This window comes from Oncorhynchus gorbuscha, linkage group LG02 (genome assembly GCF_021184085.1).
Source record: "Oncorhynchus gorbuscha isolate QuinsamMale2020 ecotype Even-year linkage group LG02, OgorEven_v1.0, whole genome shotgun sequence".
In the NCBI taxonomy this organism is placed as follows: Eukaryota; Metazoa; Chordata; class Actinopteri; order Salmoniformes; family Salmonidae; genus Oncorhynchus; species Oncorhynchus gorbuscha.
In genome coordinates, this window is record NC_060174.1 from 97081610 (window position 1) to 97153698 (window position 72089).

At 43.5% G+C, this 72089-nt stretch overlaps 1 protein-coding gene across 2 annotated transcripts; it reads right to left on the minus strand.

Moving 5' to 3' along the window:
• Positions 1-14003: 14003 nt before the first annotated feature.
• Positions 14004-54768, minus strand: LOC124013858 (PDZ and LIM domain protein 4-like). 2 transcript variants are annotated; one of them, XM_046328416.1, is made up of 7 exons: positions 54514-54768; positions 40927-41078; positions 27533-27620; positions 21152-21414; positions 20676-20851; positions 16222-16375; positions 14004-15500 (listed from the first exon to the last, which is right to left on the minus strand). In XM_046328416.1, the coding sequence occupies exons 1-7, from the start codon at positions 54604-54606 to the stop codon at positions 15296-15298; spliced, it is 1131 nt and encodes a 376-aa protein (XP_046184372.1). In that variant the 5' UTR covers positions 54607-54768; the 3' UTR covers positions 14004-15295. The 2 variants fall into 2 exon arrangements, with proteins under 2 accessions (XP_046184372.1, XP_046184376.1); XM_046328420.1 differs by lacking the exon at positions 54514-54768 and adding an exon at positions 41186-42465.
• Positions 54769-72089: the final 17321 nt, after the last annotated feature.

Sequence of the window (72089 nt, forward strand, 5' to 3'; positions counted from 1 at the left end):
CATCACCCAATTTAGCAGATAACCTTACATTCTCCTGCAAAATGTCTTGATTCATTTGGGAATTAATTTCTCTGTTGATGATAGCAAGCTGTTCAGGCCCTGAGGCAGCAAAGCAGCCCCAAACCATGATGCTCCCTCCACCATACTTTACAGTTGGGATGAGGTTTGATGTTGGTGTGCTGTGCTGTGCCTTTTTTTCTCCACACATAGTGTTGTGTGTTCCTTCCAAACAACTCAACTGTAGTTTCATCTGTCCACAGAATATTTTGCCAGTAGCACTGTGGAACATCCAGGTGCATTTTGAAAACTTCAAACGTGCAGCAATGTTTTTTTGGACAGCAGTGGCTTTTTCTGTAGTGTCCTCCCATGAACCCCATTCTTGTTTAGTGTTTTACGTATCGTAGACTCGTCAACAGAGATGTTAGCATGTTCCAGAGATTTCTGTAAGTCTTTAGCTGACACTAGGATTCTTCTTCACATTCTACGCTGTGCTTTTGCAGTCTTTGCAGGATGGCCCGGATGGTCATTCCTAGGGAGAGTAGCAACAGTGCTGAACTTTCTCTATTTATAGACAAGTTGTCTTACCGTGGACTGATGAACATCAAGGCAAGACAGTCACTTTGAGGAGCGTGTGATTCTTCAGGCACCATGCTTTGCGGTTACACGTACTGTGTCTCTGGTACGCATCCACAGCCCGATGCGCTCTGTGCCAGCTCCCCGCATTTGCCGTGCTAGTGTAATGGATGTGAAACGGCTAGCTAGTTAGCGGTGGTGTACGCTAAATAGTGTTTCAATCGGTGACGTCACTTGCTCTGTGACCTTGAAGTAGTGTTTCCCCTTGCTCTGCAAGGGCCGCGGTCTCCGGTGCGTCTCTTCGGCCCAGGACATCCTGTGCCGCCTCTGCACACTGTGTCTTCGGTGCGCCTTCACAACCCAGTGCGTCCTGTGCTAGCACCCCACAGTTGCCGGGCTAGGGTAAGCATCCAGCTCTGTGTTCTGTGCCAGCTCTACGCACCCGGCCTCCAGTGATGATCCATGGCCCGAAGCCTCCAGTGACGATCCATGGTCCGGACCCTCCCCTATAGGTTCAGGTTTGCGTCCGAAGTCCGCACAATGGGGGGGGGGGGGGGTACTGTCACGCCCTGACCTTAGAGAGACTTTTTTATTCTCTATTTGGTTAGGTCAGGGTGTGACTTGGGTGGGCAAATCTATGTTTCTATTTCCTTGTTGGCCTAGTATGGTTCCCAATCAGAGGCAGTTGTTTATCATTGTCTCTGATTGGGGATCATACTTAGGCAGCCCTTTTCCCACCTTCAGTTGTGGGATCTTGATTTTGTATTGTTACTGTGTAGCCTGCAGAACGGTATGTTCGTTTATACTTTGGTGTTTTTTGGTGTTCATCAAATAAAGTAAGATGTATGCTTACCACGCTGCACCTTGGTCTAATTCTTCTCTTAACGATCATAACAAATCTAAAATATATTTTGATTTGTTTAACACTTTTTTGGTTACGACTTGATTCATAGTTGATGTCTTTGCTATTATTCTCCAATGTAGAAAATAATCCCCACAAAAAAAATAACTTGAATGAGTAGGTGTCCAATCGTTTGACTGGTACTTTTGCTCTGCCCTACCTGCCCTGAACGACAGGTCGCCAATGAATGAATCCCCCAGAAACTCTTGATCTATAATCCCTGTTCTGCTGTTAATTTACTATGCATTGTATGATTGCAACATGGACACAAAACATTTCCATGTCTTCCAACCATGATACAGTATGTCAATATGTGAAAGCATTCTGTTCACTGCTTAGAGCCTTAGACCAGGCATCCCCTTAGAGCCTTAGACCAGGCATCCCCTTAAAGCCTTAGACCAGGCATCCCCTTAGAGCCTTAGACCAGGCATCCCCTTAAAGCCTTAGACCAGGCATCCCCTTAAAGCCTTAGACCAGGCACCCCTTAGAGCCTTAGACCAGGCATCCCCTTAAAGCCTTAGACCAGGCATCCCCTTAGAGCCTTAGACCAGGCATCCCCTTAAAGCCTTAGACCAGGCATCCCCTTAGAGCCTTAGACCAGGCATCCCCTTAGAGCCTTAGACCAGGCATCCCCTTAAAGCCTTAGACCAGGCATCCCCTTAAAGCCTTAGACCAGGCATCCCCTTAGAGCCTTAGACCAGGCATCCCCTTAGAGCCTTAGACCAGGCATCCCCTTAGAGCCTTAGACCAGGCATCCCCTTAGAGCCTTAGACCAGGCATCCCCTTAGAGCCTTAGACCAGGCATCCCCTTAGAGCCTTAGACCAGGCATCCCCTTAGAGCCTTAGACCAGGCATCCCCTTAGAGCCTTAGACCAGGCATCCCCTTAGAGCCTTAGACCAGGCATCCCCTTAGAGCCTTAGACCAGGCATCCCCTTAGAGCCTTAGACCAGGCATCCCCTTAGAGCCTTAGACCAGGCATCCCCTTAGAGCCTTAGACCAGGCATCCCCTTAGAGCCTTAGACCAGGCACCCCTTAGAGCCTTAGACCAGGCATCCCCTTAGAGCCTTAGACCAGGCATCCCCTTAAAGCCTTAGACCAGGCATCCCCTTAGAGCCTTAGACCAGGCATCCCCTTAGAGCCTTAGACCAGGCATCCCCTTAGAGCCTTAGACCAGGCATCCCCTTAGAGCCTTAGACCAGGCATCCCCTTAAAGCAGTTATGTGGTATATGGGTTTGGCTGCAGCAGCAGCTCCTCTGGACTGTGAGTTCTACCACTGTTTACAGAATTACAGCTCTCCTCTCATGACTGCAGGAGCAGCTCCTCTGGACTGTGAGTTCTACCACTGTTTACAGAATTACAGCTCTCCTCTCATGACTGCAGCAGCAGCTCCTCTGGACTGTGAGTTCTACCACTGTTTACAGAATTACAGCTCTCCTCTCATGACTGCAGGAGCAGACCCCAGAGTCAGACCATATTGCTTGGTTGTCTGCCAGACAGGCCCAGACGATGCAGGCTCACTGTGGGGAGATTGATGGGAGAGACCGGCTTTTTTATGTACAACACGCACAATTTATTTTTAGATGTCCCCCCCACATCAAGACCCAAGGAAAACGCCCCCCCCCCTCCCTTGAAAATAGGATGTGTGATCCCTGCTGTGATCCCTGCTGCCAGAGATGTCTGACTCAGCACAGTTGAAATGGGGGGCTTTTCATAATGTGGTCCATGAAAGAGAAGAGAAATGTATTCTGAATTCATCTAAATACTTGTGTGTAGAGCTGAGTAGCAGCTGTCTTTAGTGCAGATAGCACTGTGTGGTGACTAGATATTACTTTTTACATACTTGAAGATTCCCCCTTGGAGAGTCATCTCGACAAGCAAATTGTAGCCTAGCTAACACAATGCTTGACCATCCAAATGGGGAAACATAGGCATGCCCTGATGTTGTTTTCATTTCATTGCACAGGACAAAATGACAGAGATTAATGAAATGTATGGATTTAGGAACCATATCTTTAAAGGGGCAATCTGCCATTGCTACATACATTTTTGGACTTATAAATGAATGATACACCATTGATTCTTGAAGAATGTAACTTATAAATGAATGATACACCATTGATTCTTGAAGAATGTAACTTATAAATGAATGATACACCATTGATTCTTGAAGAATGTAACTTATAAATGAATGATACACCATTGATTCTTGAAGAATGTAACTTATAAATGAATGATACACCATTGATTCTTGAAGAATGTAACTTATAAATGAATGATACACCATTGATTCTTGAAGAATGTAACTTATAAATGAATGATACACCATTGATTCTTGAAGAATGTAACTTATAAATGCTGCGTGATCTTAGTTCAACTATAACACTCCATCAGAACCCAAAGCTTGTGTTACTTCAATGTTTGTAAACATTGTAAATGTAAACAAACACTGTATAGCCTCAAAACATGGTTCTGATGATAATGTTGATATCATGGATGGTCAGTCCTTGCATCCACAACGCTGTCTATGAATTTGAGAGTGGTTACATTTCTCCAGGCCCATCCCTCAGCTTTTCTTTTACCAAAACAGAGGCAGGGTTCCTACTTTGTTATTGTGTCAATAGAAGCATAGCGGAATGTCTTTACCACTGTAAGCAGCAAGGCTACACAAACATCATTGGGAGAAGATCGGGTTGGAGGGGGGTGATGGTATAAGTAGCATATCATCATGTCTCTCAGCAATGCCCTTCCTAGGCAGGAAGTTGATTCGTAGCAGATATGAACATATGGCACCAGGATCATTGGCGTACCACACCCCACTACAGCGCCTACAAGGAGGAGGGGACCATGGGCTCTGGAGGCCCCAACCCAAAAAATAAATAACGTCTATTAGCTGTAATACTGTAACAATTTCTCTCAGCACCATGGCAATATATCTAGAATTGCAGGAAATTAGTTTAATAATTCCAAATTCTCTCAGCCTCATTTAAAAATGCTTAGAATTGCATGATGTTAGTGATAAAACTGCACAATATTCTCTCTGCCCCATGGCAATGTGTGTAGAATTGCAGGAAAATAGCTTTAAAACAGCAACATTTTCACTCATTCTTCTGGCAAATGTGTAGAACTAGCTGTCCCCCCCCAAAAAAAATATATACATGAGAGAAAACAAAACTATGGTACGCCAAATTATTAAAGAAGTAAAGGAAAAAAGATCTAGAGCTATTAGAACCGCCAGAGTATGGAACACCTGCAGTCACAGCTGGAGCTGGGCTAGGTGCTCCTCAAGGGTCTGAATTGGGTTCCATGCCAGGAGTGTGGAGCAGTAAGCACCTCAAGGACATCAATCAATAGAGACTGTCTGTGTTTGGATCCCAGCAGCATGTTGGATCCCTGCCTCTATTCTCTGGTTCTAGTTCTATTCATCCAGCCACCTCGTTATTACCCCTCAGAGGATCATGGCATCCTCTCAACTGGAGTGCCATGATTTGTGCATCTTCACAGTAACAACTCATTGTTTCAACACTCTTTCTCTCTCGCTCAATATTCAAACTTTCAGCCTCCTAGGGCTGCAAGTCTCATTTTGCCATTAGCTGGTAATGAGTTAATGCTTTCTAACAACAGAATATACAGACTTGGTTTAACTCATGCTGTCTTTAGGAAACCTCAGCACATCTGCGAATGGCCTGGCTATTATGTCATATTAACTCAGCTATAATTACACCACCCATGTCATTTCAGAGAGTAGCACACTGGATGAGAAGTATCGAGGGTTTTTGGTGTTCTGGATGTACGTCCAGGAGGTTCTTTTCTTTTCATGATCTTCATATTGTGGTCAGTGTTTTAGTGGCTGACAAAAGGGGAAGAGAAAGCAAAACGCAAGTCATACAAGAACGAATAATGATGTGTGCAAAATCATATGGAAGCTGTATACATTCCACATAAAAAGACTATGATCATTCTTACCAGTAGTGTGCAGAAGAAAATATGTTTGGAAATCTCATGAATATACATTTTTAGCATGGTAAATTAGATTTACTCTTCAAGTACGCCTGATAAGTTGGAATTTGTCCAATTATTTGATGCTTGGAGGAACAACGTCACCTGGGTGTAAATGACAAAGGCAGACATTTTCTTTGTCTTCCCTCTCTCTTCAAGAACAAAAGGCACTCCCTGCTGTATTTAGTCCAGACTTGACCCCCCCACAGATGATTGAATCATGGCTAAATAATATATGCCATTTAGGAGACGCTTTTATCCAAAGCAACTTACAGTCATGCGTGCATACATTTTACGTATGGGTGACCCCAGCTGGAATTGAACCCACAACCCTTGGAGTTGAAAGTGCTATGCTCTACCAACTGAGCCACACATGACCATTTTATGAAGTTGAGGAAGTTGTTGAGGAAAAGGAAGCCTTGTCTCTTTCTCACAGTGGCAGAGGGGCACTCCCACGAGTGACCTGTTTGTCTCACTGCCCGCTGATGTGGCACTTTTCATGCGGTTGCTATGGACACTACTAAAACATGTTGCCAGCTGCTCTAAGAGAGAAAGGGAGAGGGAAAGAGAGAGAGGAGGGGTAGGGGCAGAGTGTATCAATGTGAAAGAAACAGAAAGAGGGAGGAGAAGCAAGGAAGGAGAGCGAGCAAGAGATCAGCTCCTGTGAGCAGCTCCTATTGTTCCTTAGAGGGGATCTCCGGCGTTACAGCCTACTCCGGCCTGATGTTTGGGACAGCTGAGCTGGTCTTTCCTGTTTCCTGTCTGCATCAGTCACTTATCCTCAGACACTCGGCTGGAATTTAGGGAAAACATCCGATAACAATAATGACCAAAAAACACCAAAAGAAAATCTGCCCTGATAGCTGTGTTTTTGTTTTTCAGAGGTTAGTAGAAGTATGTATGCTATACTTTAATGTGCATGTTCAACCATGGAATCAGGTTGCACAGTCACCGATAATGTACAACTTTGATATCAAATTATTACATTGCTCTAATTACAGTGACATATATATATATATATGTATTCATATATATATGTTTATATTTATATACATATACAAATATATACATATACAAATATATACATATATATATGTTTATATTTATATACATATACAAATATATACATATACAAATATATACATATATATGGTTATTATATGATTATATATATATATATATAGTTTTGATGTCTTATATATATTATAAAAATATAAATATATATAAATATATATATATATATATTAACACCTTTTTGGTTATTACATGATTCCATATGTGTTGTTTCATAGTTTTGATGTCTTCACTATTATTCTAAAAATAGTAAAAATAAAGAAAAAAACCTTCAATGAGTAGATGTGTCACCTTTTGACTGCTTCTCTCTCTCTCTCTCTCTCTCTCTATATATATATATATATATATATATATATATATATATATATATATATATATATATATAGAGAGAGAGAGAGAGAAAGATATAGATTAGATAGAGAGAGAGAGAGAGAGAGAGAGAGAGAGAGAGAGAGAGAGAGAAAGAAAGAGAGAGAGAGAGAAGCAGTCAAAAGGTGACACATCTACTCATTGAAGGTATTTTCTTTATTTTTACTATTTTCTACATTGTAGAATAATAGTGAAGACATCAAAACTATGAAATAACACATGGAACCATGTAGTAACCAAAAAGGTGTTAAACCAAAATATGTTTTATATTTTAGATTATTCAAAGTAGCCACCCTTTTCCTTAATGAAAGCTATGTGTGCCTTGAATTCTAAATAAATCACAGACAGTGTCACCAGCAAAGCACCCCCACACCATCACACCTCCTCCTCCTGCTTCACTGTGGGAACCACATATGCAGAGATCATCCGTTCACCTACTCTGCGACTCACAAAGACACAGCGTTTGGAATCAAATATCTCATCAGACAAAAGGACAGATTTCCACTGGTCTAATGTCCATTGCTCGTGTTTCTTGGCCCAAGCAAATCTCTTCTTTTTGGTGTTCTTTAGTAGTGGTTTATTTGCAGCAATTCGACCATGAAGGCCTGATTCACACAGTCTCTTCTGAACAGTTGATGTTGAGACGTGTCTGTTACTTGAACTCTGTGAAGTATTTACTTGGGCTGCAATTTCTGAGACTGGTAACTGTAATTACCTCTGCTGCAGAGGATAAGTTAACTCTGGGTCTTCCTTTCCTGTGGCTGTCCTCATGAGAGCCAGTTTCATCATAGCGCTTGATGGTTTTTGCGACTGCACTTGAAGAAACGTTCAAAGTTCTTGAAATGTTCCAGATTGACTGACCTTCATATCTTAAAGTAATGATGGACTGTCGTTTCTCTTTGCTTATTTGAGCTGTTCTTGCCATAATATGGACTTGGTCTTTTCCCAAATAGGACTGTCTTCTGTATACCACCCCCACCTTGCCACAACACAACTGATTGGCTCAAACGCATAAGGAAAGAAATTCCACAAATTAACAAGGCACACCTGTTAATTGAAATGCATTCCAGGTGACTACCTCATGAAGCTGGCTGCACTCTTTCCTCTGGTCTAATTTTTAAAAATATCCCAATGCCCCAGGGCAGTGATTGGGGACACTGCCCTGTGTAGGGTGCTGTCTTTCGGATGGGACGTTAAACGGGTGTCCTAACTCTCTGGGGACATTAAAGATCCCATGGCACTTATCGTAAGAGTAGGGGTGTTAACCCCGGTGTCCTGGCTAAAATCCCAATCTGGCCCTCAAACCATCACGATCACCTAATAATCCCCAGTTTACAATTGGCTCCCTCCTCTCCCCTGTAACTATTCCCCAGGTCGTTGCTGCAAATGAGAACGTGTTCTCAGTCAACTTACCTGGTAAAATAATGGATAAATGAAAACATTTTTTAAAATTCTACAATGTAGAAAATAGTAAAAATAAAGAAAAACGCTTGAGTAGGTGTGTCCAAACGTTTGATTGATGCTGTATATGTGAATATTTTGGATATACTGTATGTTTGAGGGCTCTTGGATGATGTTTTACTTTATGTAAGCAGTCAAATCACAGATCGGAAATGGAGTGGAATGAATTATTAGAATGGTATTTTTGGGGTGAAAGGTACTCCAAAGGAGAGGTTGTGTCTGGTGGCATCCCATTTAACAAATGTCCTCGTCTTTTAGCCATGTTTGGTGGGGCTGACATGTTTATCAAACCTTATGCCTTCTGTTTGGTTTTCATATCCAGTTTTATGTACACAAATCTAAGAAGGTAGAGATTTAGTGTATTGCATGAGTCTATAACCACATATCTCAAAGATGGATCTCAGCCACTATCAGACCTTGGCTGCTCACACTGGATGTAAACAAACTCCTAAGGATAGATTCCCTCTGTGTCATATTAACTACAGGGCAATGGATGCTCAATGTGCCCTCAACAATACCAAAATACTATGTGCATTCGTGCTTTTTCCACTGATGGACAGCCTTTCTTTATATTCTTATTCAATAGTAATGTAGTTTCCTGTTCCAAGAGTTGGGGGGAGGTCAAGGTCACTCTTTATTCTCAATCTCATTCTCACGAGTCTAAGAGCACAGCTCCTCCCAACAAGAACTAGCTAAACATTTGGATGATCATTATGGCTTTCTTTCCCAGAATCCTCCCAAACAAAACTGCTTTCAACTTTCAGGGCACAAATCTCTGTAATACATGGGGTTGAATAAACAAAACCAAACAAAACACACAAGATGGGGCATGATGCTCCTCTAGCCTTGCTATTCTTGCGTTTTCACATTGCACAATAATGCAATCTAAACTTAAGTCTTATTTGCAAATGGTGCAAGGATCAAACTTCTCAAGTATTGTCGTAGTGACAGGCATATCGGAATGGAATTTGGTTGCATCTCAGAAATGTCCTCTGATACTGAACATAGAAAGAGTTTCTCTATAACCTCTATCATTCAATATATTTTTCCATATATTCAATATATTTTTCCATATTTCAAGTTCAGCTGCAACTTTCAAGCTGCAATGTTCCAAAGGTGGATAGGGAATAACTGACATGCCCATTTTTAGTACCCTAGTATGTAGAGTGCTTAACCCCAGGTTTTACAGGCACCCATCCAATAAGATACTACAAATCACAGCTGTCAGAAACAACAGGTTGGTACCGTATGGAAGGGGAGGACAGGAATGCACTGAAGAAAGGCGAGATGGAATGAGTGAGTGAACGATTGAGTGAGGCCTGGTTTTAGAAACTAATTGGAACCAAGCCCAAATGACAGTGGGCTCCATAAGTACAATGGGGTGACAGGCATCCTCCACATCAAGTGAATGAGCTGCATTCCTATCTGATCCTGTTGATGAATTACACCATGGGAACGTGCATGTGGAGGGAGAGGAACCACACAGCCAATGCTTTCCAGATACAGCACGTTTATCTTCCTCTGAGCTTTAAAAGTAAAGATGGATTTGTTTTGACCTTAGAAGTTAGAACTCTCAAGCTGAATGGATCTAAGGCCAATACGACCTGATTCAGTGACAATTAGATTTTATATATATATGCCTCGCAGAAGCCCGGCGTTTGTCATGTTTTGGGGGGTTTGAAGCTCTCCCAAAAGACTCCTCACATCGTGTTTATTCTGATGGACAGATAGCTAGCTGATTCCGAAGCAGGGACATTGACCACATTACATAAGACAGACGGTTACGGAGACATGAAGTGTTTAGCTTCAGCATAGCTCAGTGTTTACAGCAGAACCAAAATTAGTTTAAATACTGGAGCTCACAAGTCTTTCCATGGAGTTTCCAAGTAGTCTCTCTCGCTCGCTCTCCCTCTGTTATGTGGAGTAACTTCAGTACTACATATGGTATTTGTGCCTCTGGTTTCTACTGTATTATCAAACTGCACTCCATTTTAATGTACAGTGACCTGAATTAGTTGCAACCTATATGAACAAAAAAGGATGTTACACTCAACATATGAATCTAACTTCTAACGTCAATGAATCATTTTATTCAAAAACATGCATGTCAATTATTGGCACCCCTAGACATTCCTATGAATAAAATCTTATTGATGTTTATTCAGATTAAGATGAAAAAACACAAAGTTCATCTGAGTCTTTGGGAACTCTTAAGTGGTCATCCATGGCTTCCTGTTTCACTGAAGTATAAATATGAGGTGACACCAGGCTAAACTCAGTCATCCATCAACATAGGAGAGGCCAGAGAACACACGAAAGAAATGAGAAAAGGTTGTTGACCTTCACAAATCAGGTAATGGCTATAGAAAATGAGCTAGCTACACCCCTGAAAATACCCATCACTATTAGGGTAATAATTAAGAAATGTAAAACTGGAGCTCTGATGAACCTGCCTGAAAGAGGACGCAACGGTATTTTGCCTCCACGCCACCTCCATGACAAGTTATTTGGAAGGGTTGCCAGATGAAAGCCTCTGCTGTCACTAAAACAGACTTTAGCACCTGGAATTTGCTAATGTCATTGGAAATTTGACTGGAACCAGGTTATGGTCTGTTTTTGGCAACAAACACCAGAGGTGGGTTTGGTGTAAAAAGAGCCATGGTCATGCAGAAAAGAACCTAATCCCCACTGTGAAGTATGGTGGTGGATCTGTGATGTGGGGCTGTTTTACTTCCAATGGCCATGGGAACCTTGTCAGGATACATGTCATCATGGACTCCAAGTACCAGGAGATTTTAGGCCAAAATCTGTCCGCCTCTGCCAGGTGGCTAAAACTGGGTCATCATTAGATCTTCCAGCAGAATACCACCCTGCATACCACTGCTGGCTTGCTTCTGAAGCTAAGCAGGACTGGTCCTGGTCAATTCCTGGATGGGAGACCAGATGCTGCTGGAAATGGTGTTGGAGGGCCAGTAGGAGGCACTCTTTCCTCTGGTCTAAAAACATATCCCAATGCCCCAGGGCAGTGATTGGGGACACTGCCTTGTGTAGGGTGCCGTCTTTCGGGTGGGACGTTAAACGGGTGTCCTGACTCTCGGAGGTCATTAAAGATCCCATGGCACTTATCGGTGTTAACCCTGGTGTCCTGGCTAAATTCCCAATCTGGCCCTCAAACCATCACGGTCACCTAATAATCCCCAGTTTACAATTGGCTCATTCATCCCCTGTAACTATTCCCCAGGTTGGTGCTGCAAAGGAGAATGTGTTCTCAGTCAACTTACCTGGTAAAATAGCAGATAAATAAAATGATCCAAAGCATACCTCCAAATCCACACGAAGATGGTTCACTGACCATAGAATCAAGCCCCAGTCCCCTGACCTAAACCCCATTAAAAACCTGTGGAATGAGCTGAAGAGGATAGTCCACAAGTGTGGACCTGGGAGTCTGGAGGTTCTGTATGGAGGAATGGACTCAAATCCCTTCCTATGTGTTCTCCCACTTCAAACATTCTAAGAGATGACTCAGAGCTGTTATCTTGGAAAAGAGAAGGTGTGTTCTCCCACCTCAAACATTCTAGGAGACGACCCAGAGTGGTTTTCTTGGCAAAGGGAGGGTGCAAAGTACTACATGCAGGGGTGCCAATAAAATAACAATTATTTTTCTGAACAATTTTAACTTAAAAAGGTTGGAGTCATACAGTATGATATTGAGTGGGAGATCAAGCTGATAAACTGACATTTTTTCAGACTTTCTTTAATCATATTTACCTAGGATGCCAATAATTCACGAGGGCACTGTACATGCAAATATATTAATGAAGAGTAAAGCATTCTAACCTAATGGTGAGCGATTTCAGCTGCTGTGAAAGTATAAGGGGGAGCTAAGTCTGAAGTCTATCATGTTATCCATGCATGATGAAAGTATGAGAGACGAGCATCCTAGATGCAATGTTCCTTGCTGCTGCTGTTTGGTGAGTGACTTGTGATTAACGGCATAACATGCCACCAATGTGGAAAATATTACACACAGTCTTTTAAAGAGTGTTCAAAGCCTTGGAATCAAGTCACTAACTGTGGTTCTGTAGCTCAGTTGGTAGAGCATGGCGCTTGTAACGCCAGGGTAGTGGGTTCGATTCCCGGGACCACCCATACGTACAATGTATGCACACATGACTGTAAGTCGCTTTGGATAAAAGCGTCTGCTAAATGGCATATTATTGCTAAACCACATCACTGTGCTATTAACATAATTAAAACCAACCAATTTCCCTCTTCCCTTCTCTGCATCTCTCTCCCTCGGTCTCACTCCCTCCCGCGGTCTCCTCCCTCCCGCTCTCTGCATCTCTCTCCCTCGGTTTCACTCCCTCCCGCTCTCTGCATCGCTCTCCCTCGGTCTCTCTCTCTCCCTCGGTCTCACTCCCTCCCGCTCTCTGCATCTCTCTCCCTCGGTCTCACTCCATCTCTCTCCCTCGGTCTCACTCCCTCCCGCTCTCTGCATCGCTCTCCCTCGGTCTCGCTCTCTGCATCTCTCTCCCTCAGTCTCACTCCCTCCCGCTCTCTGCATCTCTCTCCCTCGGTCTCACTCCCTCCCGCTCTCTGCATCTCTCTCCCTCGGTCTCACTCCCTCCCGCTCTCTGCATCTCTCTCCCTCGGTCTCACTCCCTCCCGCTCTCTGCACCCATTGTGGTTTTTGAACGCGTTAATACGGCATGAAGACATATTTAATGGGGTATGAAGACCTATTTAATGGGGTATGAAGACCTATTTAATGGGGTATGAAGACCTATTTAATGGGGTATGAAGACCTATTTAATGGGGTATGAAGACCTATTTAATGGGGTATGAAGACATATTTAATGGGGTATGAAGACATATTTAATGGGGTATGAAGACATATTTAATGGGGTATGAAGACCTATTTAATGGGGTATGAAGACCTATTTAATGGGGTATGAAGGGCTCCCCCGCCTTATGTTATGGATTATAGTAAACCACTGAATCTCAGCCATACATCTGTATGGTAAACTTGACATTTGTTCTTAAACAACCCTCAAGCTCCTCATGTTCTATCAAGTGACCCAAAATGTCCTCAAATATTTTGTGGGAGGAAAATCAAACATTCACCATACAATAAATGATTACTTTAATGTTGTGTAGGTTTTTGATCCCACCATTTAGAACATTATTTAAAATGGCAGTTGTGTTAAAAGTCTAGCATTAAAGTGTGCTTGTGACAAATTAAAAACCATTGAGTACTTGTTCTCACAACCCATAAACACGTAAGAGACAATGTTATGAAAACATGAAACCAGTTTTGTGGCACTGGAATTTCAAACAAATACAGGGTCTCGAGGAAGTGGATGTCTCTGGATCAGTCAACTTCTGTGCACCCCAAATGGCACCAAAGCAGTGCACTATGTAGAGCATAGTGTGTAATTTGGGGGACAAGCCTCGACTCCAAGTGGAAGGTCAAAATACATGCTGTTGGGTAAAGTGCCTTGTCAGGGACAGAACTTCACAAATTGGAATCCCTTGCTATTTTTATGCTGTGTTTCCACAGGCAAGTTGAACTACAATTCTCAAGTTCACATTATATACAGCATGCCTGTAAAAAATTAATAACGGAATCATGAGTATGATTTGATTTATTTATCACTTTATTATATCTTTAAAAAACAAATAGAAGAAACCAGAGTGAAATGTGTCTACAAAACAATAAGTTAAACACGAGGGGATTCTGTGACTCCACACGGTAAGCATTTAAAAAGGACAGACATGTGAAGGCAGTGACTAGTTAAGTTTGTTAGACATGAAACAAATATGTACAATTAGAATTTAAAAACACCAAAATCATTTCACATAATTTACAAACTACTGTCCTAGTTGGCATTCCAGTAGCTAAACGTTAGGGTCATGATGGATATTGAATAACAAGCACTTTAAGATAGTTAAAATACAATTAAAACTGTTTTTTTTAAAGAATCAAATATTTTACAAATAGCACTTTTCTTCCAACTACTGTTCGCTGTCCCTCAGGCTGCATGATTCTGTACAGGTCCGCAATCCTCATCCTACAATTTCAGGGGAAGAGACTGTTGCAAGCATGAATATTTTTGTAATTTCCAAAAGCACATAAATGCCCTCCCTGGACATGTAGAAGTCTGATTAATTCAGTGGACTTGGCTGTGATATATATCAAACAAGAAAACAATATACACTTTCAAATACAGTCTCTCAGCCAACAAGCACCGTCTGTTTCTACAAAATGTGCCAAAGAACCTAAATAGATGGATTATTCCCGCATGTTCCTAGATTCACGGGTTAGATCCCAGAGTCGTTGTTTTCCATGTCCTTGTCTTCGGACTCTACTCCCCACAGCTTTTTAAACACTGCAACAGTAGAGATACAAAAGGCTTTCTCTTGTGGCACTGGAATGTATTTCACCAGCTGTAATAAAGCTGGTGTTCTTTAACTGTAGTAACCGTGTGAGAAGCAGTAAAAGTTCAATTCCATTCTCAGTGAGGTGCTTGACCCTAATTCCATTAACTGCATTTTAGTCAGCAGGGTTAAAAATAGAAAACCATCCCCAGATGTGAGATGTCGTTCTGTTGAATATTGCTTATGTTTTAACAAGATCTAAAAGTGCTCTTGACAAAGAAAAGCCCTCCATTTTTTTGTACTCAGCAGGAGTAAAAATGTAAGGTCTGTCAGAAAAAATGAATAGCATGCTGTACATTATGTGTGAAAGAGCTAGAGAGAGACTAGAAACCTCTGGACACCACTCTCCCACTCTAAACTGACATGATCTTTTCTGGCGATAGCTTGGACATGTTGCGCATTGGATTGGAAAACCTTGCTGCCTTCTGGGAGCTGTGGATAAGACTGGGGGGGGGGGGGGGGGGGTTAAAGCCTGACCAGCTTAGACTAGTTCAACCTTGGAATTGGGGTAGACTGCAACCACGTCATATCCCTCAGGAGGCTGGACACGGGCCATGGCGTGGGTCTCACAGTACAGGTTCTCCTCAATGAAGAAGTAGCCCCTCTGCTTGAGGTTTAGGCCGCAGTCATCACACATGAAGCACTCTGTGTGGTACAGTTTGTCTCTGGCCTTCACGATGGTGCCCCTATACAGACCATGTTATTAGTCAATCAATCAATCAAATGCATTTCATTAAGTCCTTTTTTACATCAGCAGTTGTCACAAAGTGCATAGGTTAGTAAAATGTTAAAGATAATTTTTTATAATTATTGAGAAGCAATTAAGAGCTATTTGAATATCATACATTTTCTTAAGTACATCCCTGTTTATTCAAGTTGCAAGTATGCCATTCATGGATGTGAGCATTTGCATAACCAATAAGAACTAAATAGCTTCAAAAACAGCCATAACTTTGGTTGAATCTGAACGTCCCCTGTATCCAGCCCTTTATCCTACCCACTACTGCTATAAAAGTAGGTTCATTCTTTAGTGCCCTGCCTAAAACCCAGTGTAAACGCTCTATACAACAGATCCATTGTGCTAAGCCTCCACAACAGTCTTGTTCAAATGACATCACTGTTTATCCATGGTGCTTGAGCAGTGTGGGGATTACCAGCACATCTGGGTTCCTGAGGAGGAGAGGGTGTGGTGCAGAGGTTGAATTATTAAAAAAGTGATATATGAACATCTTATAAGCTTGGACCCGTTGGAGCAGGACTAAACTGTCACAAATGGCACCCTATCCCCTATGCAGTCTCTGGTCAAAAGTAGCACACCATAGGCCTAGAAGGGAAAAAGGTGCAATTTGGGGACGCACACCTAGTCTACCGTATCATTGTCATCTTTTCGGTTTTATAATGACTCACACTATGCCGTTGCCACAGCGCGTGCACTGGGGGAGTTTCTGTAGGCCAGGCATGGGGCCCATGGGACCAGGAATGGGGCTGCCCAATTTAGGGACTGGGGATTGAACTGGAGACCTTAGGCTTCTCACTCCAGACCTGTCAGTGGGGGACACACCTGTGGACAAAGAAAACACCTCAGTTAAGACCAGCAGAGTTCCAGGTAATGCACGAGGCTACCGGGGCGAAGGTAATGCACGAGGCTACCGGGGCGAAGGTAATGTTCCAGTTAATGTATGAGGTTACAGGGTGAAGGTAATTAAGGTAATGTTCCATTTAATGTATGAGGTTACGGGGTGAAGGTAATGCATGGGGCTACAGGGTGAAGGTAATGTATGAGGCTACAGGGTGAAGGTAATGTTCCAGGTCATGTACTGTATAAGGCTACGTGGTGAAGTTTCACCTAGGACCAGATCTTAGGATCAGCTTCCCCTCCCCTGATCCTAACCTGGACTATTAGTTGGGGAAAATGACAAATTTACCAATGATCAGTCTAGGGGCAACTTCACCCTACACCAGTATGAGCTCAGAAAGCAGTGCTCAGCTCTGAGTGAAAAGATGACAAAGAATTAAGGGTGTTCACACTTGGCTCAGGGAGACACCAAGGTCAGCTCCCATCCACCACAGAGACATCACTCCTCAGCTACCACTTCACTCCCTTTGTGAGTTACCCTCAGAGGGCATGGCAGGGGTACAGTCACAGGGCCAGAGCAGCACTCACACTGCTAGCCTCTACTTCTTTCTTCCCCATCTCTTAATTTGCTCTCTCTATACCCCTCTACCTGTGCCCCCCTCCTCCACATACCAGGGATGTCAGGACCTGACACACAGCAGGAACACATCAATTAGGAGATGAAATAAGCAGTTGCCTGGCAGAGCAAACATTCCACATTAAGGAGCAGACCATCACACCAGAGTGCTACAATCACACTCCCCCTGAACCACGGAGTGATGAGGTGCCAACATGGCCCATTAACCCAGCATGCCCCTGGCATGGCCTACCCACCATACTGGTGAAGTACCTGGTATTTGACAAAGAAGTTTCCATCACTTCACTAATGCTCTGTGACCATTTGAGGTTTGAGTAATAACAGGGTCTATTTTTGCCATAATAATTAGTCTATTACGCATCTAGTCATCATTACACTCAAATTCTAGTCAGAAGTTCTCATGGGATGCTCACAAGTGAGAGGGAGGTTCAATCATAGGACTTGTACAGAGCCACTATGCAGCGCTAGCGTCATTTGACAGATACACTTCATGTCTCAGACAATCGTCTTATTATGCAGAGCTGCCCCCGTGATACTCCCATCCATAAACTCCATAGGAGAGGATGGAACATACAGATGGTAGGATCTTAATTTGATCACTCTTGTTACTGAGAATATTCCTGCAAGTGTTATATTAACAGTATGGCACTTTACATAGGTTATTAGCTGGCCAAAAGTAGGCTAACCACTGATCAAGCAACATTATGGACTAAAAGTCCAAATCCTGTTGCAGCAGGATTATTTTGCTGTGACAATATAGGTCAAAATAAGATGCTATATCTGTAGGAATTACATCTACTAAGAAGTCTTTATGAATAAAGTTCATAGCCTGTGATCCCCCCCCAACTTGTAGATCCGGTGCCTGGAGTTTCCACCTATTTATCTTAGTTATTAGAGCAGCTTTTTAGAACCAGATCATGGCTACCCACAGTGGCTAATGGTAGTAACATTCCAAGATAAACAAACTAAATAAAACATTATGTAACCCAGTCTATATTTCTTATTTTGAACAACCTCAAAAGGGTTACACTCCTACACAGGGCATTGGCAGAGACTTCAGAGTTTACTTGTTTATTTTTAAACTACAGGCGGTACAGTGTGCGCCACATCTGCATCCTCAAAAGCAAAGTAAATAAATGATCACTTCCCTCCTATATCTGATTATAATGTGTCACTGTAAAGTAGTGGATTTTTCAGTGATTGCTATAGCCAGGGATTTCACTCTAATAATAAACCGAATCCATCATGCCATCGTCTCCACCAACAACCCTGTCTGACACCACAGATGCTAAGATCCGAGCCTGTTGGGCTCAAGCATAACAGACCAACTCATTAGTTCTCCCTTGAAATCCCAGGGATGCCGACATTTTCAAAAGCGGAACGTTTTATTTTGAAAAGGATGAGGATGACAATATCACACGCAGTCAAACGCTCCTCTCGGTCTTAACATCAACGCTGAGCTGGAAAAGAGTATAAAATCCTTCAGAACAAACAAGGATTTCCAGACCGAGAGCAACAAACAGAGCTTCAAGGTGTCAGCATCTTACCAGAAGCTTAACCCAGTGTCAATTACGCCTTTTGTGGTCGTGAAAAACAAACAAACATTTAAAACCCTGCTGCAGTTGAATCGTCCTGGTGCAATTTAATCAAATTCTGTTGAAACCATTGACTTCTCTTCCTTAAACTCCTGTAACACCTGCAAGTGATTAGCGACAAATTCAAAGAATAACAAGGCCTGCAGTTCATCCAAAACCTTCTCAGGGAGCTCCGACAGACAGGATGCCAGGTTCCTAGGGATTATCTGATCTGTTTGGGTTCTCCTTGAGGAGCTAGGGCATGGCCATGATGGAAGAAGCTGATCCTAAAACATCACATGACTCCTAAGGACTTCAGAGAGCCTAGGCCTATTTCTTGGAATGTGAATAGTTCCAAAAAACACCAGGAAGTAATTTCTCAGGTTGTTATGCAATAAACTCCACACAGTCCTGTGTCTGGAAATAAATCACACACACACGACACTTCCAACGGAAACAATTTAGCTCAAATATAGAAACATATCTAAATGTACATAAACAATCATGAGTATACAGAATATGCACACAGAGTACCAATCAAAAGTCTGGTTTCACCTACTCATTCAAGGGTTTTTCTTTATTTTTACTATTTTCTAGATTGTAGAATAGTGAAGACACTAATACTATGAAGTAACACATATTGAATCATGCAGTAACCAAAAGAAAGTGTTAAAAAGCAGCATTGTATATTTGAGTAGCCACCCTTTACCTTGATAGCTTTGCACACTTGGTATTCGGTCAACCAGCTTCATGGGGTAGTCACCTGGAATGCATTTCAATTAACAGGTGTCTCTTGTTAAAAGTTCCACTGTGGAATTTCTTTCCTTAATGTGTTTGAGCCAATCAGTTGTGACAAGGTTGGGGTGGTATAGAGAAGATGGTATTTTGCCAAATAGGACTAAGTCCATATTATGGCAAGAACAGCTCAAATAAGCAATGAGAAATGACAGCCCACTAAGACATGAATGTCAGTCAATGCAGAAAATGTCAAGAACTTTGAAAGGGTTTTCAAGTGCAGTCTCAAAAAAACACCAAGCGCTATGATGAAACTGGCTCTCATGAGGACCGCCACAGGAAAGGAAGACCCAGCGCTACCTCTGCTTCAGAGGAAAAGTTCATTAGAGTTACCAGCCTCAGAAATTGCAGCCCAAATAAATGCGTCACAGAGTTCAAGTAACAGACACATCTCAACATGAACTGTTCAGAGGAGACTGAGAATCAGGACTTCATGGTCGAATTTCTGCAAAGAAAACACTACTAAAAAGAAAGATTTGCTTGGGCCAAGAAACACGAACAATGGACATTAGACCGGTGGAAATCGGTCCTTTGGTCTGATGAGTTATTTGGTTTCAAACACTGTCTTTGTGAGACGCAGAATAGGTGAACGGATTATCTACACATGTGTGGTTCCCACAGTGAAGCATGGAGGTGGTGGTGTGTTGGTGCTTTGCTGGTGACACTGTTTAGAATTCAAGGCACTCTTACAGCATGGCTACCACAGCATTCTGCAGCGATACGCCATCTCATCGGGTGTGCGCTTAGTCCCACTATCTGTTTTTCAACAGGACAATGACCCAAAACACACCTCCAGGCTGTGTAAAGGCTATTTGACCAAGAATGAGAGTTATGGAGTGCTGCATCAGATGACCTGGCCTCCACAATCAGCCGACCTCAAAACAATTGAGATGGGTTGTGATGAGTTGGACCGCAGAGTGAAGGAAAATCAGCCAACAAATGCTCAGCATTTGTGGGAACTCCTTCAAGACTGTTGGAAAAGCATTCCAGGTAAAGCTGGTTGAGAGAATGCCAAGAGGATGCAAAGCTGTCAAAAAAGGCAAAGGGTGGCTATTTTGAAAAATCTCAAATTTAATTTAGTTTGACACTTTGGTTACTACATGATTCCATAGTTTTGATGTCGTCACTATTATTCTACAATGTAGAAAGTAGTACAGATAAAGGCATTCGAGGGAGAGACCCATATACACACATTTATAAATAAATAAACTATAGGGTGAATGACATGTACAAACCGCTAAATAAATGGACAGTCATATAGAGCCACAAATGAGGGTACCTCCATCCTCTGCCTCCAGTATGCCCTGTAGGTATTTGAAGGAGCCGGACTGTTTGGGTGCAGAGGCTGGCTCCTCTGGGTCCTGCAGCATCTTATACACGTCTGACTCTGTGGTGACTTCAAAACTAGGACCGTTCCCATTACGTCCCAGAGGAGAATGCGTCGGAGGCTCAGGACTGAAACAGATAACAAATTAAGTCGTTTTTAGCCTGAATTCAGTGTGATCAAAAGCTTCTTGACTGAAAGGCCTCCACTAAATGTTGCATTGTCTTTAGATTTCATTCGTAAATGCCGTGACATGACATATTTTTAGGGTAAAAAGAAAATGTTAAACTGCAAAGTAAAAATCCCAGAAGATACTGTAACAAGTTATACAACACTTCATACGTGGTCTTCACATTGACATGGTGAATATACCATGATCTCGTGAAACTACTGCAGAGGTTTTCCACTCCTCCATGGCCACCATGCCTCACCTGTGTGGGGAGCTCAGGCACAGGCTGCCCATTTGTTTTGGCAAGACCCTGTCTCTGTCTCCATTGCTGCCATTGTTGTGTGCGTACAGGCCGGCTGGGTTGTTGTACTGCATGTTGTTGAGCTGCTTGGAGTTGCCATTGTTGAGGTGCGGTGGCTCAGAGATGTAGGGGGGTTTTCGGCTGTATCCACTGCCATTGTGACCGCTGCTGTAGCCACTGATGTATCCACCGGTGATTGGTCCAGTGCTGATTGGTCGGAAATTCTGGAGAAGGAAAGAGCAGAGGAGCCATTAAGAAAAGTATGGTTGTTTCCAATGCACTTCTATATTCATCATAGTCTGCTTGTTCGTCACCTAACATTTATGGGAACATGAATCATCATCTCCAAGGCATGAAAGTGACTGTTGGCACAGCAGAGGTCAAAACATTTAGCAAGGACCTGCACAAACTATTCAATGACGTAACCAAATATTTCAAAGTTTACTTCTACAAACTACACTGATAATCTACAGTGTAGTGGGTGCTACATGTGTGTTCATCTCTCCAAGCTACAGATTGCAATCTTTTGTTGATGTTATCACTTTTCTAACAGTTGATTTTAGTGGAATGACTGTCAAACAAGAGACAGTGACTTAATGGCTGTTGTAGGGGGCACACAATCATAAATCCTCTGTAAATATGTCAAATGCAGTGACTTGTTTAAATGGTTGTGCAAGACATAGTTGTCATCCCACACAGCCAGCCAAGGCCGTTGATTAACGCATGCGTGCGTGTTGAGTGGTGGGTGAATTCACTGGTTGGGCCCAGGAAACAGAGGTTCAGACTCTCCGGGCAGGCAGCAGGATCCCTGTCTGTCATCTCAGCAGATGTGGCCTGGTCCTTGTTCCCTGGCTGGCCCGGACCACCAACGCATAAGCCATTTCTAAATCCCCTCTCTGCCGAGCCCTAGACACCATACCCAACCCCAAGCTGTGTTTCAAACCCTGGGCTTGGGCCATATAGCCAGCCCTCTCCCCAGCCCAGACAAGTAGCTCCTAGAGGGGCTGACTAGGAGAGGATCACCAGACCATCAGAGTAGAGGGTGAGTGTAGCTGCATCTGAGCCAGCAGTCCAACCCCTCCCCCGTCCGCCACTGCCTGCCCCCCCCCCAATCCTCCAACCCCTCCACCACCGCTCCCCAGCCCCTCACCCTCTCATTACAATGATAACCGTCAGGAATTGTACCAGGAAGCCTTTCATTTTCTGGTCTTGGCAACAAAGTACAAGAGGGGAATAAAAATAAGAAGAGAGCATTGTATTACGAAGTGTTCCTGCAGTGACATGACAGTAAACTTGGCCTTTTACGACTTCTTTAATCTGTGTAAACATGACGTGTGGATGGATTCCAGTGCCTCCCTCAGACAGTTACAATAGAAGCCACAGGGCCCCGAGCGAGCTCACCAAGAGGGAGAAGCCTCAGGGCCCCGAGGGAGAAGCCTCAGGGCCCCGAGGGAGAAGCCTCAGGGCCCCGAGGGAGAAGCCTCAGGGCCCCGAGGGAGAAGCCTCAGGGCCCCGAGGGAGAAGCCTCAGGGCCCCGAGGGAGAAGCCTCAGGGCCCCGAGGGAGAAGCCTCAGGGCCCCGAGGGAGAAGCCTCAGGGCCCCGAGGGAGAAGCCTCAGGGCCCCGAGGGAGAAGCCTCAGGGCCCCGAGCTCACCAAGAGGGAGAAGCCTCAGGGCCCCGAGGGAGAAGCCTCAGGGCCCCGAGGGAGAAGCCTCAGGGCCCCGAGCGAGCTCACCAAGAGGGCCTGGGAGCTCACCAAGAGGGAGAAGCCTCAGGGCCCCGAGGGAGGAGCTCACCAAGAGGGAGAAGCCTCAGGGCCCCGAGCGAGCTCACCAAGAGGGAGAAGCCTCAGGGCCCCGAGCGAGCTCACCAAGAGGGAGAAGCCTCAGGGCCCCGAGCGAGCTCACCAAGAGGGAGAAGCCTCAGGGCCCCGAGCGAGCTCACCAAGAGGGAGAAGCCTCAGGGCCCCGAGCGAGCTCACCAAGAGGGGAGAAGCCTCAGGGCCCCGAGCGAGCTCACCAAGAGGGAGAAGCCTCAGGGCCCCGAGCGAGCTCACCAAGAGGGAGAAGCCTCAGGGCCCCGAGCGAGCTCACCAAGAGGGAGAAGCCTCAGGGCCCCGAGCGAGCTCACCAAGAGGGAGAAGCCTCAGGGCCCCGAGCGAGCTCACCAAGAGGGAGAAGCCTCAGGGCCCCGAGCGAGCTCACCAAGAGGGAGAAGCCTCAGGGCCCCGAGCGAGCTCACCAAGAGGGAGAAGCCTCAGGGCCCCGAGCGAGCTCACCAAGAGGGAGAAGCCTCAGGGCCCCGAGCGAGCTCACCAAGAGGGAGAAGCCTCAGGGCCCCGAGCGAGCTCACCAAGAGGGGAGAAGCCTCAGGGCCCCGAGCGAGCTCACCAAGAGGGAGAAGCCTCAGGGCCCCGAGCGAGCTCACCAAGAGGGAGAAGCCTCAGGGCCCCGAGCGAGCTCACCAAGAGGGAGAAGCCTCAGGGCCCCGAGCGAGCTCACCAAGAGGGAGAAGCCTCAGGGCTGCTGAAATGCTTGGCAAACACTTCGGCTACACCAAACCCTCATGAGAGTGAGTGCAGATAACGTCAGTGATTATTTACTGTATTCAAGCATGTTAAATGAACAAACATGTTTGGATGTTGACTGTTTAGTGGCAATTTTCACATTAACCGATGGCGCTAGGGAGACCAAGAGAGTAAAGTCTGCTTCAGATCCCTGGCACACATGTTTATGTCTGTTGAATGCCGAGACCACTAGTTGGAAGACACTTTTCTGCATAATATGCAGTTATATGGCCTCGTGTCTGCAGCAAAAAGATACGAGTGGATGGCAGATTTATAAAAAGGCAGCACATCTGGTGCATAGCTTTTAAAAGTGCCAGGTTGATAACATTTAGGACCTGGAAGTGCTTTTAAGTTGCTCTTAGGTATGGAAGTAACCATTACTTTCATTAAATAAATCACAGTTAGCAGACTGTCCCATTAAACTGATTTATCGTACCTATGCCGGTCTGTAATGGGGATTTTAAAACGGCACAAAATAGTTAATGGAGATCGTGCCAACTGGTGACACTCCTTCCACAGAGTGTGTGCTTTGTTAAATCATAACTAAAATCACCAGATAACATCACCTAGTAACCTTATCTTGTTATTTAAACCAACGCAATCAAAACTAATGTTGCTATAGTACTACCAGGCACTCTTTCAGTCGCTCACATACAGTTCAGTTCCTACATGGGAAAAAGTGAAATCCCCTTTCTTCAATCCTCGACTCCAGCTCAGAAACACTGGAGAGAGAAAAGCAGCAAGTATTTATGAGAAGCAGTTCTGTCTGCTCAGAAATTCTGTCAGTCATCAGATTTCACTGACCTGTTTTACAATAGTGAATAAGCATGGCTCTTGGTTCTGGGTGACTGGCTACTGAGCCTGTGTGACTAGGCAGGTGGGGGGGGGGGTTATGCCTTTCAGAATGGGGACCGTTTAGACAGAACCACAGGACTCCTGGGAGATAAAAAAAAAGCTGACTTAAAGCTACATATATTATAGTAATAAGGACTCAGAAAGGAGGGGGATGAGATATTTACTGCTGTTACCCAAGTCGACACACTGCAGAGTTTGGTCAGGGAGAGGTATAGAGACCAGGAAGGGGAGGAAGAGGACCCTTATTCAAATCATATTCCTGCTTAACAGTTTACCCCTATACTACACCTCCACATGGTAATTATGCTTTTCACATAGAGCTCTGCATTGCTAATCAACCACAAGCGAGCTCTTTATTACCCCTGTTCCTATCCCAGAGGCAGCACAGGGACAGTGTCTCCAGAGCTGGCTGTAGGCAGCCTGTTAGACAAACAACGGGCTCTTTATTACCCCTGTTCCTATCCCAGAGGCAGCACAGGGACAGTGTCTCCAGAGCTGGCTGGAGGCAGCCTGTTAGACAAACAACGGGCTCTTTATTACCCCTGTTCCTATCCCAGAGGCAGCACAGGGACAGTGTCTCCAGAGCTGGCTGGCTGTAGGCAGCCTGTTAGACAAACAACGGGCTCTTTATTACCCCTGTTCCTATCGCAGAGGCAGCACAGGGACAGTGTCTCCAGAGCTGGCTGGCTGTAGGCAGCCTGTTAGACAAACAACGGGCTAGCTAGCGCGCCATTCTCTGATCTCCATGACCCCATCCGCTCCCCAGTGCGCTGACAGGGGGAGAGGGACTTTTTGTTCAGCCCAAATACAGATTGACATTTCTGGGGATTACCAGCTGATTAGTTATTACTTCACCCATTACTGGAAACAAACAACTAAATATGTGGGGTCACAAGTTTACGATCTGAAGGCCTGGATGAATGTGGTGCAGTGAATGTGAACTCTCAATGGCACTGTGTTGTATTTTGAGGAAAACTGTCATAATTGAACATGTTTGACAGAGGTAGAGTATGTATGGAACAGCACACTAAACCCCTATGGAAAGATCCTATAAGTACATCACCATTAGACAGTATTGTCAGTTCTCAAATGCTAGGAGGGAGAATTCTCTCCCTCTTGCCAATGCAGTTTGAGAATGGAACCATCGTGATGCAAGTCCCATCGTTTCCACATTCTAAAGATCCATAGTTTCCAAGCCCACTGCAAAAGCCACAATTGTGATTTAAATGAGTCTGAGGGAACAATGCAGAGCAATACAGAGGCATGCGGTTGGCCTCCTGTAGACCTACTTCATCACACTGTAGACCACAGGCATAAAGTCCCCATTTATTCTAGCAATACTGTCAAAATGAGTCATACTTTTTCTGATAATCTTACAAAACTCTTGTCTGTTGATGAGTGAGACGAGTTCATGGAAATCGTCAATTTTCCTCCTGTTTCCCCACAAATAGTTTTAGTTTCAAAGCTGTTCAGGCTCAGATCCAAAAATGCAGTCATTCAACTTTGAGAATATCCCATGTTCTCCTTGTTCAAGGAAACACCACCGTGTCACTTCCTGCTAGCTAGAATTCCCAGATGCTAGTTTGGAATTTCCAATGACTTCAGCTGCTGGTAGAGAGTTCACGTGTGGTGCCTAATATGTCTGGAAAACACAATCAGCATTGTTCAATGCCGGTAACCTCTTTCAAGGTATATTACACTAGCCTGGAGCAGGAAATAACCTGGGTCATTCATTTAGCCTAACTCAAGGGACCAACCATTTCCCTCCCCCTGAAGCAAATGAGCCAAAATGGTACTCACTTTGCTGTTTTTAGTTCAACTTTAACTCTATTAAAAGGAGACCAGAGTCTTTCAGTGGAGAGTGGATACAAGGTTTCCAAACCTCCCTCTAACTTTTCCAGGAGATAGAGTACAGCCTTCTCTGATTACAGAGGTACTGCTAGCATGCATGTCTGTTTATATACAAAGTTTGAGTTGATTGCTCCCCCTCGTTCAGGTCTGGGTATTTCCTCGTATTAATCAAGACAAGACTTCAGCTCGTGTTGAGATGGTGAAATCCAAAAAGAGGTCCTAATCCCCAGGACCCCTTCTCATGAAAACTTAAGTCTGCTTGAATTGCCTCAAGGCTGAAATTGGGTGGTCCTTCACCTTGTTCATCACTAGGCAGATTTATATCTTATTGCTACCATGCTTGCAAAAATAGAATATCAACCATGTATCCCAAGACCATTTGAAATATTTAGAGTTCGGATCAGTGGCTTTGACTTAGTAATGGATGTCACACATTAAATCAATAAAATTTCAATATTTCTGAAGACAAATCCCCAATAATAAAATACTAAATGTAAACTCAGGTTCAGCTACATAGAGAAAAACATCGCTGTCCCATTCACCTACAGTGATATTAATGAAAGAATTTACTTGCTGTGTATTGAAGCTTTCTTTCATTAAAAAATGTCCACCAGCCTGCCTACTGATCTGGAAGTCAATACAGGCATCAGTCTGCTGTATATAGTTTCAACCTTCAATTGATGACCGATGCTTTTCATTTCAGGCCTTTGTGTGACCATTCAGCCCAGTCGACAGGGATTTCCCCACTGAAGAGACATGGGAAAACGACCAACATGACAACCAATGTCCACAATTAAAGAGGAATGGTCATTTCTCAGATGTCCCAGCCACAATACACGCATTGTCTGCTAGTTCTGCCTCACTCTGGTCAGTGTCGGAAAACTCTGAAAAGTTCAACGACAAGGGCTTGGCTAGAGTACGCATTTGGCAGATAATTGGGCCTCAAATTTGTTTCAAAACAATTTCAATACTTTCCAACTGACAGAGGAACTCTAAATCATGTGAAAAACAGTAGTTTATCAGTAGATTATCTGTATAATCTTATCCATGTAAACAAGTGCAGCTCATACCTGTGGGGACTCAGACTCCAACGTAGCCATGAATGGACTGGTCTTGCCATCTTCAATAACAGTTGGAGACCAGACTTTGTCTTCACACCTGAAAAACAATACCCAGGAAAGAGAGTTACGTTAGTCATTGTTTATCTATAAAAACACTCAGAGGCTTTTAAAGAGGTCATATCTGCTCCAATCAATGTGTTTACAGGTTATTTGCTCACAGCCGTCACTAAGATGCTCTTCAAATAACATTTCTGGATATGATTGTTAGCGTGGAATAAAAAGGGATGAAACTCAGGACACGTACACCATAACACAGTTAACAAAAAAAGATGACTTGAACATTCATGTTAAATACCACTAAACCACTGCTGAATATAAGTGGCATACGCCATGCGATGAGATTGTGCACTGCCCTCCAAAAAATAATTTCACAGTAGCAAGTGGCACGAGTCTTCGTTTGGCAGGCATAACACTGGCAGCTAAAGGTGACCACATTCCAGTACACTAATGATAGTCATCTCTACAGCAGATCAGCAAAACTATGCCATGAACTCAGTACATCTTGTTATTAGATTAGCTAAACATGTTAAGACAGTCATCCAGGTGGACAGAAACAATAGGATGGAAAGGCTTAAGGATAGTCTGCTCTCTGTGTCCGGTGATATTGAATGAAGGACAATGGGGTTTATTGTACAAAGTGATTTTTTCCTATCATGGCTAGGCCCATTTAATGTACGAAATACAGAATCTGTTGGTATACTGTACGCTTGTCCTGTTTTAAAAATGCAATAGGTTAGTCTACATGCCCTGTGCTACACGTCCCAGACAGAATTGCATCAGCCAGATTTAGAACTTCCCATTAAACCACATGGTAATAAAAAGGTGAAATCCAAATTGGCATGGCATTATACAGCATTTAAACGGCACACTTGAGAGGGTAGTGAAAGACTTGAGGGAGTAGTGAGTCATGCTTTAGAATTCCTGAACCCTTTTCCAAACATGTCAGGGGTGCCATTGCTTGACTATTTGCTGTTATGTGGGCAGCTTCCAAAAGGCCAATGTCATGTCATCACACCAGCCCCAGCGAGGGAGCAGAGGGCAGTGTGCGTATGTAGAGGAACAAAGAGGATTTTCCCTCCACTCAGTAAGTCAGAAAGCTATTCATTCACACCTACGTACATAGACGCAGGCAGGCCTCTGAGGCAGGAGAAAACAATGATTCCTCTGAGTTCTCCACTGGTGTAAACTTCACAACTGGAGGATGAGGTCACTCGATTCAGCTGGCATGGCTGCGGCCACATGAGGCAATGCCTCAAAAATGAGCACAGAGGTGTTCGTATCAAGGCTGCTTTATGGGCAAGTGTTTGATGGATGAGCTGCAGACTGCGTGGGATGATCTGACCTTCCCACTACTTTAGACTTTATATCCCAGGATGTTTCCTTGGATACATATGAACACTCTATTGAGCAAGTCAATTGGCGGCAAACGAATTGACATTTGCTTAAATACAAAAGAACATGGTAAGAAAGCCGTGAGGAGGAAACGGAGGCAGAGGCCGATGGAGAGGCAGACAATATGATACACACCAATAGGCCAGGCACAAAGGAACATATTGTTTTCAGTTATCTAGTTTAGCGTGTGCTCCAATAGAGTCAGCGTTTGAGGGATTAGTGAGGAAACTGTCTGCAAGGGATCCGAGCCGAGCTGTGCAGAGCGCCAACAACAAACAGCCTTCTACGCTCTCCTCACTGGCTTCCAGTGCCAATAACCCAAAAGGGAGACATGTACTGTATAGGGAAGACCTTCAGAGCCTGATTCCATGGCTGAACTAACTGTATTGGGTCTGAGCCTTCTCCATCTCCCCTTGCTCATAAATGAGTGTACAGTTGGAGTCGGACGTTTACATACACTTAGGTTGGAGACATTAAAACTTGTTTCTCAACCACTCCACAAATTTCTTGTTAAAAAAAACTATAGTTTAGGCAAGTCAGTTATGACATCTACGTTGTGCAGGCAAGTCATTTTCCAACAATTGTTTACAGACAGATTATTTAACTGTATCACAATTCCAGTGGGTCAGAGGTTTACATACACTAAGTTGACTGCCTTTAAAAAGCTTGTAAAATTCACGAAAATGTCATGGCTTTAGAAGCTTCTGATAGGCTAATTGACATCATTCGAGTCAATTGGAGGTGTACCTGTGGAAGTATTTCAAGGCCTACCTTCAAACTCAGTGACTCTGCTTTACATGGGAAAATCAAAAGGAATCCGCCAAGACCTCAGAAAAAAATTGTAGACCTGCACAAGTCTGGTTTATCCCTGGGAGCAATTTCCAAATGCCTGAAGGTACCACGTTCATCTGTACAAACAATAGTATGCTAGTATAAACACCATGGGACCACGTAGCAGTCATACCGCTCAGGAAGGAGACACGGTCTGTCTCCTAGAGATGAACGTACTTTGGTGCAAAAAGTGCAAATCAATCCCAGAACAAGAGCAAAGGACCTTGAAGATGCTGGAGGAAACAGGTACAAAAGTATCTATATCCACAGTAAAACGAGTCCTATATCTACAAGCAAGGAAGAAGCCACTGCTCCAAAACCAACATAAAAAATCCAGACTATGGTTTGCAACTGCATTTGGGGACAAATGCAGTTGATGAATCAAAATATAGAAATGTTTTGACATAATGACCATTGTTATGTTTGGAGGAAAAAGGGGGAGGCTTGCAAAACGAAGAACACAATCCCAAACGTGAAGCACAGGGGTGGCAGCATCATGTTGTGGGGGTGCCTTGCTGCAGGAAGGACAGGTACACTTGACAAAATAGATGGCATCATGAGGAAGAACAATTAAGTGGATATATTGAAGCAACATCAGTCAGGATGTTAAAGCTTGGTCACAAATTGGTCTTCAAAATGGACAATGCCCCAAGCATACTTCCAAAGTTATGGCAAAATGGCTTAAGGACAACAAAGTCAAGGTATTGGAGTGGCCATCACAAAGCCCTGACCTCAATCCTATAGACATTTTGTGGGCAGATCTGAAAACGTGTGCGAGCAAAGAGATCCCAACTTATTGTGGGAAGCTTGTGGAAGGCTACTCGAAACGTTTGACCCAAGTTTAAATTGTTTAAGGCAGGGGTGTCAAAGTCAAATGGACGGAGGGCCAAATAAAAAATTTAGCTACAAGCCGAGGGCCGGACTGTTCGAATGTTCATTGAAAATTTTTTAAATGACGCATATAGTCTAGTGAACCTAATTGAACCTACTGAAAACCTAACAAATATATTCCAATATGATCAGATAAATAAAGCAATATTTTCTTATGGCTCTGTCAGTAATCTTTAATTTTCAACAGACACAAAAGACAAATTTCCTTTATATAAAAATCCCCATAACATGAACATTAAATGAAAGAAACCGGTATTCAAGGCACCATCAGTAGCCTATATTTTCTATTTTAGCAAAAGTGGGCTAAATTTACTTCAAAGAAAAAAACAATAATAGCAATTTTCTATCATCCACTCAACTGAAATATTTTTAAAATATAATTGGATTGAAATACAATAAAATAAAGTGCAAAAATCTATTAATCAAAAACAACACTTTGTTTAAGGAGAAGTAACATGCAGTGAAAACAAATATTAAACTTTAACTTTTAAACTTGAACTGAGTAAAAACTCTAAATATGTGATTGCACAGTAATGTTCACTTGTTTGAGGTTGAGGGTGATACTTGGTGGTGTCCCATCTTTTCCACAAGTTCATCAATGTTCGGGGTAAGGCTCTGAGCTGAGGAAATCCTCAGAATTGAGTGGAGGTGTTCAGCAGTAAGTCGACTTCTGTGTGATGTTTTGTTCAAGTTCATCAAAGAAAACAGTTGTTCACACAGGTATGTGCTGCCAAACATAGACAACGTTTGAGCAGCCTGGATGCGCAGCTGGGGCATTGTGTCGGGGAGGAAACGGGCGAACTCCGCAGCACCCACTGCCGCATATTTTGCCCTCAGTGCATCATTGCATTGGAGGTCAATCAACTCCATTTGGAGGTTTGGTGGTGAGCTTTCCACGTCAACAGCAAATGGGTTACCGAGCAGTTCCAACCTGCTTTTTGTGCTTCAAAGTCAGCAAATCGGCGTCGAAAGTCAGCGGCAAGCATACCTATTTTATCAGCCAACTGTGCGCTCGGGAACGCACTGGTAGAGAGCTTCTCTTTCATGGTCTGGCAGCTGGGAAAGTGGCTCAAATTTTCTTTCCGCATCTGCGTCTCCCACAGAGTCAGTTTGGTTTTAAATGCCTTCACTGTACTGTACATATCAGAGATGACACGATCCCGACCCTGCAGCTGCAAGTTCATTGCATTCAGATGACTCGTAATGTCACACAGAAAAGCCATTTCACACAGAGACATTTCGTCGAGGGAGTTGTGTTGTGTCTTTCCCTTTGCTGTCCAAGAACAGACAAATCTCCTCACGAAGCTCGAAACATCTTTGAAGCACCTTTCCCTGGCTTAGCCATCGCACCTCTGTGTGATAAGGCAAATCACCATGCTCCGTTTCTAACTCCGTCAGAAATGCCTTGAACTGGCGGTGATTCAAACCTTTGGCTCTGATAAAGTTAACTGTGCGCGTGATGATGCTCATTACATGCTCCATTTTCAAGGCTTTACCGCACAACGCTTCCTGGTGTATGATACAATGATAAGCTGTCAGCTCACCTGTCGCGTTTTCCTCTTGCATCTTTTCCCGTATCTTCTCCACCAGTCCGCTCCTGTGTCCACACATCGCAGGTGCTCCGTCGGTTGTCAAACCCACAAGTTTTTCCCAAGGCAGCTCCATCTCATTTACACATCTTGACACCTCTTCATACAAATCATGCCCCGTAGTTGTGCCATGCATAGGACGTAAAGCCAAAAACTCCTGTCACGCTTAGGCTGGAGTCCACTCCGCGGATGAAAATTGACAACTGGGCAATGTCAGAAATGTCGGTGCTCTCATCCACAGCCAAGGAATATGCAATGAAATCTTTTCCCTTTTTCACAAGCTGCTCTTTTAGATTGATGGACAACTGGTCTACTCTCTCGGCAATGGTGTTTCTGCTCAGACTCACATTTAAAAAGAGTTGCCTTTTTTCTGGGCAAACTTCGTCACAAACTTTAATCATGCAGTTTTTGATGAAATCCCCCTCCGTAAATGGCCGGGCTGATTTAGCGATCTCTTCTGCCAAAATAAAACTGGCCTTGACAGCAGCCTGGCCTTGTGATTTGGCTTTTTTGAACAGAGCCTGTCGAGATTTGAGGCCTCGTTTTAATTCCTCTGCCTTTTGTAGCCTTTGTTCCATGTCCATATTCTTGTTGTTGTCCGCGTGTTTCGTTTCATAATGTCGTCTCAGATTATACTCTTTCAGTACCGCCACACTTTCTCCACACAGAAGACACACAGGTTTTCCAGCTACCTCCGTGAACAAATACTCCGACTCCCACCTTGTTTGAAACCCCCGGTTCTCAGTGTCCACCTTCCGTTTTGCCATTTTTGATGGGTATCTGAAAGTTAATTTTACTGTGATGCTGACAACTGCTGTGCCAATAAATATTGAAATGAAGCAGCCTACTGCTCGGTGCGTCACCGTTGCATTGTGGGAAATGTAGTATTGGTGCGTGTAAAAGATCTGCGGGCTGCCGGCTTGCTGCGGTCTGCGGGCCGGTTCTAATAATAAATCAAGATCATCCCAGGGGCCGTAAAAAACCTTCTCGTGGGCCGGATGTGGCCCGCGGGCCTTGACTCTGACATATGTGGTTTAAGGCAATGCTATCAAATGCTAATTGAGTGTACGCAAACTTCTGACCCACTGGGAATGTGATGAAAGAAATAAAATATGAAATAAATCACTACTATTATTTTACATTCTTAAAATAAAGTGGTGATCCTAACTGACCTAAATGTCTTCGCTCACTGTATAGACTTTGTTTTGTTTAATCCATGTGTAACTCTGTGTTGTTGTATGTGTCAAATTGCTATGCTTTTTCTTGGCCAGGTCGCAGTTGCAAATGAGAACTTGTTCTCAACTAGCCTACCTGGTTAAATAAAGGTGGAATGAAATCAAATAAAAAAATGATATTTTTTGCCTTCCTGTGACTCCAGGTGCTGTAGGTGTCCTGGAGGGCGTATAGTTTGCCCCCGGTGATGTATTGTGCAGACCACACCACCGTCTGGAGAGCCCTGCGGTTGTGGGCAGTGCAGTTGCCATACCAGGCGGCGATACAGCTCGACATGATGCTCTCGATTGTGCAGCTGTAAAAAAGTTTGTGAGGGTTTTTGGTGACAAGCCACATTATTTGAGCCTCCTGAGGTTGAAGAGGCGCTGTTGCGCCTTCTTCACCACACTGTCTGTGTGCGTGGACTATCAGTTTGTCAGTGATATGTACACCAAGGAACTGCTGCCCATTCGATGTGGATAGGGTGGTGCTCCCTTTGCGGTTTCCTGAAGTCCACGATCATCTCTTTTGTTTAGCTGACATTGGGGTTATTTTTCCTGACACCACACCCTGGGAGCCCTCACTACCACTGTTGTGTCATCTGCAAACTTGATGATCGAGTTAGAGGCCTGCATGGCCACACAGTCGTGGGTGAACAGGGAGTACGAGAGAGGGCTGAGAACACACCCTTGTGGGGCCCTGTGTTGAAGATCAGCGGAGTGGAGATGTTTTCTACCTTCACCACCTGGGGGCGGCCCATCAAGAAGTCCAGGACCCAGTTGCACAGGGCAGGGTAAAGACCCAGGGACTCAAGCTTAAATTATGAGTTGAGGGTAATAGGGTGTTGAATGCTGAGCTGTAGTAAATAGAACAGCGTTCTACATAGGTATTCCTCTTGTCCAGATGAGATAGGGCAGTGTGATGGCGATGGCATCGTCTGTGGACGTATTGGGGCAGTAAGCAAATTTAAGTGGGTCTAGGATGGCCGGTAAGGTGGAGATGATATGGTCCTTGACTAGTCTCTCAAAGCACTTCATGATCGTGGACAGAAGTGAGTGCTACGGGGCGATAGTCATTTAGTTCAGTTACCTTGGCTTTCCTGGGAACAGGAACAATGCTGACCATCTTGAAGCATGCAGGGACAGTAGACTAGGATAGGGATTGATTGAATATGTCCGTAAACACACCAGCCAGCTTGTCTGCGCATGCTCGGAGGACGCGGCTAGGGATACCGTCTGGGCAGCCTTGTGAGGGTTAACACGTTTACTCATGTAGGCCACGGAGGAGGAGAGCCCACAGTCTTTGGTAGTGGTTCTTACCGGAGAGAAGTGTATTCCTGTTGGCGCGACGCACTGAAAATCCTGCTGGCTGTACGGACTCCGACAGCATGTCCCAAGCTAGCCATTTTTTCAGTGAAACAGAGTTTGTTACAATCCCAGAATGTGGGTGGTTTAATTCGGCAGCTGTGAGAAAATGCCATGCTGCATTGACTAGAGGGGAGAAGCTACCCTCAGAACAAGATGACGAGCAACAGCATTACATCAACATCTTCCTGTTATCAAATGAATCTGGACTCCTCCTGATCCCACTGAAAACCAGTCTTTTGATATTACACCGTTATAAATCAAAACCATCATGCTGCTACTTCATTATCAGTAACATGACAAGATCAAATGTAGCCTCTGATCTTGGAGACTGGTTAAAACCACACTTATGGGGTCTCCTCACCAGACCTGGAGGATACTTACTAGATTCCTGATTTTGAAGACAAATCAAATGGCAGCAGCAGGGCTGGAGTCTCCCCTCCTGACCACCGGCTCACTTGATGCGGCATTTTCAACCGTAACATCGGCGTCAAATCCCTGTACCATTCATAATTCCACAGCTCTGACTCACTGTCCAGGGAGTCAGACCAGGACAACTGTGGCAAAACTTCCACTCCAGCTTTGTTTTGCGCTCACCCTCAGTCTCTGTACACCTCTCAGCCCCCCCCCCCCCCAACCCAACCCCACTGGTCTCATGACTTCATTAGTTGAGGTGAGATGCACCACAGCTGGACCGTGTCTTCAATGAGGCTCAAGATATACAGTGCAGCTAAGGGAGACATGACATGTTTCAATACGGCCCTGACCTGCCAGGTTTCTGTCCGCCCGAAGCTGACGCCACGGTGAACTTGGAGCGGGGCCTGTTTAGTAACGGCCAGTCTCCCTGCGAGACACACCTTTAGATCAGGCTGCCAGAAATGGCGAACTAGCAGAGCCATTTTACCTCACAGCGCAGTGCTGAGGGAGCATATCAGGGGCTGGAAATGAAGCAAGGGGGGTTGGATGCGTTGAAGTGGTGACTGTGTCAAGCTCTACTGAAGCTGGGCCAGGGTTCACGATAGTGTGTTTAAACAACGCATCTTTCCTACAAACCGGCCAAAGACGTAACATGCGTTTCCCAAAACACTACGCAGAAAGAACGGTCGCTAAGTGAGTCTTAGAATGTGTCTATACTGATATTTTATTTAACTAGGCAAGTCAGTTAAGAACAAATTCTTATTTACAATGACAGCCTACCAAAGGGTCTCTTGCAGGGACAGGGGCCTAGGAATTAAAAATATATATATAATAAATACAATATAAATATAGGACAAAACACAGAGACAACACTACATTAAGCGATACCCAAGACAACATAGCAAGGCAGCAAAACATGACACACTGCATGGTAGCAACACAACATAACAATATGTGATCTCTTTCAATAGCTTTCTCCATTCAAATCTGTCCTTCACAATAGTGACGGATCAGCTCCTGGAGAGATATTACCACCTACGGTTGCAAATATTGAGGTGGCTTAATTTAAATATAGATTTGGCACATCATTGCGCAAATGTTAGGCTACAGATCATGAAATATGTCGAGACGAACTAGACAACCGACAATTAGCAAAATAACTCAATTTATTGAACATTAAATACATTTCAATCATATTGAGATGTACCTAAAGGTTACCCTTTATATTTGAATGCAGTCATCTTGGTTTTCATTTGTATCTTTTTCTACGTTGCTCGTTTGTCTCAATTGCAAAGACATTAACAACTGCTTGGTCAACTTTGTTCTGGAGTCAGACAGACTGCTACACCATGCGATGCGATTCTGTTTAATTGAGATGTGACTTTATACACAGGAGGGAAACAAAGAAAACTATACAACAAATCCTCTCCTGCGAGTGGTGAGGCAGGTGTTCCATTACGAGCGTTTTCAATTGAAAACGTTAACGGTGGTTTTGGAAACAGCGCAGAGATTTAACGATGCACCTATGAAGGTCCCAACAATGAACTCAGTCTTAAGTTGCTGTTGGGAAACCGGGCCCTGGCGTGTCTTCCTCCACCTTTCTCTTTCCTTCCAACTGCTGTGTGACAAATGTATTTTCCAAAAATAGCTGCTCTTCCAAGCCCAGTTATAAACTGCATAGATTTCTTTGACTTGCTTTCATGAGGCTCTCTGGTTAGCTACTAAGGGCTTCTTCTATGAAGGCTCTTTAAAAACAGGTTATGAAAAAAAATTGTCATGAAAGTAATGAATTCAGAGGTATAACTTAGACTTTCTTGTACTTAAATGCTTCAAGCTTCACTGCAACCAATGTCATTTTGGTTCACAAGCAGAGATTTATGCTGATATATTTATCCAACGGCAGCACCAGGAAATTACAGGCCTCTCCAGCCTCACAGTGAGTCCTTTATAGCAGAGTCTTTTAATGAGGGCTTGGTCTGTTGTTCTCAAAAATATTATTTTCTGGGTCAACTTGTCCTCCGCCTCTTCTGGTCATTCCAAACAAAAACACATCTACAAGTTCAACACTTCTGTCTCCCCAGGAAACATAACCCAAGTCATAGACGTTCTCTCTGCTACCACATGGCAAGTAGTACCAGAGCACCAAGTATGGGACCAAAAAGGCTGTTTAACTTCTACCCCCAAGCGATAAGACTGCAGAACAATGAATCAAATGGCTACCCAAATTATTTGCATGAGCACTTTATTTTTTATTTTTTTACTGACTGCACACTCACTGGACTAGAACCACACAAGCAATTGCCACATACGGTGCTGCTACTCTGTTCATTGTCCATCTTGATTGCCTAGTCACGTTTACCCCTACCTACATGTAGTGCTTTCAAAAAGTACACACACAATGTCAAAGTGCAATTGTGTTTTTCTATATTTTTACTAATTAAAAGCTGAAATGTCTGGAGTCAATAAGTATTCAACCCCTTTGTTATGGCAAGCATAAATAAGTTCAGCAGTAAAAATATGTTTATGTCCTAAGTTCCATGGACTGTGCAGAAATAGTATTTTAAATGATTTTTTAATTACTACCTCATCTCTGTACCCCACACATACAGATAATTGTAAGGTACCACAGTGGAATAGTGCATTTCAAAGACTAGGGAGTGTTCCCCAATGCCTCCCAAAGGGCACCTACTGGTAGATGGGTAAAAAAAATGACAGACATTGAATATCCCTTTGAGTATGGTGAACTTCTTAATAACACGAGTGTGTATAAATACATCCAGTCACTACAAAGATACACGCACCCGTCCTAACTCAGTTGCCAGAGTAGAAGGAAACCACTCAGGGATTTCACAATGAGGCCAATGGTGACTGAGAACAGTTCAAGTTTAATGGCTGTGAGATAACTGGAGACGGCTCTACATGGAGACGGCTCTACATGGAGACGGCTCTACATGGAGACGGCTCTACATGGAGACGGCTCTACATGGAGACGGCTCTACATGGAGACGGCTCTACATGGAGACGGCTCTACATGGAGGCTCTACATGGAGACGGACTACATGGAGACGGCTCTACATGGAGACGGCTCTACATGGCTCTACATGGAGACGGCTCTACATGGAGACGGCTCTACATGGAGACGGCTCTACATGGAGACGGCTCTACATGGAGACGGCTCTACATGGAGACGGCTCTACATGGAGACGGCTCTACATGGAGACGGCTCTACATGGAGACGGCTCTACATGGAGACGGCTCTACATGGAGACGGCTCTACATGGAGACTCTACATGGAGACGGCTCTACATGGAGACGGCTCTACATGGAGACGGCTCTACATGGAGACGGCTCTACATGGAGACGGCTCTACATGGAGACGGCTCTACATGGAGACGGCTCTACATGGAGACGGCTCAACATTGTAGTTACTCCACAATACTAACCTAACTGACAGAGTGAAAAGGAAGCCTGTACAGAATAAGCAGTGTAAATCATTTCAGGCATTGTACATATTACCTCAACTACCTCGTACCCCTGCACATTAACTCAGTACCGGTACTCCTTGTATATAGTGTCATTGTTGCTATTTTACAACGATAATATTTCATTTTTATTTATCAACATTCTTACTTTTTAACTCTGCATTGTTGGGAAAGGGCCAATACAGTAAAAAGCATTTCATGGTAAAGTCAACAGCGGTTGTAGTCAGCGCACATGACAAATACTTTTGATTTTGACATGCAACACAACATTCCTGTTGTCAAGAAATCAATAAAGTTAGCATTATTCATATTAAGCCCTCAAATCTCCCCTCCCTTGTGCTTACTGTAAGTGTGAAAGGAATGTACCTTCTGAGGTTTCAAATGCAGGTCAAATATGTAACACACATTACATAAAGTGAGGGACTTTAAGTGCCCTATATCCTCTGGGTTTAAAAGAGAAATCCAATGCTAAACTACACTATACATGCAGTCAATGTAATTGAATTTCCAGTCATACACACAGCACAAATCTGCCCTGTAAAGTAACATTATACCCACGTGGATTTTCCCCGCCTCCCCATTCCACCAGCTCCATACCTAGCACTGAATGCTAGCAGCTCATTTCAGCTGGGGCTGGAGAAAAGGGTGCATAGGTATCAGTGCAACACATCATCCAGAGTCAGCAGCTCAGGCCAACAGAAATTACTCAATGGTGTAGTGAAAAAGGTCACATGCCAGTAGATACCGGGCGTCGTGCTGCTGTGTTCTCCATACCGTCATGTGACGTGCCTTCTGGATGTTCTCATTAAGTCGTGGAGAATAGGAAAGATGGATGAATGTGAAACAGCATTCACTTATTTGGTTCTGCAGGAGAGGTTGGATGGCATTTCATCTCTAACCTCCAGTTATGGTTTCCCTAATCATTTGCTCATGCTCCTGACTGATTGAAAAGAGCATGCATTTGATGGAGTAGAGGCTAACAAAATAAAGATAATATTTCTGATTGATATTGCTTTTGATGAAATATGTCAGAGCCTAGATTCATTTAAAAGCATTAAAGTACATTTATGTGAACTCTACATAGGAAAGCTCACCTTGTGTCTTTCTACAGCAATGGGCCGTTCAGTTCACACCTGAGATCGCACTGAACTCAACCTTGAGTATCCTTAAATAAATTTACAACTCCTATGTGGATATAGCACTTAATGCTCAGTCTGACAAATGGACTGTTTCTCAGAGGCCGGAGCGTTTCGGGGAAAGCACATTCTAGATACACACAAACGGAAAGTGGAAAGTTTCTTCTGACAAGATAAAACATTGAGCTCAAACAACTCCATGACTCCTGCTCATCTGATGGACCAGGTTACCCATGGATGTGGAATTTAGGCCGATTCTCCTTTCCATTTCCATTGCATGTGCAAAGTCTGTCCAGGCTGAAGTGTATTACAATTCTGTGCCTACTCTTCACTTTACTACTCAGGACATGTTCAACCTGGATCTGTTGTCATCCTAAACCGCAGTAGCCAGCTACTCTTCTCATCTGGGAATTTCAAACCCTCCATTGGGAAGCTGGAAAAAGTAAAACAAATCTTCCACTGCTTTGTCCCAATTCTGAGTTCTGTTCCAAATGGCTGTTTAGTCTGACCATACTCTTTGGATTAGAGAATTAGAGAACTATATTGCATTACAACATGTAGCTCCTGTTCTCCCCAACACCAAATAACTTGTCGCAAATGTTGCTGAACTAAGAATGATGCATTGGTGTAAGCAGTGGAAAGAGCCGTTTCACCCATCATGGGCTGAACAAACAAATCAATCCAACGGTCCATTTCAGAGGCCATGCTGTGCCACAATGTGTATGGCTAATGAATGTGATGCAAGAGTGCTCTGTGAGGGTAGAGAATTGATCACTGACTGGCTTCCTTGTGACTGAAAAGAACAGTACATGGCTGCGTGGGACAATTCAAGCTAATGCATTGTGTCATTCATTCCAATCAGACCTCCAGTCAATGCTGGCTGGTTTCCTCTCTAAAAACAAATTTTGGAGGTCAGTATAGCGTCTGAAGGGTGCGCCCCCAAATAGCTCCCTATCCCCTATATTTTGACCAGAGCTATGTAGGTGGTAGGGTGCCATGTGGGACTCAAACAGTACCATGTAGACTTACCTGCTGACGGCCAGTGTGAGTTCCCCCATGCAGGCCTTGATCCTGTTCTGGGCCTCCATGTGGGTCATGGTCTCTGTGCTGTCGCCATTGATGGCCAGGATGGTGTCCCCAGGACACAGGTCCCCCTGTGCTGCCTTACTGTCCGGTGTTACCTAACCACCAAACAAAGATATATTATTTTATGTATTAGGGTGGAAGTGCCACACCCAGCCAAAATGCAATAATACTGACAGTCTAGTCAGGTTGTCATGCTACCTACCCTAGGACTATAGGTTTACATATCCTAACGCAAGCAGAAGCGAGTGACACAGCAAAATGAGCAGACAGCCACATAAATCGTTATTGTTAAGGCTTGGTAGTTTGAACTCTGGAATCAACTTGTTGTCAAATTGTGAAATGAGTGTCACGGCAATGATAGCCACCATTATTATATGACAAGGTTCTAAAACAATGAAATGCAACAGTGGAGGACAAAATGTGCCTCACTACCTAAATAAAATAAAATCATATCACCCAAATCTACAGGATGTCAACAGTAGCCCACCCAAATCCCTGTATGATGTACTACTAGGACTCATAAGGCTCTGGTCAAAAGTGGGGCACTATATAGGGAATAGTTTATTTTAAAGACACACCCAGCCAATCAGTGCTGTCCATTTGAACAACGGCCCTCTTACGAGACCTGTCTAACACTGAAATACAGTGCAGGTTCCTCTCTATGGTCCTCACGCAAGATATATTAAGCTCCTGTGGACATTTGTTTGGACCCCAGAGGTAGGAGGTTTCACCTCCTTCCTCAGAGTACATTTCCCCCTCAGACACTTGTTTACATAATTACCCACCTCCATCGCCCATCTTTTTCCATGCCTCCATTACCGGACATCTCTATTTGGTAGACAGAGGTCAAATGAAACCAAGCATCACAACAGTCCGTCCCCCCATATAACTAGACCAGCCATAGGAGGGTGCAGTTGTTTGCACCAAAAGAAAAGTAGTGAAAGAAAACCGTACAGATGAAAAACAGTGTGTAGGTGAGGTTGGAAGAACAAATGGGCTGATATGAAAACCACACCACAAATAAAATAATTTTCAATTACAATTGTACATGATATACTCAGTATACAAGCAGAGTGGCCATCAATACCCTTTCTCTATGACACATGGATGAGTTTTTTACCTCCTGTGGCCATCAATACCCTTTCTCTATGACACATGGATGAGTGTTTTACCTCCTGTGACATGAACTTTGTTGGACCGAACCAGAACCAATCCAATCCATACTTCAAGCAGAGTGAAGATGTTTGTTAAATGTCAGACGTGTCACTATTCCGTAATCAATTTCTTTGTGCTTGCAATGCTCTCACTTCATAAAAGAGCAATCGCAACTTGATCTCAATATGGCATATTACTCTGAATGCTGTCTGCAAGTTACAATAGGATAGATTATCATTGGGACCAATGGTTGGAACACAATTGTGTTAAAATAATATTATGACACAGCCCATTATAAATAAACGTGGCAGCCGGCAGTTTAATAATCTAAGAACAATGTTAATGTTCTCGGGAAACCCTGATCTATAGCACTTCACAATATCTATGGAGAAAAAGTGATTCCACAGCAGGAGAGCAGGCCAGCACACTGAGCAGTGCTTTGAGAGGAAAAGCATATAAATTCATGGCCCATGAAAAACTAATAGCCGAGACAAGAGTTTCAGTGTGGAATGCCTAATTTACAGCCTCTTGACTCCCCTCTCGGTCACAGGCAGTCCCAGTTCCGGTAAACTTAAGGGTCACTGCCATGGGGTCTGACGGCGCCTGAGAAAACAGAGGTGTATTGTGAATGATGTGGCTGTGTCATGGTGCAGAAGGTTGTGTTGTTATTGTAGAGGGACAAAGACCAGGGTCAGGGCATGAATGGCCATCCATAGGAGACTCACTCATGCTCTCACACCAAGCCTCCACAACAGGCCTTTAATTATCCAGAACACATGCTCTGATGCATTTACACAAACTCCCAACGATACACACTATACTGACGCGATTAGTAAAACCAGCAGTCCCTGTTTAAATGTATGGAGGGTGTTTGGTGAAAGGTTCAGACTCCAGATGCCTTAGGCATATTTTATGAAAATCGATTGCATGTATATTCAGTGCATTCCTTGAGCAATCTAAAAACATTGAGTCACTCTAGAATGTGGTCCCTTCACACAATGAGACACAGTTAATCAGTAACACATTCAGTCAGATAACAGTTATCATATTACATTTTAATGTCACAAAGGCCATGGGGCCTGCCAAAGACTGAGCTCGTCCCCCAACGTACAGTAAGTGTTTGCTTGGAAACAGCAGGATCAACAGTGCTTGGTGAGGTGTGAAATAAGGCAGGGTATTGTTTATTGTCATCATTGTGTGCCACAGTACAGCAGTATTCATCTGAACAGTTTTGCCCTGTGGGCCTGACTGACAACTAGGCAAGGTAACAGAAAGGCTCACATGGTGAAACACAGGAATGATGTTGGAAACCAGACAAACAACTGATTGCTTGTTGATGGAGACGCTTACGGAAAAGCATTACTTGCTACTTACATTATTCCCAATGCCGTTTGATTGTCGCACTCTTACAAAGGAGTTGAAACGAGCCAATGCCATAAACAATGGAACAGCTTATGAGTAAATACACTGGCTCTCTAATGAGATGGCAAAGCCAGGGAGAGAGCTCCTGAACTTCAATACCGCCAAGGGGGGATGTCGTCGCCTACTATGCTGCGTACATGACCATGGCGTCAGTCATTGAGTAACACTCTGATTCTAATCGGTGTAGCGAAATGTCTGTTCATTACAAATTACACCCCTTGCAGTGCAGTCCATTGACCAATATCCATTATTGTATTTGTGACTCTTTACTGAGTATGTGCTAGAATTGTATAAATGAATTTGTCATTTGTATGACGGTAATTGAAACCATGTTGAATGCCTCAAGTGCTGGAAATGGCTGCAGGAAAATATTGGCAGACAAAAAGTAAGTAAATCTAATTTGGCTGTAAGCCACATGGCTCTTAGGTATGCAGCACAGAGACAGGATGCTTAGGGGCACAGAGACCATAGCGGGGTTGGAATACTCATACTAACTATACTATTTGTGACGTGAATTGAGTATATAGTACACTTATTGGTCATAGTATGCATATAGTTAGTATGTCAAAAGTTTCCGGATGTCGTACTAAATTCGCCAAAATATGAAGTATACACACAGAGGACACCATTTACATACTTTAGGGCCCATAAGGCAATTCTTTAGGAAATAGGCGTTGCTTTACATTGTTTTCAGATTTGAAGAAAATGGCAGAAAATAAGCAGCTGAAGTACAATGAGAGCAGATACAAATTCATTGCTTTAATTATGACAAATGTTAAGAAAATGTTGAGCAATGTAATAAAGTAATGACTTCTCAAATAAGTTACCTTGCAAGTTATGTTGGCTGACAATTTCTTAGCTACGATGTCCTTACGAACTGCATATCATTACAGCAGTATGTACCGGTATGTTTGTCGCTAGCTACCTAACATTAGTTGCCTAATGTTACTTATACAAAAAAACATGCAAGTATATTAACTATAGGCTAACTACTAGAGGTCGACCGATTATGATTTTTCAACGCCGATACAGATTGGAGGACCAAAAAAAGCCGATAGATTAAATTGGCCGATATTTGAAATAATTACAACAATACTGAATGAACAACGAACTTATTTTAACTTAATATAATATATTTTATTTATGCATTTACTCTCAAATAATGAAACATGCTCAATTTGGTTTAATAATGCAAAAAAAACAGCTGGAGAAGAAAGTAAAAGTGCACCATGTAAAAAAGCTAACGTTTAAGTTCCTTGCTCAGAACATATGAAAGCTGGTGCTCCAATATTCCCAGTTCTTCAATATTCCCAGTAAAGAAATATTAGGTTGCAGTTATAAGAATTATGACACGTCAACCATTTGCATTTCATATACCATTGACTATTGGATGTTCTAATAGGCCCTTTAGTATTGCCAAGCCTAATCTCAGGAGTTGATAGGCTAGAAGTCATAAACAGCGCTGTGATCAAGCATTGCTAAGAGCTGCTAGCAAACGCAGTAAAGTTTGAATGAATGCTTGTGAGCCTGCTGCCTACCACCACTCAGACTGCTCTAACAATTCATAGACTTAATTATAATACAATAAACACAGAAATACAAGCCGTGTCATTAATTAGGTCAAATATGGAAACTATCGTTTCGAAAACAAAACGTTTATTCTTTCAGTGAAATACAGAACTGTTCCATATTTTAACAAACAGGTGGCAGTCTTAAGTCTAAAGATTGAAGGTTGTGCAATGCAACAGCAATGTTATGTCATAATTATGTACAATTCTGGCAAATTAGTTCGCAACGAGCCAGGCGGGCCAAACCATTGCATATACCCTGACTCTGCGTGCAATGAAACACAAGATAACTGACAATTTCCCTAGTTAATATTGCCTGTTAACATGCATTTCTTTTAACGAAATATGAAGTTTTTTTTCAAATATACACTTGTATATTTGTTTATTTATTTTTTATTTCACCTTTATTAAACCAAGTAGGCTAGTTGGGAACAAATTCTCATTTGCAACTGCGACCTGGCCAAGATAAAGCGTAGCAATTCGACACATACAACAACACAGAGTTATACATGGAATAAACAAAACATACAGTCAATAATACAGTAGAACAAAATAAAACAAAAAGTCTATATACAGTGAATGCAAATGAGGTAAGTTAAGGAAATAAATAGGCCATGGTGGTGACGTAATTACAATATAGCAAATAAACACTGGAATGGTAGATCGGCAGAAGATGAATGTGCAGGTAGAGATACTGGGGTGCAAAGGAGCAAAATAAATAGATACCAGTATGGGGATGAGGTAGATGGATAGATGGGCTGTTTACAGATAGGCTAAGGCTAAGTACAGGTGCAGTGATTTGTAAACTGCTCTGACAGCTGGTGCATAAAGCTAGTGAGGGAGATGAGTCTCCAGCTTCAGAGATATTTGCAATTCGTTCCAGTCATGGATAGCAGAGAACTGGAAGGAAAGACGACCAAAGGAGGAATTGGCTTTGGGGGTGACCAGTGAGATATACCTGCTGGAGCGCGTGTTACAAGTGGGTGCTGCTATGGTGACCAGTGAGCTGAGATAAGGTGGGTCTTTACCTAGCAGAGACTTGTAGATAACCTGTAGCCAGTGGGTTTGGCGATGAGTATGAAGCGAGGGCCAACCAACGAGAGCGTACAGGTCGCAATGGTGGGTAGTGTATGCGGCTTTGGTGACAAAACGGATGGCACTGTGATAGACTGCATCCAGTTTGTTGAATAGAGTGTTGGAGGTTATTTTATAGATGACATCACCGAAGTCGAGGATCGGTAGGATGGTCAGTTTTACGAGGGTATGTTTGGCAGCATGAGTGAAGGATGCTTTGTTATATAGGAAGCCAATTCTATAATTAATTTTGGATTGGAGATGCTTAATGTGAGTCTGGAAGGAGAGTTTACAGTCTAACCAGACACCCAGGTATTTGTAGTTGTCCACGTATTCTAAGTCAGAGCCGTCCAGAGTAGTGATGCTGGACGGGCAGCGATCGATTGAAAAGCATGCATTTAGTTTTACTTGCGTTTTAAGAGCAATTGGAGGCCACGGAAGGAGAGTTGTATGGCATTGAAGCTCGTCTGGAGGTTAGTTAAGTGTCCAAGGAGTGGCCAGAAGTATACAGAATAGTGTCGTCTGCGTAGAGGTGGATCAGAGAATCACCAGCAGCAAGAGCAACATCATTGATGTATACAGAAAAGAGAGTCGGCCCGAGAATTGAACCCTGTGGCACACCCATAGAGACTGTCAGAGGTCCAGACAACAGGCCCTCCGATTTGACACACTGAACTCTATCAGAGAAGTAGTTGGTAAACCAGGCGAAGCAATAATTTGAGAAACAAGGCTGTCGAGTCTGCCAATAAGAATGTTGTGATTGACAGAGTCAAAAGCCTTGGCCAGGTCGATGAATACGGCTGCACAGTAATGTCTCTTATCGATGGCGGTTATGATGTCGTTTAGAACCTTGAACGTGGCTGATGTGCACCCATGACCCGCTCTGAAACCAGATTGCATAGCGGAGAAGGTATGGTGGGATTCGAAATGGTCAGTAATCTGTTTGTTAACTTGGCTTTCGAAGACCTTAGAAAGACAGGGTAGGATAGATATACGTCTGTAGCAGTTTGGGTCTAGAGTGTCACCCCCTTTGAAGAGATTCCCAATCTTTGGGAATCTCAGACGATACGAAAGAAAGGTTGAACAAGCTAGTAATAGGGGTTGCAACAATTTCGGCAGATAATTTTAGAAAGAGAGGGTCCAGATTGTCTAGCCAGGCTGATTTGTAGGGGTCCAGATTTTGCAGCTCTTTCAGAACATCGGCTATCTGGATTTTGGTAGGAGAAATGGTGGGGGCTTTGGTGGGTTGCTGTGGAGGGTGCCGGGCAGTTGACCGGGGTAGGGGTAGCCATGTGGAAAACATGGCCAGCCGTAGAGAAATGCTTATTGAAATTCTCAATTATAGTGGATTTATCGGTGGTGACAATGTTTCCTAGCTTCAGAGCAGTGGGCAGCTGGGACGAGGTGCTCTTATTCTCCATGGACTTTACAGTGTCCCACAACTTTTTTGAGTTCGTACTACAGGATGCAAATTTCTGTTTGAAAAAGCTTGCCTTAGCTTTTCGAACTGCCTGTGTATATTTGTTCCTAACTTCCCTGAAAAGTTGCATATCACGGGGGCTATGCGATGCTAATGCAGAACGCCACAGGATGTTTTTGTGCTGGTCAAGGGCAGACAGGTCTGGAGTGAACCAAGGACTATATATATTCCTAGTTCTACATTTTTTGAGAGGGTCATGCTTATTTAAGATGGTGAGGAAGGTACTTTTAAAGAATAGCCAGGCATCATCTACTGACGGGATGAGGTCAATGTCATTCCAAGTCGATTAGAAAGGCCTGCTCGCAGAAGTGTTTCAGGCAGCGTTTGACAGTGATGAGGGGTGGTCGTTTGGTCGCAGACCCATTACGGCTGCAGGCAATGAGGCAGTGATCTTGATTGAAAACAGCAGAGGAGTATTTGGAGGGCGAATTAGTTAGGATGACATCTATGAGGGTGCCCGTGTTTACTGATTTGGAGTTGTACCTGGTAGGTTCATTGATCATTTGTGTGCGATTGAGGACATAAAGCTAAGTTTGTAGGATGGCCGGGGTATTAAGCATGTCCCAGTTTATGTCACCTAGTAGCACGAGCTATTGATTTTAAGAAAGGCAAAAAAATGTTTATGGTTAGGTACTTTCGTGCAACGATTGTGCTTTTTTCGCTAATGCGCCTTTGTTAAATCATTACCCATTTGGCGAAGTAGGCTGTGATTTGATGATAAATCAACAGGCACCGCATTGATTTTATGCAGCGCAGGACAAGCTAGTTAACCTACTAATATCATTAACTATGTGTAGTTAACTAGTGATTAGGGGCGGCAGGGTAGCCTAGTGGTTAGAGTGTTGGACTAGTAACCGAAAAGTTGCAAGTTCAAACCCCCGAGCTGACAAGGTACAAATCTGACGTTCTGCCCCTGAACAGGCAGTTAACCCACTGTTCCTAGGCAGTCATTGAAAATAGGAATTTGTTCTTAACTGACTTGCCTAGTAAAATAAAGGTAAAAAAATGTTTTTAAATTGTGAAGATTGATTGTTGTTTTATAAGATAAGTTTAATGCTAGCTCACAACTTACATTGGCTCCTTGCTGCACTCTCGTAACAGGTGGTCAGCTTGCCACGCAGTTTCCTCGTGGAACGCAATGTAATCGGCAATGCCGATTACTGATTGTAAAGTTGTCATAACATCGGCCATGCCGATTAAATCGGTCGACCTCTAACTATCCAACATTTATTGACTCGATTATTCCCGTCATTCTTAGCATAGCTAAATGGTAAAGTCGTTTTGCGTTCTCAATGGACATTTGGTTGCTTTTGTAAATTCACTCCAGCTATCTACTCCGATTTCCGAGCACTCTCAGAGCACAGAATAATGAAATAATGAGTGCGCAACACCCATTGAATATGGCCAGTGTCAGTAAACATAAGCAAAAAAGCATAATTAAATGGTTGCCAGCAGCACAGTCACCAATGCTCTGGATAACCAGCTCTGCTAGGGTGAGTAAAATGGTCAGTAGTCTCATTTGTGTCTGGAAGAAGCTAGCAAGCAAGCCAGCCAACATTCGCTTGGGTGCTTGGCTGATGTTAAAAGGTCAGAACGCTCAAAATCAACCCTACTCCTCGGCCCGAGCGTCCAAGGTGCGCTCCAAGAGCAAAAAACTCAATTTACAAAATGGACAATCTGACAACGCTCTGAATTTGAGCATACTCTGGCACTCCAGACTAAATTTAACACACCCAAACTAGACATGTGTTATGCTAACTAGCTAGCGGTTGCATAGCAACAAAGTCAACTTCCAGTAGACAGGCAAAGAGCTAGTACACTCAACTGAAAGTATACTGTTAGTTTACAGTATACTAAAATGACACTGTATACTACATAATTAATGAGTATATACTATATGTTTGTATGGGCATTCAAACACAGCTAATGTGTTCAGCGCCATGGTGTTAGGGAAAACAATCATAAAACAGCAAGTGAATAAGAAAGGCCTATAAAAATCACATTTAGGAAGAACCAGGAGAAGGAAATATAATGATTTACTGCCTGGTAGATACATCCTTATCTCTTAAAATAACTTTTATAACTTCAGAGGAAAAGAAAATTAAACTGAGTTCAAATGTCGGTGAAGTAAACCTCGCCTTACATTTGAAAGGAGGAAACTTAGACATTACGATTCAAGTACAGGAGACTCCAGCTTTATCTACTCAGAGACAATACATCTCTGATAAAGATTAAAAGTTAGTTACCTCAGTCACAGTCAGAGAAAATACACAAGACAATGGTTTGTAAAGGCTTGATATGTATAGACCTTATGAACTGGATCTGACCTTGGCAGCCGTGTGTAGGTCCACAACAACTGTATAGCCTACCTAGCTAACAAAAGTTTCCAAGAATGTTGTGGGGAAGTTAGGTAAAATAACCAAAATAACCCAAATATAACCTTTAGTGAAAGTGCTGTATTAGCTGGGAATCATCCATTCTCAGAAAAGGAAACTTGTGAATAATCCTTAATAAAACACACATTTTTGTATTAAATGTACATTACATGGAGCAGTGAACTACTGTCTCAGAGGAAAACTGCTTGTGAATTGGCACCATTAGCTGGCCAGTTGAATTGACATTGATTTAACAAGGTCTTCTCCCACAACTGCCATCTTCTACACATCCCTTCAAAGTGTTTTGGCAATTACGTCAGTGGCCTGGCTGGTACACTGGCTGGCAATTTAGATGCACGACTCCTATGGACATCACATTCATCAACTCCGGCCCAATTCCCCAACCTCAGAAAATTAGCACCTTTAGCTACAAACCAGCTGCTGCTATCATGACTGTGTACTGGGACCCAGAACTTTCACTGTCTCAGAATGCAGGTGTTCTAGATCATGAACTCAGATATGCGCAGGGGAATCTTCCCTCTGTGTAAAATAGAGTGCCGCTGAGCACTTGGATGGAAAAACACTGAAATATCTCGCCGGTTAGACATGTCTTCTCTGCTTTTTCCTAAATGGTTACGATGAGCTTGAACCATGTGGGGGTTGGGTTGTCCAAATGTCCCCATGTGGATTCCTCATTGTAACCTTGCTACATCAGCACTGCATATGGTGTAGTACGTACACTCATGGTGCAGTATAGCAGGAATGCAGTGAATGTGATTAATAGCAAGCCGGGAATACTATATCAGCAGAATTGAACAATAGATCTACCGTAGCATATAACTAGCCCCCTGGTTCAGTGATTCTCAAGCCTGGTCCTGGGGACCTAAAGGGGTGCCAATGTTTTTCCATAGCACTACACACCTGATTCAAATCATCAAAGCCTGATGAGTTGGTGTGAATCTAATGTGTAGTGCTAGGGCAAAAACAAAAATATAATGCTTCAGAACCGTCGCCCTGGATAAGCCCAGCTGGGTTCCTTTCCCACCATTATGAGTTTTTTAAAGTTGGAGTTGACTACATACAACACTTTGACTTGGTGTTATGGACAGGGTCTGATGCTTTTTTAAGCCCCATTGGATCTCACTCTACCCTGTGATTAACATCACATATGGCACCCCATTTCCCATATAGTGCACTAGTTTCTACCATTTGGGACACACAACCAGTGAAATCAGCCAAAATCTGACAAAGCTTGAATCATAGCCTTGTTATAGTGCCAACAATGCAGTTTGGGTATGGTATCGATCTCACCGGCCTAAGGAAGATTTGAGAAAGTCTAATAATGTCTTTGTACAATGAAAACCACAGTCATGATATCAGATGATCAGTCCTTACTCTGCACAAAGTAAAGGTACTGTAAACTTAAAGCTCTTCAGGCCTTTAAAAAACAACTAGGCCAAGTGATTATGTCAATGGCCTGGAACATGAGAGGGTACCTTCAGCTGACCTGGAGTCAGTCTTCTCTCATGAATCAAAATGACATCATTGGTTGGAGTGGTAGTTAAAGGGTCTGGAATCTTACAGCTGAGACAACAGCTGGAATCCCTCAGCAGCGCCACAATCTCTGATGAAAAACAAATGTCAACACCTGGCCCACTCCAGGAGCCCACCACAGTTTACCCTTGACTGAGACCAACCATTGGCTACTGCCAAATCCACTGCTGGCCCCTGACTCATTCAGAACCTTAGAAATCGACCCTTTACCCACATTTTGGTTAATAGTATATCATGTTGGCTAATTGACACTTTGCCCCACATCATGTGGCAACATTGTAGCAAGTTTGTTTGGGTCTTCTTGGCAGACAGAATGATAGCGGCCTCGTCATTGTATCAGTCTCATTATGGCGTCAGAGGGCACAGGCGGCATCATTGAGGCCATCTCAATTTTGAAGTAGTCAATTTTCTTCTACTACGACTTATAGGAGTTGGTAAACAAAGTAAAAAGGATGCATACTGCCACCTGGAGTGCATTGTTTGAACAGGTATAAAGCTAAGCTTGGCATTTTACTGCCACCTGCAGTTAAGAAATGTTTACTCACAAATACAATTAATTTGCTGATCCCTCCCTCCTGATGACCAAGATAGTAATAATAGTAATAACAATTCCATCAAAATGGTTGAAGTCCTCAACAGGAGAGAACGACTGCCACGGAAGTTCAAGGCCAACCACGGTACTGCAGGCATTGTTTTCAGAAAACAGGTCAAATGGGTCAATCTTCGTGTAAATAAAAAATAAAAAATGTAAAAAAGGCACAGAAGTTAAGAATAATTTAGTTGCTATTTTTTTATATATATTTTTTTACATATTTATTTATTTAACTAGGCAAGTCAGTTAAGAACTAATGATTTACAATGACAGCCTAGGAACAGTGGGTTAACTGCCTTGTTCAGGGTCAGATTACCTGAACTCTTGGATTCGATCTAGCAATCTTTCGGTTACTGGCCCAATGCTCTAACCACTAGGCTACCTGCCACCCCAAACTGCTAATGGCAGTCTGCAGTACCGGTCGGCCTTCAACTTGAGTTCATGAGAGGGCAGCACTGAGAGTCTGCAACATTACATCCAGGTGTAGCTCAAAATTAGCATTTTATGGGTCCATGAGATGTGCTCTTAACCCACATCATATGGCTTCAATGCTCAATAGTCTTCACATAGGAATGAATGGTGTCACATGAGCAATGGCTTTGTCCATTCATATACAGTCATTGGACACTGCCTATGCTAAAATAAGCTTTTGGGCCTTCGAGTCTTCTATCGTTGGGTGTATTCAAGCAGTAAGCCTAACGATGCCATCAGTAGACCAAAGTATGCAAGTGAAATCGGGGGAACAGTATCTGTGACAGCCGAAAGTTGGACACTGTTTGGGTTCAACATGGAATCAACATAGCCAGCCTGCTCTCAGACGTAACATAATAAATGTATATCTGGAACACTCAAATTAATATATGTTAGGCATGGTAACATAAGACAGGTTACGTAACATAAGGCAAAAATTTGAAACCAAAAATTGAGTGTTTAGATTCAATCGCTGACTTTTTTAGCATTTGAACAAATACTTACTACTTTTTCACTACTTTACATGTTAGATAACCCTTCTACGAACATTGGCCATCTAGATAACTTTAGCAACAACAAATTGGAATTCTTTCAATTTGCAACATATCATAGAAATGATCATTTGTAACATATACGTACGTAGTGGATGAACATCCATAATTAATACATACTGTAATGACCCTGGGACCCTGGGTTTATAAGCACGGAAATCGACTACCACATGCTTTTGCGGCACATTTAATAGCGCACCGGACCTCGGGCTCGAGGGTTCGAGACCTGCTCTCTGCTGTTTCATTACAATATGAAACATAATTGGACTGTCCCCAGTTTACATTTGCTATGTTACGTCTACTCCAGAGTCCAGGTTGACATCAATGTCGAAATAAACTTTCCTATACCCCCATATCAAACACTCAAACTGGAAACATAACGTGTGTAGAATTAATTGGTTAGAGAAGTCTATCGCTTCCCCTGTAGTTTTCGAACAAAGTTGGTTCCTGTTTCGGCATGTATTTGGCCACTGTTCGCGTGGGTCATACAAAAACAACCTAATGATTGGTTGACAAACAGCGCCCCCCCATAATGCAGGTGATGGCTGCATGATGCAGTTGGTGAGAAGCAACTGCAGAAACTCGATCAAAATTGCATGACCTTTGATCACATGATTTTTGTGAAGTTCGTGCAGTCGACGTCGTCGCACAACTATAATGCAACACTTAGAACCACGATGACAATAAAAGTGATCCCCTCGAACGCGCCCATTCTCTATGTTGGCAGAGCAGATTAACAACAACCGTCGCATTTCACAATGACCGCATGGTAACACGCTACACTTCATTCATCAGTTGTTTACTTTACCACGCGTGAAGACCTTAACAGTTCAATTGTATACTACATGGAAAGTGAACACCTAATAGATACAGAATGTGTGGGTGTTTGGGGTAATAAACAGCAGCCCTACAACTACACAATGTGGTGAGTGCCACACTTGAATAAACTTCGACGCACGAGCGGGAGGATAGTTTTCACCGTCTGACTTGTAAACTATAGGAAGCGGGACTGCGAGCCTCCGACAATATGCTGACAACACAATCACGTAAACACCTGGATGTGAATATGGTCAAATGAAAATATGTGGTTTTAGAAGGATTGAGACGGACAGTCGATCGGTGAAATGTGTCAGCCTCATTTGTGGATCAATTTTGGCATTATTCTTTGTCGAAATTCAACATCAATTCACAATAAGGGGTGGTGACAAATAACACAAAAATCATTAGACGCAACGCAGCAATCGTATTTTGACATTAAAATAAATAGGAACACATTTAGGCTACATACCCTCGAAATAGTTAACGGAGTACTAAAGTCCCTTCCACCGACCAGTCGAAACCCCCAAGGTGAGGGTCCCTTCAGTGTCACGGTCTGGGGCATAGTTGATTTAGAAAAATTATATCCGTAGGAACTGTGCGATAAACTGTGCAAAACAACTAGGTTCACCACCTATGAGCTGCTAGGCAACACTGTCTCTGTCGCAAAAACTTTCTTCCCCACTTGATTCAACTTTAAATAATGAAACCGCCTCTGACGTGTGATTGGGAGTTGTTGTGTGAAGCCGCCTGACTGCCCGCCTCGCACAGAGTTTAATATGAATGGGAGGGTGCAACGAAACGCGGTTCCATGGAAACGGTCCACTCTTTATTGGTTTAGATTGACAGACCATCTAGATTAGAAGAACATATTGTAGTTTTTTAACTAAAGAAAAAAGTACAAGATTGGGATGGGACATTAGAGTTCAGTTCCCAGTGTCCAGTTAGTAGGCGCATGTGTATCGTTTATTTTTATTTTTAACACCTGCATATACACAGGTATGATCTGATTGGTTAAAAGACCAATTACTGAAGAAAAATAAATCAGAATTGGGCTGCCTGTGTAAATGCAGTTTTGAGCCTGCTTGGTGTCACACTTTTGCTCAAACTAACACACTTTACTCCAACAATCAACTAATCAGGATCTTCAGTTTAGAATGCAATTCGTTTAGTCAGTCGTGTTTGCTATGGATGGGGGGAATGTGTGACTCCTCTGGCCAGGGAGGCCCTGCGTGAGATTTGGTTAGGGCGCTCCACCTCGAGGGAAAACATTTTATTGGCCCCAATCTTGACAGCGTAGAAAACATTTACGTTTTAAAGTCAATTTCCTGCAATTCTGCACATTTTACAATGGGGCAGAGAGAGAAAAAGCAAAAAAAGTTTTAAAGCAAATTTCCTACAATTCTACATATTTTTCCATGATTTATGCCATGTTAATATGATATCTGAGTGAGAATGACAAACAAAATCAATGGGGGGACCGTGCCTGGAGGTCAGGGCCCCTGGGCGCATGCCCTGCGTGCCTATTTTCGATAGCTGGCTAGACTAACTACCAATCTAAAAATGTACATGGCTAATTGCCAGCTAATTGAGTGACTGACATAGCAAGAGAAAAACTGCTGATGCACAATGACATTTCAAAATTGCACCTGGTGTGTTTTACTGCACTTACTCTCAATAGCAATTTGAGAGCCCTACTGAGGTCCTACAAAAAGCGTCCGAGAGCCCTAAGCGACGGCTTATGCCTGAAGCCGACCCTGACTCCGGCCCCAAGGACTGGAGTTGCCCATCCCTGACTTAGACCAGGGCCTCCCAAACTCGGTCCTGGGACCCCGCTGGGTGCAGAGGGGAGACTGAGTTTGGGAAACCCTGATTTAGACTATGGAGACCAAATCTATTGAGGACTTTAACCTATGCCAGAGAAAGCAACTGAACAATAGATACAACTGAAAAGTTATCATGTCAACAGCTGATATTGATTGAAAACATTACAATGTGGATGCATTCAAAAACAGGAAATGTCAATTAATTGTCTATTCACTGATTTACCCAGTCAATTATACAGTGACTCACTGAGTATGATTTCTGTCTGTGAATCTATGACCTCATAGACATTCCAGCAAGGCTAGGCTAGCCCTGTGTCTGTACAAAACAGACATGGGAATTGAAAAGTGTCTGAGGGTATGCTGGTGAACACTATTGAGTCAGAGTGAGTCTGGGGTACATACCTACCTGTGTCAGAGTAACAACAGTGTGTGTGTGTGTGTGTGTCAATGAGAGCATATCAAACCAGTGATATTCTATGTGCCCTACATACTAAGGAGCCATAGTACACCTATAGGAGACACTGGGGTTAATCAGCTGTCTTTCAAGCATGAGCTGTACAGCTCTGTCACAATGCCAGTGTCTGGAGAATGACTTCATCTGTGTCAGTGCAAGTGTTGGATAAACTGTTTGACTATTTGAAAACAATATATGTTTTTGACGCCTATTCTCCCTATAAAACAGTGGAAATATCTCTGATCAACACCACCAGTTTAAGGCCTTGTGTATGGCCTGCAGATGTACAAATGGTAACATTTTCAGTAAAACAAAAAAAAATACATTTGTGGCTCACAGCTTGTTTCAGAGATTTATGTCGCCAGTGTTGCAGATGCCTCGTCATACAGTATGAGACAGTGTGACACAGTGGAAACAATGATGGCACTGCAACTCCACTATCTAAAGAGAGAAATTAAGTGTAATTCATGTGGTTAGAAAAATGCTGAGTGGAACAACACCTTTCCCCCTCAGGAGACAGAAAAAATTTGGCATGGGTCCCCAGATCCTCAAAATGTTATACAGCTGCACCATCCCGACTGGTTGCATCACCACCTGGTATGGCATCTGACCGTAAGGCATCACAGAGGGTAGTGCGTCCGGCCCAGTACATCACTGGGGCCAAGCTTCCTGCCATCCACAACCTATATACTAGGTGTTGTCAGAGGAAGGCCCAAACAATTGTCAAAGACTCCAGTCACCCAAGTCATATATTGTTCTCTGCTACCGCACGGCAAGCAGTACCGGAGCGCCAAGTTTAGGACCAAAAACCCCCTTAACAGCTTCTACCACCAAGCCATAAGACTGCTGAACAATTCATCGATCAAAGGGCCACCCAGACTATTCACCCCCCTCCCCATTTGTTTTTACCCTACTGCTACTCACTTTTTATTATCTATGCATAGTCACTTTACCCCTACGTACATGTACAAATTAACTCGACTGACCTGTACCCATGCACATTGACTCGGTACCGGTACCCCCTGTATATATATAGCCTAGTTATTGTTATTTTATTGTGTTGCTTTTTATTTAATTTTTGACTTAGTTTATTTAGTAAATATTTTCTTAACTCTATTTCTTGAACTGCATTGTTGGTTAAGGGCTTGTAAAGTAAGCATTTCACGGTAAGGGCTTGATTAGAAGCAGATGTAATCGTTAGATAACCACAGGGCCAAAGTATCTCTAGTTAGCCTAAGTTTATAGTGTATACAACATGCTCATCAGCCAGGACTCACCAGTACAGTGAGTTGTGTTAATGGTCATGATGAATAGGAACTATTTGTAGCCCTTCCCTGCTCACTGAGGGTAGAGCCAATTTACATTGCTATCCATCACTATATATGTAATCAAACAGCTGTTTTTTTCACTCACCCATACAGACACCAGGTGTTCCAGTTGAATGTTTAATGTAGTGCTTGGTTAAGGTTGCTGGAACAATAAACAGGTGTGAATGGATTTGAACATGGCTCATTCATTTGCCATTTAATCAAATGAGAATAAGAGCAAGGTCATGTGTCAATGTGTTTGTAAGTACCCTTCACAGGAGGATCAGGCAACAGTATATACAAAACAGAGGCACAAACACAAACAGGCACTCTTTCTGTCTCTCTCCCTAGCGCTCTCACTCACACACACAAACATGTGCACCCACACACATACAGGCATGCGCACACACACAAACAACTTATACCCATTTCAGACAGAAGATGTGGTATATTGCCTGTAAAACATTTAAGGCTATGTTTATATGATCCCCTTTCAAACAGCTCCTTAAATAACACCTGGCAGGTCCCTTTCATGCATATCAGTGGTTAACTGACACATCGGAATTGGTGTTGCTAAACCATTGGGGTAGTTTTCATTTCAAATTAGGGAGGTGTTAAACAATGGAAGTCTTAATGAATTTGCATGCAAAAAAAGCAGATAATCATTGATACAGACCCGGTACCTGTATTTTGGTTACAGGGTCTGTGAAAATGCAGGAATCAGGCCTCCTGAGTGGTGCAGTTGTTTAGGGTGGCAGGTAGCCTAGTGATTAGAGTGTTGGACTAGTAACTGAAAGGTTGCAAGATCAACTTCCTGAGCTGAGAAGGTAAAAATCTGTTGTTCTGCTCCTGAACAAGGCAGTTAACCCACTGTTCCTGGGCTGTCATTGAAAATAAGAATTTGTTCTAAACTGATTTGCCTAGTTAAATAAAATGTCCTGGCTCTGTTGCAGCTGGCTGTGATGGGGTTGCTCACAATTGGCCCAGTGTTGTCTGAGGGAGGGTTCGGCTGTCCCATTGTGCATTAGTGACTCCTGTGGTGGGCTGGGTGCAGTGCATGCTGACATGGTAGCACAGTGTTTTCTTCCGACACATTGGTGCGGCTGGCTTCCGGGCTAAGTGGGCATTGTGTTTTGGAGGATGCACGGCTCTCGATCTTTGCCTCTCCCTAGTCCGTACAGGAGTTGCAGCGATGAGACAAGACCGATACCACAGAAAAAAATGTTTAAAAAATGTATAAATACAAATAAAAAAACAATATAAAATTCAGGAATCGTGGCTTTTTATTATCCATGTTTTTTTACCTCCTATCCCTTTCAGATATATATTTTTTAAACTGGTTAAAAGATGCAGGCATAGGGCCTCCTGGGTGGTGCAGTGGTTAACACTGGGCCAATTGTGAGCAACCCCATCACAGCCAGCTGCAACAGAGCCAGGACATTTTATTTAACTAGGCAAATCAGTTTAGAACAAATTCTTATTTTCAATGACAGCCCAGGAACAGTGGGTTAACTGTACTGCAGCGCCAGCTGTGCCACCAGAGACTCTGGGTTCGCGCCCAGGCACTGTCGTAACCGGGAGGTCTGTGGGGCTTGGTTTGGAGGGAGGGTTTGGCCGGTAGGAAATGTCTCATCGCGCACCAGCAACTCCTGTGGTGTGCCGGGCACAGTGCATGCTAACCAAGGGTGCACGGTGTTCCCTCCGACACATTGGTGCGGCTGGATTCCTGGTTGGATGGCACTGTGTTAAGAAGCAGTGTGGCTTGGTTGGGTTGTGTATCAGAGGACGCATGACTTTTAACCTTCGTCTCCCCCGAGCCCGTACGGGAGTTGTAGCGATGAGACAAGGTAGTAGCTACTAAACAATTGGATACCACGAAATTGGGGAGAAAAAACGGTAAAAAAAGGTTGCATGATACATTAGTGGGATCTGTGTATGAAAAGGGTATTACTGTATCTGTGCATGGATGCTTCTAGAATAGCCTAATAAAAAGTTTATTTGAACCCTGTGCTCTGATGACCTATGTCTTGGCATCAGCTTCATCTCTACAGGGGTCACACAAACTTTAATGACACCAACCCTCTCATTAACTCCCAATGAGCGCCAGAATGCTTGCGGATGCTTCCAATAAACCATGACCTAAACCCCTGTGAGTGATGGGAGGGAGGACCGGATAGACACTGCTATACTAGACTTGGCTAACAGGGTCTGGTTAACACACCCCACCGCAATACTGGATGCTGAGCTCAGCCTTCTCGCTGCTTTGTTCTTCCCACAAACCATACAGCTGAGTGCAACTGATGCCAGCTCTCTCTCTCTCTGTCTCTTTCTCTCTCTCTCTCTCTCTCTCCCTCTCTCTCTCTCTCTCTCTCTCTCTCTCTCTCTCTCCCTCAATCTCTCACTCTCTCTCATCAACAGCGGCCATCTTGGATGCATGGTCCAAACAGATTGTGTAGCAGCTGGTGGACAAAAAGCAAATTACTTAACAAACGCCACAGTAGGTCACCCGCTGGATTGGGCCTTTTATAATGTCCACTGACATCTCAGATAGAGCGGAGAGGAAAAGGAGGGGGCATGAGATCAACTTGATCAGATTTGGTATCCTATTATTACTGTATGATAACAGAGGAAAGGAGCAATAATTAGGTCAATTTTACAGCACAGGAGGTTGGTGGCAGCTTAAAATGGGAGAGAGGGCTCTCGTTAATGACTGGAGCGGAATAGGTGGAACCGTATCAAATCCATTAAACACATGGTGTGCAGGTGTTTGATGCCATTACATTTGCTCTGTTGTGTGTTTTACAGGTAGGTCAAACAGTAGTTTTCTTTACATACATACAGTATGTATACATACATACAGTATGTATGCTAATTTAGCTTCCATTACATGTACACAAATCTTGTTAGATGAGGCGTGTTCAATTCAGTGACTTTGACATTACAGAAACATCAAATACCTGAACCAAACTGAAAATGAGGAGTGTATCAGCAATTTATTGCTGTAAATTAGAGCAATTAGCAGACAGCAGGATTAAGAACAGTATATTCTGCTGTAAATTACAGCAGTTAGCAGACAGCGGGGTTAAGTACAATATATTGCTGTAAATGACAGAAATTAGCAGACAGTGGGATTAAATACAGTAAACTTTCTAAGTCTCATAAGACGCATTAACAATCTGTGGTTAAAAATGAATAAGCCTAAAATATATCTGGTGAGACCTAAAGCAGCAAACAAATGACATGAATACTCTTCAGTTCAGATTTATGTTTTTGTACTCTCCAGTGTGACAGTGCGGTGGATATTAATTATCTGAAAGCTCTAAGGAAGGACAGTAAGCAGACAATTAATCTCAAACAAGTCCTTTCAAACTGCCAGACACAAAATGGACTCTCAAACGCCCAACAGCATTGTCATTGACAAGCCGCGGTACAGGAACGGTTGTACTGGAACACTACATATTAAAAATGACACAGGCTAAAAACCAACAGTGTAATGTGCGTTGTTTGAAGGAGACCAAGGCGCAGCATAATTTGTGGTCATCATATTTATTTAAATGAGAACCAGCAACAAAATAATAAAGTGAAACCAAAATGAACGTACTGTTCCATAGGCTACAAGAGCTGTACAAAAACAAGATCCCACAACATACAGTAGGTGAGAAAAATTCTACCTAAGTATGATTCCCAATCAGAGACAACGATAGACAGCTCCCTCTGATTGGGAACCACACTCAGCCAAACACAAAGATATACAAAACATAGAATGCCCACCCCACATCACACCCTGACCTCACCCTATGGTTACACAGAGTTACGACTAAGAAAATAGCCATGAACAGTGTAGAGGTGTGTGTGTGTGGTGGTGGGGGGGAATCTGTTGCTCTTCAGCATCTTCGACTCCCATGTAAGTCCCCCCAACAATCCACACAGTAGTAGCTGACAAACCAGAGTTAGAGAGGACAGTTGTCATAGTCGAGTCAGCCAGCCTCACACTACATCTTAGCTAGCCTCACGCTACATCTTACCCAGTCTGAAGTGAAGTTCCCACCCACACACAGCAGGACAGAACAGCAGGGTGTGTGAGACAAGTCAGGTCCTGAATTTGAGACAGGCAATTACACAATAAACTTAACAGGAAGGCGAGGCAGGATCACAGTCTTTCATTCAGAGTGACAGCTCTTCCTCTACTGTATGTGAGGAGAGCAGGACAGTGTCCGCACACAGGAGTCATGTTACCTCCCAGGCCCAGATATAACAGAGACAGCAAGTATGGAATGCAGTTTGGGTCTTTGCGTGTTTAAAAAAGATACATGTCAAATAACACCATTTGACACGTTAAATAAGCGTCAAATAACTCAGTTCTATTATAGAATGATTTTGTGTATTCTTCATTTGTACGTGCAAGCCAAGTGCCACCACTACTATCAGTAGCACTGTCAAAGCTGTACAATAATGCATTGGTAATAAGGCATTATTTGTTGGACAGCAACTTCTGGGGTAGCTAGCTGGCTTTAGCTTGGTACCTAGCTGGCACCAATACAACCAGCCTGAAAACAATTACCAGTAGAAACTGCAGTCATTTTCATTATTCTTAGCAATGATTTAAGAATCCTTGTGAGTAAGTATTAGCTAGGTTGCTACTTGTTGTTCGCCTATTGAAATTGAACTTTAGTTCATGAAAATAAATATCTAGCCAGCTACTTAACCCTGTTGCCCAAAGCTAACGCTATAAGCAGCCAGCTAGCTTCATGAGACTCGACCGGACCGGGTTATGTCTTGTGAAGCTAGCCACAATAAGGATTAGTGATGGGTTGTTTAGAACGAGTCGGCTCTAAGAGCCGGCTCTTGTAGGTGAACGTTGGGAGCCAGCTCGCATATCAGAAGAGCCGAATCTATTTATACAAATATTTTTTTAATTAATATATGAATAGTCAAAAGATATAAATGAATAGAATGAACAAATTCAAAGAATGAAAAAATAAATAAAATAATATAGGCCTAAATGCTCTAGCGCACATGCATTCATTCTGACTGTCTGCTCAGACTAACAGCCTCACCTGTTGTTCCTGTCAATCAGACACGCAGTGTCAACCAATGAACCAAAGATGCGTGAGGGAGGGCCGAGCCAACTCACTCACAGTCACTCACTTAGCAGCCGAGGAGAGAGAGGAAGGACAGCTGTGAAAACAACAGCTGGAAAATGAGTTGGAAGCACAGTAGCATTTGGATGCATTTTAATAATGTAGACAATGTGTGCTTGAATGTTATATACATGAATGTTATATACACTCGTTACAATCGCAATATAATGATAAATAAAAGCAGGAATGTACTGAAACTAATAAAGCAAAATTATCTGACAAACAATTAGACTAAAAGCCTTCTTGTTGCACAGTGTAGAATTTGCCAAAACAAAATAAAATTTAAAGCTGGTTCTAGGCACAACCTTCACCGGCATATGTGAACTGTGCACCCAACTGTGAAGCTAGCTGTAGCGGAGATTCGAGAAACTAGCGGGCGTGCTAGTGATAGTGATGGAGCCAGCACCTCCACACGTGGAGATGTATCCACTCAGTCAAGTAGGTCTACTCCGCGACCCATGGCAACGCAGTCTTCTATGGACCAGTTTATGCCAAAGTCTATGTCTGTAGAAAAACAAGGTCAAATTGATATTGAATTGGCTAAAATGATTTCCACCGATTTCCAGCCATTTTCGATCATGGAGGACAGCGGTTTTAGAAATTATAGCAATAGTCTAAATCCAACATACACAATTCCAAGCAGGAAAACCCTTTTAAAATCACTTATTCCACAACTGTACGAGAGCACACAGGCTTCAGTGCAGGAAAGTGTCCAAAAAGCCACTGCAGTTCGCCTTACCACTGACTGCTGGTCATCAAGAGTAACCACTTCTTACAAGTCGGTTACATGTCACTTCATTGAAGATTTTTCGATGTCTAGCTGTCTTCTGGACTGCTTAAAGTTCAGCGACAGACATACCTCAGAGAACTTACCCGGTACCCATGGAGCTGGGAGGTGCTGTGAGTAGGGAGACTGGAGGAGGTTTCAGCTCGTGCACCATCTGTGGCTGCAGAGGTCACACTGCCAGTCGGTGCCAGGTTGGTTTCTCTGGGGATCGAGGCAGCAGGCAGGGCACTCTGGTGTCATCCCAGGTGAGCCGGCACCCTTCTCACCCAGAGCCCTCTGTTGCACACATGTTTCTGCATGTTTCTTTCCCTGAGTTTTCCCCGCATTTCCAGAATAAGGCGCCTGTCGATTTAGGCGCGGCTGGGAATTTTATAGACAGATTGTTCACCCTTAGTATTGGGAACCCCATTGTTCCCGTGGCTGTGCCCTTCCCCGTTAACGCCTTAGACAGTCGACCATTAGGGTCAGCGTTGATTAGGGAGAACACCGCTCCTCTGGGTATGGTGACGCAGGGGGTTCACAAGGAGAGAATTAGTCTCTTCCTCATTGACTCTCCTGCGTTTACCGTGGTGCTAAGACAACCCTGGTTAGCTTGTCATGACCCCACTGTTTCTTGGCATGGGAGGGCTCTCACGGGGTGGTTCGGGAGGTGTTTAGGGGTTTCCGTTGGTGCTACTACGGTGGAAAGTCCAGACCAGGTCTCTACCGTGCGCATTCCCCTTGAATATGCCGATTTGGCTCTCGCCTACTCAATTATCACCCCATCGACGGGGCAATTGTGCGATTAATCTCCTGGTAGATGCTGCACTTCCCAGGAGTCACGTGTATCCCCTCTCACAGGCGGAGACGGCGGCTATGGAAACATATGTCTCCGAATCCCTGCGTCAGGGGTACATTCGGTCCTCCACTTCCCCCGCCTCCTCAAGTTAATTTTTTTGTGCCGAGCATGTGTCCCTGGTGCGCAGGGGGTGGAGATGGAGAGTGACCGCATTTCAGCCATCTGTAATTGGCTGACTCCCACCACGGTAAAAGAAGTGCAGCTGTTCCTAGGGTTTGCCAATTACTACCGGAGGTTTATCCGGAGTTTTGGTCAGGTAGCAGCTCCCATTACCTCACTGCTGAAGGGGGGCCCGGTATATTTGCAGTGGTCGGCTGAGGCGGACAGGGCTTTTAGTCACCTGAGGGCTCGTTTTACCTCAGCTCCCGTGCTGGCCCATCCGGATCAATTTTTGGCGCTCATAGTGGAGGTGGACGCGTCCGAGGCTGGGATAGGAGCCGTGCTCTCTCAGCACTCAGGTACGCCACCGAAGCTCCACCCCTGTGCCTTCTTCTCTAAGAAGCTCAACCCGGTGGAGCGAAACTATGACGTGGGGGACCGGGAGCTGTTGGCTGTCGTCAAGGCTCTGAAGGCATGGAGACATTGGCTTGAGGGGGCTAAACACCCTTTTCTTATCTGGACTGACCACCGCAATCACTTGGCACTCGGCGTCACCGGTCTTCTAGCCATCATTGATCCAGTTTTCAATTTCCATGTGTTTTGTCTTGTTTTTCCTCACACCTGGTTTCAATTCCCTCAATCATTTGTTGTGTATTTAACCCTCTTTTCCCCCCATGTCTTTGTGTGGGATTGTTTATTGTAAGTGCTTGTGCACGTGTTGATTGGTGTGCGACGGGTTTTTGTACCCAAATATCTTGTTATTTTTATGCCGTTCGTTTTTGCTATTAAACTGCTCCGGCTATTACCAAGTTCTGCTCTCCTGCGTCTGACTACCTTGCCACCGGTTATGCACCCCTTACATACATAATAGTGTTATTATATGTGTATCTTTTTTGACACGCAAAGACCCGGTAGAGACAAAGTAGTGACTTTCCACTGGAGGCCTGTATAGCAGAGCATGATCATATGGCTTTGTGGTACAGTAGCTGTAGTTTTGCCCATTGTGTGAGATCATACCTCTGAGGGGAAGTCAGCAAAAGCCTGTTCTACACCACTGGATGAAATACTGCCAGACCTCAACAGCTGCCCCCTTTTAAATCCTTATGAGTCTAAAAACGCACCCGTGCAGCAATCAAAGTAACATAATAAAGAAATCCCTATCAAAATCCATTAGTTTAAATTAGAGATATTTGGGTTTTTGCATGGGCTGTCTCAATCCACCGCATCCACCTATGTTTTTGCCTACAAACTAATATGACCATTCTATGTTTTCCTCTACGGCCATCAAAAGTGTCACAGGACTCGTCTGAAGGTAACTTGTACTGGTTTAAAAATTAATGAAAGCATGGAGGTAGTTTTGTACCAACAAAAAAAAGGGTGTTAAATATGTGTCCAAAAAACTAAAATATTTCCAGAGCTTAGTTATCTCACAGATGTAGGACAGACACTTCAAAACCTTATTTCTTTTGATTTATTTTTTGTCCACTGGGAGCAACTATAGCCTTTCACTCAGCTTGTCTACTGTTTGTTGGTTCCTTTCTGCCCTGTATTTGGGTATGGGTGGTAGAACTACTCAACAATTACATCCAAAATGGCACTCTATTCCCTATGTAGTGCACTACTTTTGAACAGGACCCATAGGGGTCTGGTTAAAAGTAGCACACTATATACAGAATAGGGTGCCATTTAAGACACCTAAAGGTATCTTTGACTGATGGAGGGGAATGCAGCTGTGATCCACAGGGAACCACAGTTAACAAGGTTTGTTTTTCTCCCAGATGTATTTTTAAAACCCTCTTGAAATCCCTGGCCTACTGTCAGACGCAAAGCATTTGCAAGGGTTTGAAAGAAGAAGAGTTTGAAAAAAGAGCCATCTGTCTGTTTATCCTAGTGTCCCTCTCTATCCTCAGAGGGCAGGCTCCAGCCGAGGAGCAACAGTCAACACTAGCTCTCCCCAGGAAGAGGCATTCCTCCTCCCCATACCCAAGCCTTTGGTCTAGCCGTCCTCAAGAATGCCAAACAACACTTGTGAGAAAGGCATACAGGGTCTGCCAAATGGTACACACCTACAGGAAATGACTGGTGTCTGGCTTTTATTTCCCAATCCATTGTCTGGGAGGCCGTATGGCCTGTACCTGCCTTACCAAACAACTGTGTGTCAGAGGAATTAACTGTGCTGACATGATGTTACAGTAGTTACCTAATTCCTACTAGGCACACCGTGTCATTTAACGTGGAAATGTGGGTAATATTTAGTTGAAATGTTGATCAATGAGATTTCAACATTTATTCACCCACTCAAAGAGACAGCCAGAAGTGTGTTGAATTCCCAATATGTTATCACTATGCTTTCAACCATTTAAAAGAACAACAAAGTTAAAATAGGAATAAAATGTCAAATATTTTGTCATGCATTATCACTGTGCTTAATATAATAATCAAATTACCCGGATTGCAGATGAGATTACATTAAAAGTTCATAGTTCAAGCGATGAATGCTGTTCAAGATTCTGTGCAGATTATTATAGCAGTTGCGAAGATCTCCACAGACCTGTGACTTTTGCCCGCTATCTTGAAAATGCAGGCTTTCTATGAGTACATTGTTATGCAGGTGAGTGAGGACCCAAAAGCGACTTAACAGAAACAGAGTTTATTCAAGTCCAAAACAGAAAACGACAAATCCTGAATCCATAACAGAAAATGTCCAAACGGGGAATAACAGAAATCCTCTAGTCTGTAGAGGGGAAGGACAGGAGAAGCGGCCACAGACTGCAGGTCGCTTCGGGTAGGCGCAGGCCGTAGCTGACAGAGACACCTGCTCACACGCAGCATCTGATGAAGGCAAAAACACGACAGGACGGAACAAGAACACAGTACAGCAAACAAGGATCCGACAAGGACAGAAGCGGAAACAGAGGGAGAAATAGGGACTCTAATAAGAGGGCAAAATAGGGGACAGGTGTGAAAGAGTAAACGAGGTAGTTAGGAGAATGAGGAACAGCTGGGAGCAGGAACGGAACGATAGAGAGAGAGAGAGAGAGAGAGAGAGAGAGAGAGAGAGAGAGAGAGAGAGAGAGAGAGAGAGAGAGAGAGAGAGATAGAGAGAGAGAGGGAAAGAACCTAATAAGACCAGCAGGGGGAAACGAATAGAAGAGAAAGCACAGGGACAAGACATGACAATCTATGACAAAACATGACAGTACCCCCCCACTCACCGAGCGCCTCCTGGCGCACTCGAGGAGGAACCCTGGCGGCAACGGAGGAAATCATTGATCAACGAACGGTCCAGCACGTCCCGAGATGGAACCCAACTCCTCTCCTCAGGACCGTACCCCTCCCAATCCACTAAGTACTGGTGACCATGTCCCCGAGAACGCATGTCCATGATCTTCCGTACCCTGTAGATAGGTGCGCCCTCGACAAGGACGGAGGGGGGGGGGGACGAATGGGGGCGCGAAGAAAGGGCTTGACACAGGAGACATGGAAGACTGGGTGGACGCGACGAAGATGTCGCGGAAGAAGAAGTCGCACTGCGACAGGATTAACGACCTGAGAAATACGGAACGGACCAATGAACCGCGGAGTCAACTTGCGAGAAGTTGTCGTAAGGGGAAGGTTACGAGTGGAAAGCCATACTCTCTGACCGCGACAATACCTAGGACTCTTAATCCTACGTTTATTATCGGCTCTCACAGTCTGCGCCCTATAACGGCAAAGTGCAGACCGGACCCTCCTCCTTAAAGTTCTGATACTCGTTAGTACACTCAGCCCTTGCCTCCCAGATAACCGTGCCCCACTCACGAGCCCGTCCAGTAAGGAGAGATATGACGTAGGCGATACGAGCTCTATCCCTAGAGTATGTGTTGGGCTGGAGAGAGAACACAATATCACACTGGGTGAGAAAGGAGCGGCATTCAGTGGGCTGCCCAGAGTAACACGGTGGGTTATTAATTCTTGGTTCCGGAGACTCGGAAGACCAGGAAGTAGCTGGTGGCTCGAGACGGAGACTGTGAAACTGTCTTGAGAGATCGGAGACCTGAGCGGCCAGGGTCTCAACGGCATGATGAGCAGCAGACAATTCCTGCTCGTGTCTGCCGAGCATCGCTCCCTGGATCTCGACGGCTGAGTTGCGAGGATCCGTAGTCGCTGGGTCCATTCTTGGTCGGATCCTTCTGTTATGCAGGTGAGTGAGGACCCAAAAGCGACTTAACAGAAACAGAGTTTATTCAAGTCCAAAACAGAAAACGACAAATCCTGAATCCATAACAGAAAATGTCCAAACGGGGAATAACAGAAATCCTCTAGTCTGTAGAGGGGAAGGACAGGAGAAGCGGCCACAGACTGCAGGTCGCTTCGGGTAGGCGCAGGCCGTAGCTGACAGAGACACCTGCTCACACGCAGCATCTGATGAAGGCAAAAACACGACAGGACGGAACAAGAACACAGTACAGCAAACAAGGATCCGACAAGGACAGAAGCGGAAACAGAGGGGGAAATAGGGACTCTAATCAGAGGGCAAAATAGGGGACAGGTGTGAAAGAGTAAACGAGGTAGTTAGGAGAATGAGGAACAGCTGGGAGCAGGAACGGAACGATAGAGAGAGAGAGAGAGAGAGAGAGAGAGAGAGAGAGAGAGAGAGAGAGAGAGAGAGAGAGAGAGAGAGAGAGAGAGAGAGAGAGGCAAAGAACCTAATAAGATCAGCAGGGGGAAACAAATAGAAGAGAAAGCACAGGGACAAGACATGACAATCTATGACAAAACATGACATACATAAGACATTTATAGTTACACTAGGCTAACCTCAAAATGTGACCATGGATGTGTTACTCATTTCAATGTTGAATAAATACTGTTACATTAGTTTGTAAAATAGCCTTAACTTTAGGCTACTTACTGTATTACAAAAGTATTATTAAATTTAGTCTAGTTGACAACACAATCAAACATCAACATTTGAGAGAGATGTATATTTTGTGCCACTGACTTAGTCTGGCTTTAATTCCAGTTGGTCTAGAAATGAATAATTTTTATGTTGGATTCACGTCTCCTCAGCCAAAAATCCAAGTTAAAAATAGGACTAAATCTAATTTAAACAAACTTTAAATGCACTTTAAATAAAGTTTGATTTGATTTAGTCCTATTATTTAACTTAGATTTGTTACGATTAATGAGTGAAGAGGTGTGGAGTCAGGCGCAGAGAGCAAAAGGATGTGGGAAAAACACGCTTTAATGTCCAGGAAAAAAATACATGAACAAAAGTAGTAAAACAAATGAACAGAAATATTAACGGACAGCGCGAAACCCGAAAATACAAACAAAATACACTCTAACACAAAACAGACGAACAAGCCCGCACGAAATAGAAGTGGGCTGAACAAACTTATATAACCCCACCCTAACAACCAAACAAGAAACAGGTGATACCAATCAGACAAAACCAAAGGAACACAGAACAACGGATCGGTGATAGCTAGTAGACCGGCGACGACGACCGCCGAGCGCCACCCGAACAAGAAGGGGAGTCACCTTTGGTAATATTCGTGATAAGATTGTGGTTTGGATTGAGATGTGAATACAATATATTAATGATTACTGTAAATTGAAGATTACATTTGAAATCAACCAAAGCATCAAACTCCAGGACTGTATGTATTGTCTATTTTTTGGTCACCACTGGGTTTAATTGAAACAATAGCTGTTGATGACTTGGCAAACCAAAGTTTGGCTACCTGCAATCTAGTGGTTAGAGTGTTGGGCCGGTCACCAAATGGTTGCTAGGTCAAATCCCAGACCTGACAAGGTAAAAGTCTGTTATTTTTCCCCTGATCAAGGCAGTTAACCCACTGTTCCTAGGCTGTCGTTGTAAATAAGTATTTGTTCTTAACTGACTTGCCTAGTTAAAACATTTTTTAAAAATGCTATGTAGTCCTAAATAATCTCATCGATGTGATATAGTATGGTCACATTTCCTTTGTTCTGCTAAACCTGCCCTTTGCATTGACTTCACTATCAACAGTAAATATTATTAAGAGATCGCTTAAGAGATAAATCTCACGATAGCACATTAGTGTAGTAGTCAGTGACAGATATCAAAGCTAAGTAGGGCTGGGCATTGTAGGAACCCTGCATGGGAAACCAAATTCACAGCTGTAGATAGAACTCTCCAGTAGGAGGTGCTGCCCAGCCTATAGTTTTTTTCATCTGATAGTGGATATAATGTTAGAGATCTGATGTTATTTCAAAGGTACAAATTCAACATATTTTATACAAGATTTGTTAATGTTGAAAATTCATTACAATGATGACATAATCCTGTGGTTGAAATTTCACCCTCAAAACTAACGTTTTGACTTTTTTCAAAGCCACTGTATTGTCCACGTAGATTCCATGTCACAATACTTTGACAAATGACATTGATTCAACCAGTTTGTGCACAGTGGGTAGTGTTCTGTAGGCTACCACAAGAAGGTACATATCTAAATAGAGAAAAGTGGATGACAGAGAAACAAAGCAGAGACACTGATTGGTGTTTATTGTGGTTTTGGCAATCGATCCCCATCATTCAGACATCTATCCCCCACATGTTGTCCACTATGAGCAACTAGCCTTTCACTGATGCTCTCCAGACCCTAAGGGTTTGTTTGTTTGCTGGCGCTCAGCTTGTCTAATGTTTGTTGGTTCCTTTCTGCCCTGTTTTGGGGTATGGATGGTAGAACTACTCAGAGACTTTGTCCCAAATGGATACCGCCCCTCTATTCCTTATGTGGTGCACTACTTTTGAACAGGACCCATGTGGGTCTGGTTAAATGTAGCACACTATATACAGAATAGGGTGGCATTTAGGCCACCTAAAGGTATCTTTGACTGATGGAGGGGAATTTAGCTGTGATCCACAGGGAAACAGTTTGTTTTTCTCCCAGATATATTTTGAAAACCATCTGTGAAATCCCTGGCCTACTGTCAGACAGAAAGCATTTGCAAAGTTTGAAAGAAGAGGCTGAAAAAATAGCCATCTGTCTGTTTATCCTAGTGTCCCTCTCTATCCTCCAATAACAGAGGTCAGGCTCCAGCCGAGGAGCAACGGTCAACACTAGCTCAACACTAGCTCTCCCCAGAAAGAGGCATTCATCCTACCTATTCCCAAGCATTTAGTCTTGCTCTCCCCAGGAAGAGGCATTCCTCCTACCTATGCCCAAGTCTTTGTTCTAGCTCTCCCAGGAAGGACCTAATAGGGTCTGGTCGAAAGTAGCACACTGTGTAGGGAATAGTGTGCCATTTGGGACAGACTAAAGGTACACTACACGACCAAAAGTATCTGGATACCCATTCAAATGAGTGGATTTGACTATTTAAGCCACACCCGTTGCTGACAGGTGTATATAATTGAGCCCACCGCCATGCAATCTCCATAGACAAACATTGGTAGTAGAATGGCCCGTAGCGACGATCTCAGGGACTTTCAATGTGTTACCGTCATAGGATTCCAACTTTTCCGGTGGCATTCAGTTTTACCAAATTTTTACCAGCATGTCACATGTGCAACCAGGGGAAAAATAATCCTAGACCACCTTTACTCCACACACAGAGGTGCATTCA

Bases quoted from the DNA above. Each gene is read 5' to 3' on its own strand.
- LOC124013858 (XM_046328416.1), bottom strand. From the start codon at position 54,606: ATGCCCCAGACCGTGACACTGAAGGGACCCTCACCTTGGGGGTTTCGA. The intron at 41,079-54,513 runs GTATGTAGCCTA...TTTGGTGGTTAG, and splicing joins CTCCGTTAACTATTTCGAGG to GTAACACCGGACAGTAAGGC. The intron at 27,621-40,926 runs GTAAGTCTACAT...ATTGTTTTTCAG, and splicing joins CTCACACTGGCCGTCAGCAG to GTGTGAAGACAAAGTCTGGT.